Source organism: Eleutherodactylus coqui, chromosome 3 (genome assembly GCF_035609145.1).
Source record: "Eleutherodactylus coqui strain aEleCoq1 chromosome 3, aEleCoq1.hap1, whole genome shotgun sequence".
Classification (NCBI taxonomy): domain Eukaryota; kingdom Metazoa; phylum Chordata; class Amphibia; order Anura; family Eleutherodactylidae; genus Eleutherodactylus; species Eleutherodactylus coqui.
Window position 1 is genome coordinate 312,208,967 of NC_089839.1, and position 72,089 is coordinate 312,281,055.

Consider the following 72,089-nt stretch of genomic DNA (forward strand, 5'->3'; position numbering starts at 1 on the left):
CTTCCTTAGGAGGGTTGTTTGTGGACCTATAGCAGGGGTCGGGATGGACCGGGCGGTGCCGGAAGCTACCCTGAGGGCAGTGGCATACGCCGATGATGTCACGCTCTTCGTATCCTCAAGGGAGGAGGCAGAGTTTGTGGTGTCAATGGTGGATAGCTACTCAGAGGCATCTGGGTCCAGGGTCAACTGGGATAAGTGCGAAAGTCTCTGGTTAGGAAGGGGGGATTCTGTATTTGATCTACCCGACACTCTTCTGGTGCCCCAGACTTCAGCAAAAGTTCTTGGCATCAAATTTGGCCAGGGGGATTACCCCATGCAAAATTGGGTAGACAGGCTGGATGGTGCCACTCACAAGGTTAATCAGTTGAAGGGTTGGTCTTTAACCCTTCGCGAAAGAGTTAGCCTGATCAAAACATACCTGCTCCCTTTATTCATCTACCTGGGCAGCATATGCATTTTGCCAGAGCCTCTCTGGACCCGGGTCTACAACCTGTTCTTCTTAATATTGTGGGGGAATAGGTTGAACCTGATCAGGAGAGATGTTACATACCGCACAAGGAGACTAGGGGGGTTGTCTATGGTCAACCCCGTGGTGTTTCTTCTAGACACCTTTTTTAAGATCAACATAGGTAACCTCTGGCAAGAGAGGGCTCCTCCGTGGGTCTACTCCTGCCGGGGATGGTTTCGGCCCTTCTTCCAGGAATGGGAGACAGGAGGGCGAGTGAAGGACCTTCGCACGCAGCACGGATATCTCCCGGCTTACGCTACCTTGGTTCTGAAGGTGATACGCCGGTGGGGTCTGGGGATGTGGGAGATCAGCACTCTGAGGAGGAGGCTCCTCGACCAAAGAGTCTTGTTGACCCATTTCCAGAAGCCCCTGGCGCTCAAGGACTGCCCAAGTCGGGACCTGGAGGGAGGGTTACGTTTACTGAATTCAACCCGGGACCCCTTGGAAGTTTTGGGACTTGGCTTGGCGCTGCTTTCACAGGAGACTGTATGTAAGGGGTAACTTGAAGAGCAGGCCTCTGATTGACAGGGGTTGCCCCCGTCAGGAGTGCAGCGACGTGCTGGAAAGCATGGAGCATTTCCTGCTTCAGTGCCCCTTTAATACAGAGGTTTACCAACGGGTAGGGGTCTCCATAGGCTGGCGTCAGCTGGCACACCTCTCCTATGCGTAGTGGGCTTATGGAGCCTTCAGAGGTCTCGGTGGCAGGGACCGCTGCACTTTATTTCTAGTTAGCCTAGTGGTCAAGTTCCACATCTGGAATACACAGTGTTTAATCTCGACGGAACTGTAAGTCCTCCCCGTGGATACGGTATGTAGGATAAGTAATGTATGTACACAGTGACTCCACCAGCAGAATAGTGAGCGCAGCTCCAGAGTATCATACAGGATGTAACTCAGGGTCAGTACAGGATTAGTAATGTATGTACACAGTGACTCCACCAGCAGAATAGTGAGTGCAGCTCTGGAGTATAATACAGAATGTAACTCAGGATCAGTACAGTATAAGTAATGTGTGTACCCAGTGACTCCACCAGCAGAATAGTGAGTTCAGCTCTGGAGTATAATACACGATGTAACTCAGGATCAGTACAGGATAAGTAATGTATGTACACAGTGACTCCACCAGCAGAATAGTGAGTGCAGCTGTTACGGTATATTACCCTTGATACGCCAGCGCAGGTGCCCTAGATCTCACCCACAACCCCTGTCCTGCCTACTTGCCTCCACTCCTGGCTAACCCCAGGTGGGCAACTGGGCGGTGATCCCTACTCTCACTATGGACTGAAAAAGGGAGCTGGCGTACCTTGATGCAAAAGGTCGAATACTGATAGAAAAGGCAGATGTAAATAACCAACATGAACAATACTAAGCAGAACTGAGGCAGATGGAAAAAACCTGGTGGATAATAGCAAAGTATAGCAGACAAGATGACAGAAGCAGGAGACCAACAGAGGCAGACTAGCTAGCACACTGAGGGAAACCAATAACTGGCAGTGATTGCAAGTCTCTGCCCTCACCGAAGGGACAAAAGGTTTCAATAAAGACTTATGAAAAACCCTGTGAACCCTCCATGTAGCTGGCAAATAAAGTTCATAAGCAAGCAGGTTTACTACACGCATGATGCCAAAGGGACGCATGTAACGCGGCGACAGGTTCAAAGACAGAACCTTCAATTTGAGATTTCTAGATGACAAATATACCTTCTGTCCCATCCTATAACGTTCAGATACTGACAGACTCTTCCCCCTACACAACTGCATACGAGCCCCCGTTACTTCCAAGTTCTTCTTCCCTGGAATATATGTAATGATGAGGTTAAACCTGGCGAAAAACAACGCCCACCTGGCCTGACGAGCTGTGAGTCTCTTAGCGTTGGCGAGATATACCAAGTTTTTATGATCAGTATACACTGTAATGGGATGCCTTACCCCCTCAAGATGGTGACGCCACTCTTATAGAGACCACTTAATCACCAATATTTCACGATTACCCACATCATAGTTACGTTCCACCGAACTAAACTTCCGCGCGAAGAACGCACATGGACTATACCCAGGTCTCCCGCTGACTTCCTGAAACAATACAGCCCCGCCCCCACCTCAGATGCATCAACCTCAATGAAGAGCGGTCGCCTCGCGTCAGGCTGTACTAGCATCGGGGCAGCAATAAATGTCCTTTTGAGACAACTAAAAGCCTAGGACCTCTGGCGAACATCTTACCAAGTCGGCACCCTTCTTGGCAAGATCAGTCAGGGGTTGAGCAATAACAGAATAATTTTTAATGGATTTACGGTAAAATTTGTTAAACCTAAAAACCGCTGGAGAGCTTTCAGGTTATCTGGTCTGACCCATTGGGAGATGGCTGCTACTTTAGTAGACTCCATTTGAATCTCCGTGGGTGAAATCACATAACCGAGGAAAGACACTTGTTTAGTACCAAAAATGCATTTCTCCAACTTGACAAAAAGTTGGTAATCACGCAAATGAGTCAGAACCAACCTCAGGTGCCGCACATGTGAATCCCAGTCTGGGGAATACACCAGAATGTAATTGAGATATATGACCAAAAATACCCCCAGGAAGTCATGGAAGACCGCGTTCATAAAACCCTGGAACACAGCGGGGGCATTACAAAGTCCAAAGGGCAGGACAAGACATTCAAAATGTCCGAACGAGGTGTTGAACGCAGTCTTCCAGTCCTCTCCCTTTCAGATGTGAATTAAATTGTAAGCCCCCCTTAAGTCCAATTTGGAAAACCAGTGGGCCCCTACCACCTGATTTATTAAGTCCAGAATCAGGGGCAAGGAGCACTGGTTCTTCACTGTAATTTTATTCAGAGCCCGATAATCCACACAAGGCCTCAATGTCCCATCCTTCTTCTCTACAAAGAAGAGACCTGCCCCGGCAGGGGACCTGGATGGCCTGATATGACATTTGGCCAGAGACTCTGAGATGTAGGACTTAAGGGCTTCTTGCTCAGACAAACTGAAAATGACTCCCTTATGGATGGGATTGTTGGGGATCAAATCAATACCACAGTCCCATTCCCTATAGGGAGGCAAAGTCTCAGAGAGTTTCTTGGAAAATACGTCATGAAAATCAGACAAATACTCAGGAATAAGTTTGGTATCTGCTGAACACATGGATATAGTAGCTAAGTGACTATGGCAGGACAACCCCCAATGTGGCAATTCCTGAGTGCACCAATCAATTTGTGGATTGTGCAGTGCCAACCAGGGCATACCAAGCACCACATCAACAGACATCCTTTCCATTACCAAGAATGACAGATTCTCAGAATGGAGAACACCCACAGTGAACTGTAACATGGGAGTCCTCCATTGTACAACCCCTGCAGACAGAGGGGTAGAATCAATACTAGTGAAGCATATTGGAATCTTTAACGCCGAGAATTCAGTCATCAGAGGGCTGACAAAACTTAAACTAATCAAATTGGCGGCAGCACCCGAATCAATAAAAGCTTGACTGGACCGAGTGAAATTCCGGAAGCCAATCTGGCAAGGCACCAACAACTTAAGAAGTACCTGTGATCCTAGGCGACCCTCCCGATAGTTGCCTAGGATATGAGGTTTTCCGCCTGTTCAGACTGATGTTGCAGACACTTCTGAGGACTACATGATGTCCGGCTTTCCCACAATAGAGACCGAGACGATGAATCATCCAGAACCGTCGCCACTCCTCGGGTCTGGTCAACTTCCATAGGCTCGGCACTAGAGGTTGGCATGGGAGAAGTGGGAGCGGGTCTGCTGGATTCCCTAGCCTTACGGGCCTGACGTTCCTCTTTTCTAGATCTCAGCCTCCTGTCAGCTTTAACCGCCAATTCCATCGCATCATTGAGTGTCACGGGAGCGGGATGAGAAATGAGTAGATCCTTGACAGTGTCAAAAAGACCCAACAAGAACACATCTTTAAGGGCACTATCATTCCAAGATGTCTCACCTGCATACAGTCTGAATTTAGAGAAATAGTCCTCTACCCACTGCTGCCCCTGACATAGAGACATGAGATGAGATACCACCAACCCCCGCACAGATCGGCTCATCAAAAATACCTCAGGAAGCAAACACTTGGACTCAAGAATAGAAGGGGCGGTAAAAACCTGCACTAACTCCCGCTGCTCCTGGGCCACCATACGACCGGACAGGTCTTTGTTCATGACCACTAAATCCTGCAACTGACTTGCGAGGATACTCAGTGTCTCCACTGGAGAGCAATTTTTAAGGGCCATTTATTATGTTACTGTATACTACCCATGATACGCCAGCCCGGGTGCCCTAGATCTCACCCACAACCCCTATCCTGCCTACTTGCCTCCACTCCTGGCTAACCCCAGGTGGGCAACTGGGCGGCAGTCCCTACCCTCACTAGGGAACGAAAAGGGACGCTGGCGTACCTGGATGGAAAGGGTAGAATACCAACATATAAGGCAGATGTAAATAACCAACACGGTCAATACTAAGCAGAACTGAGGCAGATGGAAAAACCTGGCAGATAATAGCAGAGTATAGCAGACAAGATGACAGAGGCAGGAGACCAACAGAGGCAGACTAGCTAGCACACTGAGGGCAACCAATAACTGGCAGTGATTGCAAGTCTCTGCCTGACCTTTGAACAAAAGCCTCCGCCCAGGGGTGGAGAAGGGGGGGGGGGGGGGGGGAGACCGCAAACTCCCAACAGAACACAACAAAAGGGAGCTCGTGCACGGCAGCTGCACTCACAGGTGCGCGCACCCACACCGGTCAGGCACCCGTGCCCCCGACATCCGGACAACAAGCTGGAGGGACACGCCCCAACCACAGGATCCCACACACTGCCACCTCGGAGGATCAGCAACTGCCGCATGGTAACAGCAGCTCTGGAGGATAATACAGGATGTAACTCAGGAGCAGTACAGGATAAGTAATGTATGTACACAGTGACTCCACCAGCAGAATAGTGAGTGCAGCTCTGGGGTATAATACAGGATGTAACTCAGGATCAGTACAGGATAAGTAATGTATGTACACAGTGACTCTACCAGCAGAATAGTGAGTGCAGCTCTGGAGTATAATACAGGATGTAACTCAGGGTCAGTACAGGATAAGTAATGTATGTACACAGTGACTCCACCAGCAGAATAGTGAGTGCAGCTCTGGGGTATAATACACGATGTAACTCAGGATCAGGACAGGATAAGTAGTGTATGTACTCGGTGATTCCAGCAGCAGAATAGTGAGTTCAGCTCTGCAGAAGAATACTGGATGTAACTGTCTAATCTGCACAGACACTAAACATTGCATTTCCTATTCTCCTGTGTGAAATATCGTGCATATGAAAAGCCTCTTCGGCTATAATGGGGCCATGACAATTGTGTGTGAGGAGCAGCAGTGATTGCCCTCTGCTTCAGCATTTTCCGTGCAGTCATATTTTGCATGCAGACTGCTGATGACACGACTGTGTGTGATTGAGATGGTGGCTGTGTCTCCGCGTCCTTGGAAATGAGTAATATAAATGGTGCAGCCTGGAGCTCTAACCTTGCGCTGGAGAAAAGGCAAGGATTTAACCAAAGACCTCTACCGAGCAGATATTTATAGAAGTGCGGAGCAGTAATGGGTATAAAGGCAGATCAGCGCCAGGGGGAGGGGGCAGAATAAATAATTACCCCCTCAAACATGATGGATCTCAATTGAATCACCACCATTTGTTCCTAATTAAATTTCTCCTGAGTCCAAACCCCAAACTCCAGAAACTCCATCAGATTCTATTAATAAATGAAATAATAATAATTGTTCCGCAGACAGAATGTAACTGATGTGATAGAGACGGCGGATCCCAGACACTCACCTGAGGGGAAGCAACAACATCCCATCATCTTATATCACACTCAGATTACTCCAGCTTAACCTCTGCAGAGGGGGCAGTATAATAGTAGTTATATTCTTGTACATAGGCGGCAGTATTATAGTAGGTATATTCTTGTACATAGGAGGCAGTATTATAGCAGTTATATTCTTGTACATAGGGGGCAGTATTATAGTAGTTATATTCTTGTACATAGGGGCAGTATTATAGCAGTTATATTCTTGTACATAGGAGGCAGTATTATAGTAGTTATATTCTTGTACATAGGGGGCAGTATAATAGTAGTTATATTCTTGTACATAGGGGGCAGTATTATAGTAGTTATATTCTTGTATATAGGAGGCAGTATTATAGTAGTTATATTCTTGTACATAGGGGGCAGTATTATAGTAGTTATATTCTTGTACATAGGTAGACAGTATTATAGTAGTTATATTCTTGTACATAGGGGGCAGTATAATAGTAGTTATATTCTTGTACATAGGGGGCAGTATAATAGTAGTTATATTCTTGTACATAGGGGGCAGTATTATAGTAGTTATATTCTTGTATATAGGGGGCAGTATTATAGTAGTTATATTCTTGTACATAGGGGGCAGTATTATAGTAGTTATATTCTTGTACATAGGGAGACAGTATTATAGTAGTTATATTCTTGTACATAGGGGGCAGTATAATAGTAGTTATATTCTTGTACATAGGGGGCAGTATAATAGTAGTTATATTCTTGTACATAGGAGCAGTATTATAGTAGTTATATTCTTGTACATAGGGGCAGTATTATAGTAGTTATATTCTTGTACATAGGAGGCAGTATTATAGTAGTTATATTCTTGTACATAGGAGCAGTATTATAGTAGTTATATTCTTGTACATAGGGGGCAGTATTATAGTAGTTATATTCTTGTACATAGGAGCAGTATTATAGTAGTTATATTCTTGTACATAGGGGGCAGTATTATAGTAGTTATATTCTTGTACATAGGGAGCAGTATTATAGTAGTTATATTCTTGTACATAGGAGCAGTATTATAGTAGTTATATTCTTGTACATAGGGGGCAGTATTATAGTAGTTATATTCTTGTACATAGGAGCAGTATTATAGTAGTTATATTCTTGTACATAGGAGGCAGTATTATAGTAGTTATATTCTTGTACATAGGGGGCAGTATTATAGTAGTTATATTCTTGTACATAGGGGGCAGTATTATAGTAGTTATATTCTTGTACATAGGGGGCAGTATTATAGTAGTTATATTCTTGTACATAGGAGCAGTATTATAGTAGTTATATTCTTGTACATAGGGGCAGTATTATAGTAGTTATATTCTTGTACATAGGAGGCAGTATTATAGCAGTTATATTCTTGTACATAGGGAGCAGTATTATAGTAGTTATATTTGTGTACATAAGGTGCAGTATTATAGTAGTTATATTCTTGTACATAGGGGCAGTATTATAGCAGTTATATTCTTGTACATAGGGGGCAGTATTATAGCAGTTATATTCTTGTACATAGGGGGCAGTATTATAGTAGCTATATACTTGTACAAAGGAGGCAGTATTATAGTAGTTATATTCTTATACATAGGGGGCAGTATTATAGTAGTTATACTCCTGTACATAGGGGGCAGTATTATAGTAGTTATATTCCTGTACATAGGGGGCAGTATTATAGTAGTTATATTCTTGTACATAGGGGGCAGTATTATAGTAGTTATATTCTTGTACATAGGGAGCAATATTACAGTAGTTATATTCTTGTACATAGGAGCAGTATTATAGTAGTTATATTCTTGTATATAGCGGGCAGTATTATAGTAGTTATATTCTTGTACATAGGGCAGTATTATAGTAGTTATATTCTTGTACATAGGGGCAGTATTATAGTAGTTATATTCTTGTACATAGGGAGCAGTATTATAGTAGTTATATTCTTTTACATAGGGGGCAGTATTATAGTAGTTATATTCTTGTACATAGGGGCAGTATTATAGCAGTTATATTCTTGTACATAGGGGGCAGTATTATAGTAGTTATATTCTTGTACATAGGTGGCAGTATTATAGTAGTTATATTCTTGTACATAGGGGCAGTATTATAGCAGTTATATTCTTGTACATAGGGGGCAGTATTATAGTAGTTATATTCTTGTACATAGGTGGCAGTATTATAGTAGTTATATTCTTGTACATAGGAGGCAGTATTATAGTAGTTATATTCTTATACATAGGGGGCAGTATTATAGTAGTTATATTCCTGTACATAGGGGGCAGTATTATAGTAGTTATATTCTTGTACATAGGGGCAGTATTATAGTAGTTATATTCTTGTACATAGGGGCAGTATTATAGTAGTTATATTCTTGTACATAGGGGGCAGTATTATAGTAGTTACATTCTTGTACATAGGAGCAGTATTATAGTAGTTATATTCCTGTACATAGGGGGCAGTATTATAGTAGTTATATTCTTGTACATAGGTGGCAGTATTATAGTAGTTATATTCTTGTACATAGGGGGACAGTATTATAGTAGTTATATTCTTGTACATAGGAGGCAGTATTATAGTAGTTATATTCCTGTACATAGGGGGCAGTATTATAGTAGTTATATTCCTGTACATAGGGGGCAGTATTATAGTAGTTATATTCTTGTACATAGGGGGCAGTATTATAGTAGTTATATTCTTGTACATAGGGAGCAGTATTATAGTAGTTATATTCTTGTACATAGGAAGCAATATTACAGTAGTTATATTCTTGTACATAGGAGCAGTATTATAGTAGTCATATTCTTGTACATAGGGAGCAGTATTATAGTAGTTATATTCTTGTACATAGGAGGCAGTATTATAGTAGTTATATTCTTGTACATAGGGGCAGTATTATAGCAGTTATATTCTTGTACATAGGGGGCAGTATTATAGTAGTTATATTCTTGTACATAGGTGGCAGTATTATAGTAGTTATATTCTTGTACATAGGAGGCAGTATTATAGTAGTTATATTCTTATACATAGGGGGCAGTATTATAGTAGTTATATTCCTGTACATAGGGGGCAGTATTATAGTAGTTATATTCCTGTACATAGGGGGCAGTATTATAGTAGTTATATTCTTGTACATAGGGGGCAGTATTATAGTAGTTATATTCTTGTACATAGGGAGCAGTATTATAGTAGTTATATTCTTGTACATAGGGAGCAATATTACAGTAGTTATATTCTTGTACATAGGAGCAGTATTATAGTAGTCATATTCTTGTACATAGGGAGCAGTATTATAGTAGTTATATTCTTGTACATAGGGGGCAGTATTATAGTAGTTATATTCTTGTACATAGGGGGCAGTATTATAGTAGTTATATTCTTGGACATAGGGGGCAGTATTATAGTAGTTATATTCTTGTACATAGGGGGCAGTATTATAGTAGTTATATTCTTGTACATAGGAGCAGTATTATAGTAGTCATATTCTTGTACATAGGGAGCAGTATTATAGTAGTTATATTCTTGTACATAGGGGGCAGTATTATAGTAGTTATATTCTAGTACATAGGGGGCAGTATTATAGTAGTTATATTCTTGTACATAGGGGGCAGTATTATAGTAGTTATATTCTTGTACATAGGGGGCAGTATTATAGTAGTTATATTCTTGTACATAGGGGGCAGTATTATACTAGTTATATTCTTGTACATAGGGGGTAGTATTATAGTAGTTATATTCTTGTACATAGGGGGCAGTATTATAGTAGTTATATTCTTGTACATAGGGAGCAGTATTATAGTAGTTATATTCTTGTACATAGGAGCAGTATTATAGTAGTTATATTCTTGTACATAGGGGGCAGTATTATAGTAGTTATATTCTTGTACATAGGAGCAGTATTATAGTAGTTATATTCTTGTACATAGGAGGCAGTATTATAGTAGTTATATTCTTGTACATAGGGGGCAGTATTATAGTAGTTATATTCTTGTACATAGGGGGCAGTATTATAGTAGTTATATTCTTGTACATAGGGGGCAGTATTATAGTAGTTATATTCTTGTACATAGGGGGCAGTATTATAGTAGTTATATTCTTGTACATAGGAGCAGTATTATAGTAGTTATATTCTTGTACATAGGGGCAGTATTATAGTAGTTATATTCTTGTACATAGGAGGCAGTATTATAGCAGTTATATTCTTGTACATAGGGAGCAGTATTATAGTAGTTATATTTGTGTACATAAGGTGCAGTATTATAGTAGTTATATTCTTGTACATAGGGGCAGTATTATAGCAGTTATATTCTTGTACATAGGGGGCAGTATTATAGCAGTTATATTCTTGTACATAGGGGGCAGTATTATAGTAGCTATATACTTGTACATAGGAGGCAGTATTATAGTAGTTATATTCTTATACATAGGGGGCAGTATTATAGTAGTTATACTCCTGTACATAGGGGGCAGTATTATAGTAGTTATATTCCTGTACATAGGGGGCAGTATTATAGTAGTTATATTCTTGTACATAGGGGGCAGTATTATAGTAGTTATATTCTTGTACATAGGGAGCAATATTACAGTAGTTATATTCTTGTACATAGGAGCAGTATTATAGTAGTTATATTCTTGTATATAGCGGGCAGTATTATAGTAGTTATATTCTTGTACATAGGGCAGTATTATAGTAGTTATATTCTTGTACATAGGGGCAGTATTATAGTAGTTATATTCTTGTACATAGGGAGCAGTATTATAGTAGTTATATTCTTTTACATAGGGGCAGTATTATAGTAGTTATATTCTTGTACATAGGGGCAGTATTATAGCAGTTATATTCTTGTACATAGGGGGCAGTATTATAGTAGTTATATTCTTGTACATAGGTGGCAGTATTATAGTAGTTATATTCTTGTACATAGGAGGCAGTATTATAGTAGTTATATTCTTATACATAGGGGGCAGTATTATAGTAGTTATATTCCTGTACATAGGGGGCAGTATTATAGTAGTTATATTCTTGTACATAGGGGCAGTATTATAGTAGTTATATTCTTGTACATAGGGGCAGTATTATAGTAGTTATATTCTTGTACATAGGGGGCAGTATTATAGTAGTTACATTCTTGTACATAGGAGCAGTATTATAGTAGTTATATTCCTGTACATAGGGGGCAGTATTATAGTAGTTATATTCTTGTACATAGGTGGCAGTATTATAGTAGTTATATTCTTGTACATAGGGGGACAGTATTATAGTAGTTATATTCTTGTACATAGGAGGCAGTATTATAGTAGTTATATTCCTGTACATAGGGGGCAGTATTATAGTAGTTATATTCCTGTACATAGGGGGCAGTATTATAGTAGTTATATTCTTGTACATAGGGGGCAGTATTATAGTAGTTATATTCTTGTACATAGGGAGCAGTATTATAGTAGTTATATTCTTGTACATAGGAAGCAATATTACAGTAGTTATATTCTTGTACATAGGAGCAGTATTATAGTAGTCATATTCTTGTACATAGGGAGCAGTATTATAGTAGTTATATTCTTGTACATAGGAGGCAGTATTATAGTAGTTATATTCTTGTACATAGGGGCAGTATTATAGCAGTTATATTCTTGTACATAGGGGGCAGTATTATAGTAGTTATATTCTTGTACATAGGTGGCAGTATTATAGTAGTTATATTCTTGTACATAGGAGGCAGTATTATAGTAGTTATATTCTTATACATAGGGGGCAGTATTATAGTAGTTATATTCCTGTACATAGGGGGCAGTATTATAGTAGTTATATTCCTGTACATAGGGGGCAGTATTATAGTAGTTATATTCTTGTACATAGGGGGCAGTATTATAGTAGTTATATTCTTGTACATAGGGAGCAGTATTATAGTAGTTATATTCTTGTACATAGGGAGCAATATTACAGTAGTTATATTCTTGTACATAGGAGCAGTATTATAGTAGTCATATTCTTGTACATAGGGAGCAGTATTATAGTAGTTATATTCTTGTACATAGGGGGCAGTATTATAGTAGTTATATTCTTGTACATAGGGGGCAGTATTATAGTAGTTATATTCTTGGACATAGGGGGCAGTATTATAGTAGTTATATTCTTGTACATAGGGGGCAGTATTATAGTAGTTATATTCTTGTACATAGGAGCAGTATTATAGTAGTCATATTCTTGTACATAGGGAGCAGTATTATAGTAGTTATATTCTTGTATATAGGAGGCAGTATTATAGTAGTTATATTCTTGTACATAGGGGACAGTATTATAGTAGTTATATTCTTGTACATAGGGGCAGTATTATAGTAGTTATATACTTGTACATAGGGGCAGTATTATAGTAGTTATATTCTTGTACATAGGGGGCAGTATTATAGTAGTTATATTCTTGTACATAGGGAGCAGTATTATAGTAGTTATATTCTTGTACATAGGAGGCAGTATTATAGTAGTTATATTCTTGTACATAGGGGACAGTATTATAGTAGTTATATTCTTGTACATAGGAGGCAGTATTATAGTAGTTATATTCTTGTACATAGGGGACAGTATTATAGTAGTTATATTCTTGTACATAGGAGGCAGTATTATAGTAGTTATATTCTTGTACATAGGAGGCAGTATTATAGTAGTCATATTCTTGTACATAGGAGCAGTATTATAGTAGTCATATTCTTGTACATAGGGCGCAGTATTATAGTAGTTATATTCTTGTACATAGGGGACAGTATTATATAAGTTATATTCTTGTACATAGGGGCAGTATTATAGTAGTTATATACTTGTACATAGGGGGCAGTATTATAGTAGTTATATTCTTGTACATAGGGAGCAGTATTATAGTAGTTATATTCTTGTACATAGGAGGCAGTATTATAGTAGTTATATTCTTGTACATAGGGGACAGTATTATAGTAGTTATATTCTTGTACATAGGAGGCAGTATTATAGTAGTTATATTCTTGTACATAGGGGACAGTATTATAGTAGTTATATTCTTGTACATAGGAGGCAGTATTATAGTAGTTATATTCTTGTACATAGGAGGCAGTATTATAGTAGTCATATTCTTGTACATAGGGCGCAGTATTATAGTAGTTACATTCTTGTACATAGGGCGCAGTATTATAGTAGTTACATTCTTGTACATAGGGGACAGTATTATAGTAGTTATATTCTTGTACATAGGGGCAGTATTATAGTAGTTATATACTTGTACATAGGGGGCAGTATTATGGTAGTTATATTCTTGTACATAGGGGACAGTATTATAGTAGTTATATTCTTGTACATAGGAGGCAGTATTATAGTAGTTATATTCTTGTACATAGGAGGCAGTATTATAGTAGTTATATTCTTGTAAATAGGGGACAGTATTATTGTAGTTATATTCTTGCACATAGGAGGCAGTATTATAGTAGTTATATTCTTGTACATAGGAGGCAGTATTATAGTACTTATATTCTTGTACATAGGAGGCAGTATTATAGTAGTTATATTCTTGTACATAGGAGGCAGTATTATAGTAGTTATATTCTTGTACATAGGAGGCAGTATTATAGTACTTATATTCTTGTACATAGGAGGCAGTATTATAGTAGTTATATTCTTGTACATAGGAGGCAGTATTATAGTAGTTATATTCTTGTAAATAGGGGACAGTATTATTGTAGTTATATTCTTGCACATAGGAGGCAGTATTATAGTAGTTATATTCTTGTACATAGGAGGCAGTATTATAGTGGTTATATTCTTGTACATAGGAGCCAGTATTATAGTAGTTATATTCTTGTACATAGTGGGCAGTATTATAGTAGTTATATTCTTGTAAATAGGGGACAGTATTATTGTAGTTACATTCTTGCACATAGGAGGCAGTATTATAGTAGTTATATTCTTGTAAATAGGGGACAGTATTATTGTAGTTATATTCTTGCACATAGGAGGCAGTATTATAGTAGTTATATTCTTGTACATAGGGGAGCAGTATTATAGTAGTTATATTCTTGTACATAGGAGGCAGTATTATAGTAGTTATATTCTTGTACATAGGAGGCAGTATTATAGTAGTTATATTCTTGTAAATAGGGGACAGTATTATTGTAGTTATATTCTTGCACATAGGAGGCAGTATTATAGTAGTTATATTCTTGTACATAGGGGGCAGTATTATAGTAGTTATATTCTTGTACATAGGGGGCAGTATTATAGTAGTTATATTCTTGTACATAGGGGGCAGTATTATAGTAGTTATATTCTTGTACATAGGAGCAGTATTATAGTAGTTATATTCTTGTACATAGGGGCAGTATTATAGTAGTTATATTCTTGTACATAGGAGGCAGTATTATAGCAGTTATATTCTTGTACATAGGGAGCAGTATTATAGTAGTTATATTTGTGTACATAAGGTGCAGTATTATAGTAGTTATATTCTTGTACATAGGGGCAGTATTATAGCAGTTATATTCTTGTACATAGGGGGCAGTATTATAGCAGTTATATTCTTGTACATAGGGGGCAGTATTATAGTAGCTATATACTTGTACATAGGAGGCAGTATTATAGTAGTTATATTCTTATACATAGGGGGCAGTATTATAGTAGTTATACTCCTGTACATAGGGGGCAGTATTATAGTAGTTATATTCCTGTACATAGGGGGCAGTATTATAGTAGTTATATTCTTGTACATAGGGGGCAGTATTATAGTAGTTATATTCTTGTACATAGGGAGCAATATTACAGTAGTTATATTCTTGTACATAGGAGCAGTATTATAGTAGTTATATTCTTGTATATAGCGGGCAGTATTATAGTAGTTATATTCTTGTACATAGGGCAGTATTATAGTAGTTATATTCTTGTACATAGGGGCAGTATTATAGTAGTTATATTCTTGTACATAGGGAGCAGTATTATAGTAGTTATATTCTTTTACATAGGGGCAGTATTATAGTAGTTATATTCTTGTACATAGGGGCAGTATTATAGCAGTTATATTCTTGTACATAGGGGGCAGTATTATAGTAGTTATATTCTTGTACATAGGTGGCAGTATTATAGTAGTTATATTCTTGTACATAGGAGGCAGTATTATAGTAGTTATATTCTTATACATAGGGGGCAGTATTATAGTAGTTATATTCCTGTACATAGGGGGCAGTATTATAGTAGTTATATTCTTGTACATAGGGGCAGTATTATAGTAGTTATATTCTTGTACATAGGGGCAGTATTATAGTAGTTATATTCTTGTACATAGGGGGCAGTATTATAGTAGTTACATTCTTGTACATAGGAGCAGTATTATAGTAGTTATATTCCTGTACATAGGGGGCAGTATTATAGTAGTTATATTCTTGTACATAGGTGGCAGTATTATAGTAGTTATATTCTTGTACATAGGGGGACAGTATTATAGTAGTTATATTCTTGTACATAGGAGGCAGTATTATAGTAGTTATATTCCTGTACATAGGGGGCAGTATTATAGTAGTTATATTCCTGTACATAGGGGGCAGTATTATAGTAGTTATATTCTTGTACATAGGGGGCAGTATTATAGTAGTTATATTCTTGTACATAGGGAGCAGTATTATAGTAGTTATATTCTTGTACATAGGAAGCAATATTACAGTAGTTATATTCTTGTACATAGGAGCAGTATTATAGTAGTCATATTCTTGTACATAGGGAGCAGTATTATAGTAGTTATATTCTTGTACATAGGAGGCAGTATTATAGTAGTTATATTCTTGTACATAGGGGCAGTATTATAGCAGTTATATTCTTGTACATAGGGGGCAGTATTATAGTAGTTATATTCTTGTACATAGGTGGCAGTATTATAGTAGTTATATTCTTGTACATAGGAGGCAGTATTATAGTAGTTATATTCTTATACATAGGGGGCAGTATTATAGTAGTTATATTCCTGTACATAGGGGGCAGTATTATAGTAGTTATATTCCTGTACATAGGGGGCAGTATTATAGTAGTTATATTCTTGTACATAGGGGGCAGTATTATAGTAGTTATATTCTTGTACATAGGGAGCAGTATTATAGTAGTTATATTCTTGTACATAGGGAGCAATATTACAGTAGTTATATTCTTGTACATAGGAGCAGTATTATAGTAGTCATATTCTTGTACATAGGGAGCAGTATTATAGTAGTTATATTCTTGTACATAGGGGGCAGTATTATAGTAGTTATATTCTTGTACATAGGGGGCAGTATTATAGTAGTTATATTCTTGGACATAGGGGGCAGTATTATAGTAGTTATATTCTTGTACATAGGGGGCAGTATTATAGTAGTTATATTCTTGTACATAGGAGCAGTATTATAGTAGTCATATTCTTGTACATAGGGAGCAGTATTATAGTAGTTATATTCTTGTACATAGGAGGCAGTATTATAGTAGTTATATTCTTGTACATAGGGGACAGTATTATAGTAGTTATATTCTTGTACATAGGGGCAGTATTATAGTAGTTATATACTTGTACATAGGGGCAGTATTATAGTAGTTATATTCTTGTACATAGGGGGCAGTATTATAGTAGTTATATTCTTGTACATAGGGAGCAGTATTATAGTAGTTATATTCTTGTACATAGGAGGCAGTATTATAGTAGTTATATTCTTGTACATAGGGGACAGTATTATAGTAGTTATATTCTTGTACATAGGAGGCAGTATTATAGTAGTTATATTCTTGTACATAGGGGACAGTATTATAGTAGTTATATTCTTGTACATAGGAGGCAGTATTATAGTAGTTATATTCTTGTACATAGGAGGCAGTATTATAGTAGTCATATTCTTGTACATAGGAGCAGTATTATAGTAGTCATATTCTTGTACATAGGGCGCAGTATTATAGTAGTTATATTCTTGTACATAGGGGACAGTATTATATAAGTTATATTCTTGTACATAGGGGCAGTATTATAGTAGTTATATACTTGTACATAGGGGGCAGTATTATAGTAGTTATATTCTTGTACATAGGGAGCAGTATTATAGTAGTTATATTCTTGTACATAGGAGGCAGTATTATAGTAGTTATATTCTTGTACATAGGGGACAGTATTATAGTAGTTATATTCTTGTACATAGGAGGCAGTATTATAGTAGTTATATTCTTGTACATAGGGGACAGTATTATAGTAGTTATATTCTTGTACATAGGAGGCAGTATTATAGTAGTTATATTCTTGTACATAGGAGGCAGTATTATAGTAGTCATATTCTTGTACATAGGGCGCAGTATTATAGTAGTTACATTCTTGTACATAGGGCGCAGTATTATAGTAGTTACATTCTTGTACATAGGGGACAGTATTATAGTAGTTATATTCTTGTACATAGGGGCAGTATTATAGTAGTTATATACTTGTACATAGGGGGCAGTATTATGGTAGTTATATTCTTGTACATAGGGGACAGTATTATAGTAGTTATATTCTTGTACATAGGAGGCAGTATTATAGTAGTTATATTCTTGTACATAGGAGGCAGTATTATAGTAGTTATATTCTTGTAAATAGGGGACAGTATTATTGTAGTTATATTCTTGCACATAGGAGGCAGTATTATAGTAGTTATATTCTTGTACATAGGAGGCAGTATTATAGTACTTATATTCTTGTACATAGGAGGCAGTATTATAGTAGTTATATTCTTGTACATAGGAGGCAGTATTATAGTAGTTATATTCTTGTACATAGGAGGCAGTATTATAGTACTTATATTCTTGTACATAGGAGGCAGTATTATAGTAGTTATATTCTTGTACATAGGAGGCAGTATTATAGTAGTTATATTCTTGTAAATAGGGGACAGTATTATTGTAGTTATATTCTTGCACATAGGAGGCAGTATTATAGTAGTTATATTCTTGTACATAGGAGGCAGTATTATAGTGGTTATATTCTTGTACATAGGAGCCAGTATTATAGTAGTTATATTCTTGTACATAGTGGGCAGTATTATAGTAGTTATATTCTTGTAAATAGGGGACAGTATTATTGTAGTTACATTCTTGCACATAGGAGGCAGTATTATAGTAGTTATATTCTTGTAAATAGGGGACAGTATTATTGTAGTTATATTCTTGCACATAGGAGGCAGTATTATAGTAGTTATATTCTTGTACATAGGGGAGCAGTATTATAGTAGTTATATTCTTGTACATAGGAGGCAGTATTATAGTAGTTATATTCTTGTACATAGGAGGCAGTATTATAGTAGTTATATTCTTGTAAATAGGGGACAGTATTATTGTAGTTATATTCTTGCACATAGGAGGCAGTATTATAGTAGTTATATTCTTGTACATAGGAGGCCGTATTATAGTACTTATATTCTTGTACAAAGGAGGCAGTATTATAGTAGTTATATTCTTGTAAATAGGGGACAGTATTATTGTAGTTATATTCTTGTAAATAGGGGACAGTATTATTGTAGTTATATTCTTGCACATAGGAGGCAGTATTATAGTAGTTATATTCTTGTACATAGGAGGCAGTATTATAGTGGTTATATTCTTGTACATAGGAGGCAGTATTATAGTAGTTATATTCTTGTACATAGGAGGCAGTGTTATAGTAGTTATATTCTTGTAAATAGGGGACAGTATTATTGTAGTTATATTCTTGCATATAGGAGGCAGTATTATAGTAGTTATATTCTTGTACATAGGAGGCAGTATTATAGTGGTTATATTCTTGTACATAGGAGGCAGTATTATAGTAGTTATATTCTTGTACATAGGAGGCAGTATTATAGTAGTTATATTCTTGTACATAGGGGACAGTATTATAGTAGTTATATTCTTGTAAATAGGGGACAGTATTATTGTAGTTATATTCTTGCACGTAGGAGGCAGTATTATAGTAGTTATATTCTTGTACATAGGAGGCAGTATTATAGTACTTATATTCTTGTACATAGGAGGCAGTATTATAGTAGTTATATTCTTGTACATAGGAGGCAGTATTATAGTACTTATATTCTTGTACATAGGGCGCAGTATTATAGTAGTTATATTCTTGTACATAGGGCGCAGTATTATAGTAGTCATATTCTTGTACATAGGGCGCAGTATTATAGTAGTTACATTCTTGTACATAGGAGGCAGCATTATAGTAGTTATATTCTTATACATAGGGGGCAGTATTATAGTAGTTATATTCTTGTACATAGGAGCAGTATTATAGTAGTTATATTCTTGTACATAGGAGGCAGTATTATAGTAGTTACATTCTTGTACATAGGAGGCAGTATTATAGTAGTTATATTCTTGTACATAGGAGCAGTATTATAGTAGTTATATTCTTGTACATAGGGGGCAGTATTATAGTAGTTATATTCTTGTACATAGGGTACAGTATTATAGTAGTTCTTGTACATAGGGGCAGTATTATAGTAGTTATATTCTTGTACATAGGGGGCAGTATTATAGTAGTTATATTCTTGTACATAGGGGACAGTATTATAGTAGTTATATTCTTCTACATAGGGGGCAGTATTATAGTAGTTATATTCTTGTACATAGGGGACAGTATTATAGTAGTTATATTCTTGTATATAGAGGGCAGTATTATAGTAGTTATATTCTTGTACATAGGAGGCAGTATTATAGTAGTCATATTCTTGTACATAGGGGGCAGTATTATAGTAGTTATATTCTTGTACATAGGGCGCAGTATTATAGTAGTTACATTCTTGTACATAGGAGGCAGCATTATAGTAGTTATATTCTTGTACATAGGAGGCAGTATTATAGTAGTTACATTCTTGTACATAGGGGGCAGTATTATAGTAGTTATATTCTTGTACATAGGAGGCAGTATTATAGTAGTTATATTCTTGTACATAGGGGACAGTATTATAGTAGTTCTTGTACATAGGGGCAGTATTATAGTAGTTATATTCTTGTACATAGGGGGCAGTATTATAGTAGTTATATTCTTGTACATAGGGGCAGTATTATAGTAGTTATATTCTTCTACATAGGGGGCAGTATTATAGTAGTTATATTCTTGTACATAGGAGCAGTATTGTAGTAGTTTTATTCTTGTACATAGGGGGCAGTATTATAGTAGGTATATTCTTGTACATAGGGGGCAGTATTATAGAAGGTATATTCTTGTACATAGGGGGCATTATTATAGTAGTTATATTCTTTTACATAGGGGGCAGTATTATAGTAGTTATATTCTTGTACATAGGGGGCAGTATTATAGTAATTATATTCTTGTACATAGGGGGCAGTATTATAGTAGTTATATTCTTGTACATAGGGGGCAGTATTATAGTAGTTATATTCTTGTACATAGGGGGCAGTATTATAGTAGTTATTTTCTTGTACATAGGGGGCAGTATTATAGTAGTTATATTCTTGTACATAGGGGGCAGTATTATAGTAGTTATATTCTTGTACATAGGGGGCAGTATTATAGTAGTTATATTCTTGTACATAGGAACAGTATTATAGTAGTTATATTCTTGTACAGAGGGGGCAGTATTATAGTAGTTATATTCTTGTACAGAGGGGGCAGTATTATAGTAGTTATATTCTTGTACATAGGGGGCAGTATTATAGTAGTTATATTCTTGTACATAGGAGGCAGTATTATAGTAGTTATATTCTTGTACATAGGGGGCAGTATTATAGTAGTTATCTTCTTGTAAATAGGGGGCAGTATTATAGTAGTTATATTCTTGTACATAGGGGGCAGTATTATAGTAGTTATATTCTTGTACATAGGGGGCAGTATTATAGTAGTTATATTCTTGTTCATAGGGGGCAGTATTATAGTAGTTACGCTTTGCTTTGTTTATAGTGTTTATTTTCTTTTGTAAAAATACAAGGACTTCTTTTGGGTCTGCAGCGTTTTGGCAATATATCAACTGACAGAAACTTGACATTTACTTTTAAATAAACAGTGGTTTACTAATTGGAAATTTTGCATGCAGAACTACATCATTATCTGTCCGCTCTCTGTTCTGTTGCACAACCATGTGGTGCGCAGTGTAGTTTGATGGTAAATGAGATGTCACACAGGTCTGGGCCTGGCCGAGTTTTCATCCGCTTCTAACCAAACAAGGAGAAGACGAGAGAACAGGGACATGCAAGAAAACACAACATGTCACTGATTTATACACAAGCTTTACAGATAAATTCATACCGAAATTAACTAGGAGGAGGAAAAAGAAATAAAACTGCCAAGTAGAAATGCAACGGTGAAGAATGTACCACCGGCATCCAGCAGATGGATGGATTCATTCCTCTACTGTAAAAGCAAGGTGGTTGCTGAGAGCTGCAGGACCTTGTGCCAGAATATAGATAGGAGATAGATAGATAGATAGATAGATAGATAGATAGATAGATATGAGAGAGATAGATAGATATGAGAGAGATAGATATGAGATAGATAGATATGAGATAGATAGAGAGATAGATAGATAGATAGATAGATAGGAGATAGATAGATAGGAGATAGATAGATAGGAGATAGATAGATAGGAGATAGATAGATAGGAGATAGATAGATAGGAGATAGAGAGATAGGAGATAGAGAGATAGGAGATAAAGAGATAGGAGATAGATAGATAGATAGATAGATAGATAGATAGATAGGAGGTAGATAGATAGGAGGTAGATAGATAGGAGGTAGATAGATAGATAGGTAGATAGATAGATAGATAGATAGATAGATGGGTAGATAGATAGATAGATGGGTAGATAGATAGATGGGTAGATAGATAGATAGATAGATGGGTAGATAGATAGATGGGTAGATAGATAGATAGATAGATAGGAGAGAGATAGATGGATAGTTAGGAGAGAGATAGATGGATAGATAGGAGAGAGATAGATGGATAGATAGGAGAGAGATAGATGGATAGGAGAGAGAGATAGATAGATAGATAGATAGATAGATAGATAGATAGATAGATAGATAGATAGATAGATAGATAGGAGAGAGAGAGATAGGAGAGAGAGAGAGAGATAGATAGATAGATAGATAGATAGATAGATAGATAGATAGATAGATAGATAGGAGACAGATAGATAGAAGATAGATAGATAGGAGATAGATAGATAGATAGATAGATAGATAGATAGATAGATAGATAGATAGATAGGAGATAGATAGATAGGAGATAGATAGATAGATAGATAGATAGGAGAGAGATGGATAGATAGGAGAGAGATAGATAGATGGATAGATAGGAGATAGATAGATAGATGGATAGATAGGAGAGAGATAGATAGATAGGAGAGAGATAGATAGATTGATAGATAGATAGATAGATAGATAGATAGATAGATAGATAGGAGAGAGAGATAGATTGATAGATAGATAGATAGATAGATAGGAGAGAGAGAGATAGATAGATAGGAGAGAGAGAGATAGATAGATAGGAGAGAGAGAGAGATAGATAGATAGGAGAGAGAGAGATAGATAGATAGATAGGAGAGAGAGAGAGATAGATAGATAGGAGAGAGAGATAGATAGATAGATAGATAGATAGGAGAGAGAGAGATAGATAGATAGATAGATAGATAGGAGAGAGAGAGATAGATAGATAGATAGATAGATAGATAGATAGATAGATAGATAGGAGAGAGATAGATAGATAGGAGAGAGATAGATGGATAGATAGATAGGAGAGAGATAGATAGATGGATAGATAGGAGAGAGATAGATAGATGGATAGATAGGAGAGAGATAGATAGGTAGGAGATAGATATGAGATAGGTAGGAGATGGATAGATATGAGATAGATAGATAGATAGGTAGGATATAGATATGAGATAGATAGATATGAGAGAGATAGATAGATACATATGAGAGAGATAGATAAGTAGATGGATAGATTAGGAGATAGATAGATATCCGAGAGAGAGATGGATAGATAGATATGACGATAGAAAGATATGAGATAGACATATGATAGAGATAGGTAGATATGATCTGAGATAAATAGATAGATACATAGATATGAGAGTGATATGATATTAGATAGCTATGAAGATAGATAGATAGATAGATAGATAGATAGATAGATAGATAGATAGATAGATAGATAGATAGATAGATAGATATGGGATTGATATTAGAAATAGAGATATGAGAGAGATAGAAGAGAGTTATGTAATTAGATAGATATGATAATAGATGAGAGATAGATATGATATGGGATAGATATTAGATAGATAGATAGATAGATAGATTTGATATTAGATAGATGAGAGATAGATATGTTATAAGATAGATAGATATGAGATAAATGTGAGATAGATAGATATGATATGAGATAGATAGATAAATAGATATGAGGTAGTTAGATATGAAGATATAAGAGAGAGAGATAGATATATATGAGATAGATATGAGAGAGATACGTATAAGATAGATCGATATGGGATAGATATTAGAAATATAGATATAAGATAGTAGATAGATATGTAATTAGATAGATATGATATTAGATAGATGGATAGATGAGATATGATATGGATAGTTAATAGATAGATAGATATGAGATAGATAAATTTAATATTAGATACATAGATAAGTGATAGATATGATATAAAAGATGATATATAAGATAGATAGATATGGGATGAGATATGAGATAGATATATATAAAGCTTGATCGATATGAGATAAATATGAGATGGTTAGATATGAGATAGATAGATAGATAGATATAAGATAGATAGATTGGAGATAGATAGATATGGGATGGATATGAAGATAAATATGAGATATGAAGATAGATATGACATAGATAGATATAGATATATATATGAAGATAGATACAAGATAGATAGATAGATATGAAGATACATATGAGATCGATAGATAGATAGATATAAAGATATATAGATATGAGGTAGATAGATATGAAGATATATGAGAGGGATAGATATGATATTAGATAGATAGGTATAAGATAGATTCATAGATGAGAGATAGATATGATATGAAGATAGATATTAAATAGATAGATAGATATTAGATAGATAGATAGATATGAGATAGATAGATAGATAGAGATAGATATGAGATAGATAGATATGAGATAGATAGATAGATAGATATGAGAGAGATAGATAGATATGAGAGAGATAGAGAGATAGATAGGAGATAGATAGATAGGAGATGGATAGATATGAGATAGATAGATAGGTAGGAGATAGATAGATAGGAGATAGATAGGAGAGAGATAGATAGAGAGATAGATAGATATGTAGGAGATAGATAGATAGATAGATAGATATGAGATAGATAGGAGATAGATAGATAGATAGATAGGTAGGAGATAGATAGGAGATAGATAGATAGATAGGAGATAGATAGATAGATAGGTAGGATATAGATATGAAATAGATAGATATGAGAGAGAGATAGATAGATAGATATGAGAGAGATAGATAGATAGATAATGAGAGAGATAGATAGATAGATATGAGAGAGATAGATAGATATCCGAGAGAGATGGATAGATAGATATGACGATAGAAAGATATGAGATAGACATATGAGAGAGATAGGTAGATATGATCTGAGAGAGATAGATAGATACATAGATATGAGATTGATATGATATTAGATAGCTATGAAGATAGATAGATAGGAGATAGATAGATATGGGATTGATATTAGAAATATAGATAGATATGAGAGAGATAGAAGAGAGTTATGTAATTAGATAGATATGATAATAGATGAGAGATAGCTATGATATGGGATAGATATTAGATAGATAGAGAGATAGATAGATAGATAGATAGAAGATAGATTTGATATTAGATAGATGAGAGATAGATATGTTATAAGATAGATAGATATGAGATAAATGTGAGATAGATAGATATGATATGAGATAGATAGATAAATAGATATGAGGTAGTTAGATATGAAGATATAAGAGAGAGAGATAGATATATATGAGATAGATATGAGAGAGATACGTATAAGATAGATCGATATGGGATAGATATTAGAAATATAGATATAAGATAGTAGATAGATATGTAATTAGATAGATATGATATTAGATAGATGGATAGATGAGATATGATATGGATAGTTAATAGATAGATAGATATGAGATAGATAAATTTAATATTAGATACATAGATAAGTGATAGATATGATATAAAAGATGATATATAAGATAGATAGATATGGGATGAGATATGAGATAGATATATATAAAGCTTGATCGATATGAGATAAATATGAGATGGTTAGATATGAGATAGATAGATAGATAGATATAAGATAGATAGATTGGAGATAGATAGATATGGGATGGATATGAAGATAAATATGAGATATGAAGATAGATATGACATAGATAGATATAGATATATATATGAAGATAGATACAAGATAGATAGATAGATATGAAGATACATATGAGATCGATAGATAGATAGATATAAAGATATATAGATATGAGGTAGATAGATATGAAGATATATGAGAGGGATAGATATGATATTAGATAGATAGGTATAAGATAGATTCATAGATGAGAGATAGATATGATATGAAGATAGATATTAAATAGATAGATAGATATTAGATAGATAGATAGATAAGAGATAGATAGATAGATAGAGATAGATATGAGATAGATAGATATGAGATAGATAGATAGATAGATATGAGAGAGATAGATAGATATGAGAGAGATAGAGAGATAGATAGGAGATAGATAGATAGGAGATGGATAGATATGAGATAGATAGATAGGTAGGAGATAGATAGATAGGAGATAGATAGGAGAGAGATAGATAGAGAGATAGATAGATATGTAGGAGATAGATAGATAGATAGATAGATAGATAGATAGATATGAGATAGATAGGAGATAGATAGATAGATAGATAGGTAGGAGATAGATAGGAGATAGATAGATAGATAGGAGATAGATAGATAGATAGGTAGGATATAGATATGAAATAGATAGATATGAGAGAGATAGATAGATAGATATGAGAGAGATAGATAGATAGATAATGAGAGAGATAGATAGATAGATATGAGAGAGATAGATAGATATCCGAGAGAGATGGATAGATAGATATGACGATAGAAAGATATGAGATAGACATATGAGAGAGATAGGTAGATATGATCTGAGAGAGATAGATAGATACATAGATATGAGATTGATATGATATTAGATAGCTATGAAGATAGATAGATAGGAGATAGATAGATATGGGATTGATATTAGAAATATAGATAGATATGAGAGAGATAGAAGAGAGTTATGTAATTAGATAGATATGATAATAGATGAGAGATAGCTATGATATGGGATAGATATTAGATAGATAGAGAGATAGATAGATAGAAGATAGATTTGATATTAGATAGATGAGAGATAGATATGTTATAAGATAGATAGATATGAGATAAATGTGAGATAGATAGATATGATATGAGATAGATAGATAAATAGATATGAGGTAGTTAGATATGAAGATATAAGAGAGAGAGATAGATATATATGAGATAGATATGAGAGAGATACGTATAAGATAGATCGATATGGGATAGATATTAGAAATATAGATATAAGATGATAGATATGTAAATAGATAGATATGATATTAGATAGATGGATAGATGAGATATGATATGGATAGTTAATAGATAGATAGATATGAGATAGATAAATTTAATATTAGATACATAGATAAGCGATAGATATGATATAAAAGATGATATATAAGGTAGATAGATATGGGATGAGATATGAGATAGATATATATAAAGCTTGATCGATATGAGATAAATATGAGATGGTTAGATATGAGATAGATATAAGATAGATAGATTGGAGATAGATATGGGATGGATATGAAGATAAATATGAGATATGAAGATAGATATGACATAGATAAATATAGATATATATGAAGATAGATACAAGATAGATAGATAGATAGATATGAAGATACATATGAGATCGATAGATAGATATGAAGATATATAGATATGAGGTAGATAGATATGAAGATATATGAGAGAGATAGATATGATATTAGATAGATAGGTATGAGATAGATTCATAGATGAGAGATAGATATGATATGAAGATATTAGATAGATAGATATTAAATAGATAGGTAGATAGATATGAGATAGATAGATAGATAGATAGATAGATAGATAGATAGATATGAGATAGATAGATAGATATGAGATAGATAGATAAGATATGGGATAGATAGCTGAGCTGAGAGATAGATTTGATATGAGATAGATAGATATGAGATAGATAGATAGATAGGAGATAGATAGATAGGAAATAGATAGATAGATAGGAGATACATAGATAGATAGATAGTTAGGAGATAGATAGATAGATAGGAGATAGATATGATATGAAGATAGATATTAAATAGATAGATAGATATGAGATAGATAGATAGATAGATATGATATGGGATAGATAGCTGAGCTGAGAGATAGATAGATATGAGATAGATTTGATATGAGATAGGTAGATAAAAATGTGTTTTTAACATTAGAAAGTCCCATTGACATCCGCGTTAAAAAAACGCAAGTGTGTGGGAGCCCTGAGGAATGATGAGGAAAGTGGGAAATTTATGTTTTGATATGGTTGAGTCCTGATCTTAGCCCCATAGAGATACTGTAGCATAACCTGAAGAGGCCTGTGCATACAGGGCATCCCAGAGATACTGATAAACGGAAACACACTTTCAAGCAAATTCCTTTTCAGCTTTATGCTATTTTTTTGCAGCTACAGGAATCATTGTATGGAGGATATTACATTTTGGGTTCACTTATTTTTTCTCCCTGCACTGTGGATGTTACTCATTGAGCTTAATAAACAAATAGCACAACTGTCTGTGCATTACTAGCTACCATATATTTGTCTATCGTTGTGACTTAGATACAATCAGGTCATATTTTATTAGTAAGCAATACAGGAATCCAGAGGCATTCCAAAGAGTTCACTTACTTTTTCTTGCATGAGACAAAGCACTAGATCTACATGTACATGAAGGTAGCACCTGCCGCATAGTGTTGTAAAATCAGGATTTCCATTCGTAGTAATGACTTGCACCCCGCGTTGCACATGAAAAGCGGACTCTGCGGGAGGCGGCCTCCTGGTTCCGGCCTTGGAAGGCATTTTCTACATAATGCGACTTTCACAAGGTCATTTGTAGCTTTCAGGCCTCAGACATTAAGGTGAGTTGTATGAGGTCTATGGAAGGTTCTGTAGTGAGATCAGTGCAGGGATCATTATTGTTATTGTGCTTTATGGCAGAAGTAATGATTTATCCGCCGCTCCTGATCGCCCCGTCTAATGCCGGAGATTTTCCTTCCATCCATAATGACTGGAGAGGGCAGGCTCTCAATAGGAAGAAACGTCAATAAACATTGGAACTTGACAAATCCAGCTGGGTAGACACAGGATATAAAACTGCTAATGTAGCCAGTGATTTAATGAAAGATCGTTAAGGCTGTGGGTTTATGAGCGCTCTGACCTATCACATAATACCGTGCCGTCAGTGGTCAGGGCTGAGAGCGCCGGGCGCGTTCTTCTCTCTCGCCTTTTCCTTTGCTTTTTGTAGTTCAAGCAACACATTACAAAGTAAAGGCTCACTGGATACAAAGTAACTAGTCTGGTATATAGCCATCATGTACCCATACTGCGCCTCGGACAACCTCAGGTATAATACGGCACTCATGGAAGTCAATGGGGCTCTACGTCACCATAGTCATCAAAAATGGCCTCTAAGAGGTGAGGCGTCTGAATATTTAAGCGAAAAGTCTGTGGACATTCCTGGGGGATTCAGGGGAGTCTCTGTGGAAGAGCTAAATGGATATTCCCATCCAAGGTCAACTCCAGCTTCATGCGGGCTGTTGGACGACAGTGGGCCCCTTTGCAGTGTGTCACGACACCTGTGGCAATAATTCTGCATACAGTGACCACATAATAGTATATACCAGCTCAACATAGATGTTGTGCAGATCATATAAGTAAATTACACTACTGTTATATCCAGTGATCACAGGTGACGTCCTCTCTGACTAGAGTCATTCAGTTTTCCCTTTTCTTCTGTATCTGGCCCAGACCACAATGACAAGTTCTCTAGGCCACAATTTGGCTCTGTGGCATCTGGCACACAAGCACCTTTGACTACTTGTTTTTCCAACACCCTTCCTGCATTATCTACACTTGTACACAGTCCCCCCTCCAATAGTATCCAAGATGGTAATAATGCCACCTGTGGTGCCCCACACAATAGTACTGTATCACTTTCATGCCCCACACACATAGGGCTCCCACACACTTAGGGCTTCCACACACATAGGGCTCCCACACACATAGGGCTTCCACACACTTAGGGCTCCCACACACATAGGGCTTCCACACACTTAGGGCTTCCACACACCTAGGGCTCCCACACACCTAGGGCTCCCACACACCTAGGGCTCCCACACACCTAGGGCTTCCACACACATAGGGCTCCCACACACATAGGGCTCCCACACACATAGGGCTTCCACACACCTAGGGCTCCCACACACCTAGGGCTCCCACACACCTAGGGCTCCCACACACATAGGGCTCCCACACACATAGGGCTTCCACACACATAGGGCTTCCACACACCTAGGGCTCCCACACACATAGGGCTCCCACACACATAGGGCTCCCACACACATAGGGCTCCCACACACATAGGGCTCCCACACACATAGGGCTCCCACACACATAGGGCTCCCACACACATAGGGCTCCCACACACTTAGGGCTCCCACACACTTGCGTTTTTGTTAATGCTGTGTTTTTTGTTAATGCGATTGTCAATGGGACTTTCTAATGTTAAAAACGCAATGCACCAAAAACGCAAGTGTGTGGGAGCCCTTAGGGCTGCCTATACTGTCCCTCACACAGTAAAAGTGCCCCCACTTAGCAATAATGTCTCCCTTTTGCCTCCACTCAGTAATCGGCGCTTTTTTCCCATTCAGTTTTGATGCCCCTTTTAGAAATAATGCCCTCTTTTTTCGTCTGAAAAATAATGCCCCGGTTGGCTTCATTCAGAAACATCCTGTCCCCAACATCCCCTTTAAGGTAATAAAATAAAAATACAGGCCATACTCGCCTCCCCAGCCGATGTGGTCCGTGCCATTATTCCCCGCTGACCTCTACATTATGCAATCATGTGACAAACGCGATCACTGCGCATATTCCCCAACGTCAGTAATACTGAGGCCAGGGATTGACTACTACTATAAAATCAGGGGGGCCTGACTGCCATGTCTGACCTAGGACCCCCTGTGACCAATCTCAGGTCAGCAAGTCAAGAGGGCTCCTCCTGGTCCCTCATCTCACCCATCATGGCTGAGATAACAATATCCGTTTGAGGACAGCTCATCAATATATCAGTCCTAATAGCCCCGTTGGGGTATGTTCACATATAGCGGAGTTGGTGCCGATTTGGATGCAGGTCTGCAGTAATTGTGAATTTTTATGCAGTTTTGGTGTGGATCTGCATCAACATCCGCTACATGTGAACGTACCTTTCAGCAGTGACTTGTGTCCGCTCGTCTTTCCCTGATCTCTCTCCTTGCAGTACGTTTGGCTCATCACAGAGCTGATCCTCTCTTCTCCGGCCTATAGAGGGGATTCTCTATCAGGATCCCCCCTTCTCTCTATGATGTCCAAATGCTCGGATGGGAGAACCCCTGTATACCCATTCCTTAGTGGTCACCTGTCTGTCCGCGATCAGTTGCCGCAGCCCCGTGTTCCTGCGTCCCTCCATCCTCCACTCGTTATTTAGGCTGTGAACGTCCTCTCGCTGATTACGCCGAGCCCGGAGCTCCTCCATTTCTCTTCCTCCATGGGACAGCGAGGGACGATTTCACTTTCCACCCTGTAAATTACGCCGGCGCTCTTCCATGAGACGCCGTACTGATGAAGCCGGCTGTCTGTCTGCACATCCAAATGAATCAACTATTAATGTTATAACGGATTGCCTAATGGCGGGCTGCGCTGCAAGGCCGACTGCGAATGGGAATACATCACCAGGAATGAAGTCTCCTTATTTTAGGGGAGTGAACGCTGATCTGCCAGCGGTGGAAGGAATCGATCCAGGTATCTGCTGCTATTCTTCACACACTGAACTGTCCCACCGGCTCGCATCTTATTCTGCTTTTGGCCAACTGCAGCCTTCGTCTCCAACCTGCGGTGTTTTAGCTGTTCCAAAGTCACAACCCCCAGCAGGACCGTTCTGCCTTTGCTTGCTAGGCCATGCTGGGAGTTGTAGTTTTACAATAGTAATGGAAGCGGACGGTCACAGATCAATGACCTGCAGTCTGGACTTAGACCAAACTCTTCAGCTAGAGCCAGGCTAACCGAAGTTCCCAACAAGTTATTGACCAAAAGCCTAAAGAATCATCACGTTGTAATGAGCGTCAATCAACCAAGCGTGTCAATCGGCGCTCATTTACTTCCATTCCCAGTAAGGCAGATGATCGGTGGTATGGGAACAATGTTAATACAGTCATCTAGCAACCGGCTGTTATGTTCATGTGGGCAAATAAGCAGCAGGCCCACACGGACGTGACCCGAAGACACGGGTTAGGTGAAACTGACCCTGTGCTCCCGAGAAGATGCCTTGGCCCTACCTACAAGCAGAGCGATCGCCTCAATAAAGGCGGCCCCACGCTGGAACCTCGGCCCCTCTTCTCCCTGAAAGGCTGATACTCGCAACCAGGCGAAACTAACACAATAAATGCACAAACTCACTTACCGCTCAACCTGATGGTAAAGCTGAATATAAAAGCGCTGGATTAGTTCTTACATTGACCAATGAACTTAAACTGCAATGTGCCGACAAGGCTCCTCGTGTCTTGCAGTCCCTACTCTAGAAAGACACTAAACAGGCAGTACAGGACACTACACACACAGCATGCTGCAAGCTGACCAAACCCTACTTACACACAGACAAGACTGAATAAATACAGCTTCCTCATTGCAGAGGGGCTGGGGTATATATCTATACCCAGACCCAGGCGATTGGCTGACCTGAACAACCACACCCAGCCAGCTCAATTAACCCTCACCTGTGCAGGTGTGCTCCTGGAACCTTGTAGAACAACAAACTCTAGCAGCTCAACCTAACACCGGCGGTCCATTGTAGATTTTCCCGTTTGCACAGGGAGATGTACCGTCAACCTCACATAAAATATGATAAGCAGATTCGTCGATCGCCAGCTGATCCTGGATGTACTTAAATGGTCCAATGACCGGGCAGGTAAACGTTTGGGCGAATGTTCTTGGGCAATCTTGGGGCCATGCAAGAGAGCCTTTAAGGCATGTGTCAAGCTCAAGGCCTGTGGACCGAATCTGGCCCTTCATGTCATTTATGTGGCCCATGACAAGGTCTGGATGCTGAAGGACCAGCTCTCCACTTTCCTTAGAGGATGCAGCCAGAGGGGCAGCATCAGCACAGCGAGCGGCTGCCATCTTGGATTGTGAGCTCTGGCGCACACCTAAACATTGCTCTGTGCAGCAGCTTCCAGGTGGTGGCCCTGCTCTGACAGCCCTACTGGGCACACTAGCCACCCGCCAAGGTGGGTAGCTCGGAGCTAAAGAGGTGGAAGGGGAGAAGCTCATCATAGAGTCCACAGCCGTGGTAAGGAGTAGTTACATTTAGGGCTCATTCACACCAGCGGATGCAGTTTGGTTTGTGAAATATGCAGAATTTTTACAGATCCCAACTGGGCGCATTCGCTGCGGATTTGGACCTTCTTGCGTTTTGCATTCACTGCATTTTTCATATTAGCAAAAAAAGAAAGATCCCGAGATTTCCCTGGTAATCATATATGTAGAGATGAGCGAGCACCAAAATGCTCGGGTGCTCGTTACTCGAGTCGAACTTTCAGTGATGCTCAAGAGTTCGTTTCAAGTAATGAACCCCATTGAAGTTAATGGGCGACTCGAGCATTTTTGTATATGACTGGTGCTCCGCTAAGGTTTTCATTTGTGAAAATCTTAGCAAATCACCAAAGTCATGTAAAAAACACAGAAATGGATAGGGCAGGCGAGGAGCAACATGCAGGGCTGCATTTCGGGCTCCGAGGTCTCACTATTAAGCCACAATAGCGGCGAGAGTGAGATCGCCCCCGCCCCCCAGCACTGTTAGCATAAAGATCGTTCTCCTCTGCCACAGCTGTTACAGCTGTGGCAGAGAAGAACGATGTTAGCCCATTGAATTCAATGGAGCTGGCAATACAGCCGGCTCCATTGAAAGAAATGGGCTGCCGGCGAGCGCGGGATGAATTTTCGAGAAGGGCTTAAAAATATAAGCCCTTCTCTGAAAATCATCCAAAACTGTGTAAAAATTTTAAAAAAATATATACTCACCTTGTCCCGGCAGACGGACTTCAGCCGCGGCCGGCCGGCAGTTCTCCTGAACTGCTGTGAGTAGTATTCAGCAGCCGGGGATTTAAAATCCCCGCCTGCTGAATGAGCTGCCTCTGATTGGTCACAGCCTCACCAATCAGAGGCAGCTCTTACTCAACCATTCATGAATTCATGAATGGGTGAGTGAGTGCTGCCTCTGATTGGCTCAGCGCAGGGACCAATCAGGGGCAGCTCTCAGCTGTCATTCTCATGCAGTGGCCGGTGCTTGTAACTGCAGGCATGGCTCTCAACTAGCCTGACATATGTACACAAGATAGAACAGGTCATCAGTCATCCTTCACTAGAAGAGGATCGGCCATGAGTCCTAGAGGGGGCCTACTTGGAGTAAGTTCACTTTTAGTGAACCCAGAGGGGTCTTTACTCTGGAAGCCACTCTAATAATGATTTGCATCTCCGTGTTCTCCCTGATATTAGAGCAGGAGGCTGATCTGTACTTGTTCTCGCTTTAACTAATTATTCAGATGAAGGCAGCCGCCATAACTCACCGCTCGGCGCCGCAATCTCCGGAAGAGACAATAATTGGTAGTTTGTAAGATTTAAAAGCCACATCGAGTTTCCTGAACACTCGGGATCCTGTTTACGCTGTCCATGGTGGATATGTGCCAGGGAGGCAGCCGGAGATATATTGGACATAGTAAAAAATTATTAGCGCCGCTAAAGCACCCCCTTAAGTTTCAGCTTGCTCACATTTACAGTTTCCTCCACTGCTTGGGAATCCCGGTAAGAACTGATTAGGCGCAGCTCCTGGGAACTGTCTTTCAGGATGAGACTTCTTAAATCCTTTCACATTGTGTGACTTTAAAACTGATTTACTGCAAACCTGCCACACTGCACATAACGGAGCGGTGCGGGCCAGCTGGGGACATTTATTAAGGCCACTGGAAGACTTTGGTCGGCACGTCATAAAGCCCAGCGCTACCTTAAAGACTCAGCAAATTTATAACAGGGCTGAGACCCCAACGCCATGTACCAAAGCTGCTGGGCCCAATTTCTACATAACAACCAGTGAAGCATTGTCTCTGTGCCTTGTATACATCACTTGTCTCGCGCCCGTCCTGCTCCTGTCTGCCTCTCCGCTGGTGCTCTGAATGCAGTACATAGCTACAATGGACCAGCGATGAGTTCAGAGGCCTCTGACGCCCAAGGAGCTAGCAGACTCCTCCAACCACCTTATAAGAAAGCAGCTTTACTTCAGACGGTGCTGAGAACTGAAGATACAGACGTAGCAGTCCAGATGTAGCAGAGCTGACTGCACACCAGTGATCACATAAGTCACAGGGACACCGGACTCTTTCTGCCTCTGCAATAAAGTACAAAGTTGATTACAGAAGTCGCACGAACCAACATTAAGACATCTGTTAGTTATTACAATACATGGCTGCTTACCTCCCAGCTTTCAAAGAACCAAATCACTGCGCATGTGGCAGTTCTTTAAAGTTAAAGGAGATGTCCCGAGGCAGCAAGTGGGGTTATACACTTCTGTATGGCCATAATAATGCACTTTGTAATATACATTGTGCATTAATTATGAGCCATACAGAAGTTATAAAAAGTTTTTTACTTACCTGCTCCGTTGCTAGCGTCCTCGTTCCCATGGAGCCGACTAATTTTTGGCCTCCGATGGCCAAATTAGCCGCGCTTGCGCAGTCCGGGTCTTCTGCTGTTCTCTATGGGGCTCCGTGTAGCTCCGTGTAGCTCCGCCCCGTCACGTGCCGATTCCAGCCAATCAGGAGGCTGGAATCGGCAGTGGACCGCACAGAAGAGCTGCGGTCCACGAAGATAGAGGATCCCGGCGGCCATCTTCAGCGGTAAGTATTGAAGTCACCGGACCGCCGGGATTCAGGTAAGCGCTGTGCGGGTGGTTTTTTTAACCCCTGCATCGGGGTTGTCTCGCGCCGAACGGGGGGGGGGTTTAAAAAAAAAAAAACCCGTTTCGGCGCGGGACATCTCCTTTAAGTTACACCTCTAAGTTACACCCCGTCCCCCTTCAATCCAATAATGCCATTCTGAGCCCTTCTACTTTATAATGCCACTCTGTGTTCACGCAAAGTAACACAGTATGTAAGGCTGAAAAAAGACCTGTTTCCATCCAGTGCAGCCTATTAACCCCCAAGTGTTGATCCAGAGGAAGGAAAAAACCCCAATGAGGTAGAAGTCAATTTTCCTAATTTAAAGGAAAAAAATGCCTCCCCGACTCTAATCTGGCAATAATGATAATCCTGGAATCACCGACCCTTCACAAGTAATTACTGATTATAACAAGTAATCGCGTATTGCTCAAGAAAGGCGCCCAGGCCCTCATAAACTCTTTTATTGAATTCGCCATCACCTTGTCCTCAGGAGAGAGTTCCATAGTATCACTGCTGTTACAGTAAAGAACCCCCTTCTATGTTAGTGTAGAAACTTTATTTCCTTTTAGTAATAGTGCCTCTCTGTTCCCCCTCAAAGTAATAGTGCTACCAAGTGTCCCTCAAAGTTATAGTGCCAGACGGTACCCCTCAGTATAATAGTGCCATTGTGTGTCCTCTCGAAGTAATAATGCCCTTCTAAGTAGTAAAGTTCATGTGTTCCCCCTCATATCAATAGTGTCACTAGGCGCCCTCTCACTATAATAGTACCACTCTGTATTCACCACTATATACCTCCTCGAAGTAATAGTGCCAACCTGTGCCCTCTCAAAGGCACAATGCTTCACTGAATCCTCTCAAAGTAATAGTGCCACTCTTTGCCCCCTCAAAATAATAATGTTCCTCTGTATTCCCTGCAGTCTACAGCTTTCCCTGTCCCCCAAAACTCTAGCAAGCAGAGGACAATCTTTCTTATGCTGCTGCAGAACATATCATGGCTCCTCGCGGAGCACATCCTGACTCCGCCCCATTGGTTTGTCTTCCGCCCCTGAGTCTATTCTTTATTGGTGTCCTCGGGGTGCAGATAAAGCTGAAATAGGCCATTCTGCAAGCCTCCTGGGATGACAGGACGGCGCCTGAAAATCAGGACCTGTTGGGGTTCTGATGCTTCTGCGACCACTTCCTCAGCATCCCCGGATGATGCACCCATCATTGCCAGAAGTGTTGTGTGCAAAAAGGTTCAATCGCCACTGGGCCCCTAATGTTTGTGAAGGGGGGGACCCTTAGACAACACAATGACTGCAGCCAGGCCGTGATGTGTGATGCTCATTGTATAAGGATGTATCGATTTCCTTTAGTTGTCTCATTCTACAAGAGGAAACTTCATTTTTGATACATATGATGACATTTTTGACAAATGGGATGTTCTGTAGGCGGCAGTCATATCACCAGCACTTAATCCCTCCTGATTGCTGCAAATCTAGACAAGTTCAATCCTCTGGATGCAGAGGCGCCCCTACCACGAGGCGACCTGAGACTGCTGCCTCAGCCGACACTCTGCAGGACCTCAGAAGAGCGGCGGGTTGGGGCCCAGCTGGTTGGTGCCCGTCTGGTTGGAGCCCAGCTGGTTGGTGCCCGTCTGGTTGGGGCCCAGCTGGTTGGTGCCCGTCTGGTTGGTGCCCAGCTGGTATTTCTTTTTTTACCTGCAATATTGTGCAAGAGTAATAAATGATTGACACCTGTAAGCCCGCAACCACACAGGCATTTAACTCCCTTGCTTTGTAGTCCTGTGTGCAGTAGCCGGGGGACAGGTCAGGGGTCACATTTTGCCCACATCAGCAGCTGCCGCTTCCACCGTGGGGCCCGTACTGCAGACCAAGTGAGTTAAATGTTTGTAGAGTCGCTGCCCATCTGTGGGTCACTATTACTACTGGGGCTACTAACAGGAGATATTATTATTACTGAGGCCACTATGGGGGGACACTATTACTACTGGGACCACTATGGCGGTCATTATAAACGTTGGGTCCCTAAAGAGGGTCACTATTATTACTGGGGCCCCGAATGGGGTGACTATTAAAACTGGGGCTGCTAACGGGGACACTATTACTACAAAGCCTATTTATATATACAAATATAGAGGTCACTACCGGTATTACTACTTCCACCACAATGGCGGAGACTATTACTACTGCACCTACTATGTCACTAACAAGGACAATTGCAACTGGGGCCATTTTAGGTGTTGCTATTACTATTGAAGCCACTGTAGGAACACTATTACTATAAGCGCCACTACGGGGACTAGTATTACTATTAGGGCCCCTGTGGGGGATACTATCACTACTGGGGATACTAACAGGGATTATTATTACTAGTTGGGTCATTATGGAGATAGTATTACTACTTTGGGCCACTTTGAGGGGCACTTTTAGGACTGGGGCCACTAACAGGGGTCAGTATTACTACAGGGCCACTAACAGGCATCACTTTTACTACTGGGCTACTATGAGAACACTAGTACTATTGGAGCCACTAACAAGGATTACTATAACTACTGAAGCCACTATGGGGGTCGCTATTACTATTGTGGCCACTATAGGGACACTAGTACTACTAGGGGCACTAATGGGGGTCTTTATTACTACTGGAGACACATTATTACTACTGGGGACACTATTGTGGGACACTATTACTATTGGGGCTACTAACAGGGGTCAGTATTGCTACTAGAGCCACTATGGGAACACTAGTACTATTGGGGATATTGTTACTACTGGGGCCACTATGGTAACACTAATACTATTTGGGCCACTATGGTAACACTAATACTATTTGGGCCACTATGGTGGATGATGTTACTACTGGTGCTACTAAAGGGTGAGGTCACTATTACTACTGGGGGCCACTAAGGACACACTATTACTATTGCGACCACTCAGGGGGACACTATTACTACTGAGACACTGTGGAGGCCATTATTACTCGTGGGGCCACTATGGTAACACTAGTACTATTTGGGCCACTATGGTGGATGATGTTACTACTGGTGCTACTAAGGGGTGAGGTCACTATTACTACTGGGGGCCACTAAGGACACAATATTACTATTGGGACCACTCATGGGGCCACTATTACTACTGAGACACTATGGAGGCCATTATTACTAGTGGGGCCACTATGGGTGTTTCTATTACTGCTGGGGCCATTGGGATGTCACTATTACTATTGAGGCCACTAATGGGGGCACTATTATTTACTTCAGACAAGCCTCAATAGTTCTAATATGTGTTGAGCATCTTGTCTTTTGTGGGGGGGGGGGGGGGGCATTTCACCCTCCACCTCAGGCAGTAGAAAGCCCTGGGGCGCCCCCGCTGCTGAGCTGTTCTGGACTGGACGTCAGAAAGCATCTGACTATTTCCCGTCTCGGACTTTCACCTCTCTTGCATCTCCTTCTCTTGGATGAAGAGGAAATTATGAATGAAATCAATCAGGGACCCGGTCCATGTGGTCAATCTTCGTCAACGAGCGAGCAGACATCCCTAGCCTGGTCCGCTCTCCGTACATTTAGCCGACTCCGATCCTAACAGTAGCTGACACTTAAATCAATTGTCTGACATTATAGAACTGCTTGTGATCCGTCAAGAAATTCAGGCGTCCCAACTGAGCAGCAGCCGACATGTAATCTGGATACGAGTACAGAAGTTGGGCGGGCGGGAATGATAAGTGGAACTCGTCTGGGTCTAAAAGACACAACTGATATACATAATGCATTAGCTCATAAGTCACATGCATCACAAAATACCCAGGCCAAGTAGGCTGAGACTTCCAGTCCTTCCACATGGATCTGACACTAGAGGAATAATCATGGACTACAGATGCAAGGCATTGTGATATGTACAACGAGTTACTCCTTTATTACAGCCCCTTCCCCACCCGTCTAGTAGCATTGGACTCCTTTGGCCTTCAGATCTGCAGCGATTCCACTCAGTGATGAAACGGTTCTGCAGGAATACCGGCCCCTGCGGACAGGAAGCTTTTTGTAGTTGCTGCAGATTAAATGGCGGTACTGACATGTTCTGACCGGCTGACAGGAAGGGGTCAGCGATTCATGCTGCTTGCACCAAATTCTGACCTCCCATCAGCAACAGAAATCTGGCTCCATCTGACCAGGAGATGTTTTTCCGCTGCTCAGTGATACAAGTTTTGGGCTCTTTCGCCCGCTGGAGTCTTTCTGTTTCTCTTAGACACAATGGCGCTGGAAATGGTCGTCTGCCGTTATAGCCCATCCGTGTGGAGGAACGGCGAGTTGTGCGTTCGGACACGTTAGTTGGAGCCCCAGTGTTGTAATCAGCTGACTGTGCAGCCTGTTGGTCAGAGCGATTCCTGACATCCTCCTCCGACCCCTTTCACTGATGAGTTGTTTCCGTCCACAGGATCCCCTTTCACTGGATGTTTTTCTCAAACACGCTGTTCTCTATATACCCTCCACTCCGTTACAAATGTGGCTACAGGATGTCCAGAACATATCGCTGAGCTGTCATTGTCCCTCGTACCACTACTAGGGGCGACCGACTGTCCTATGCCATGACCCCCCAGACCATCCCACCAGCAGTGGGGGAAGGATTGAGGCCCAAACTAAGCCAGAATTCGTTGCTACAGACAACCACTCTATAGCAGGCCAGTTTAGTCATTCACGTTCCACTACAGACAGAATCGATGGTGGGTGTTAAAGGCAGAACACAATGGGTGCCATGAGACTGAATGTCCTTCAGTGAAGTGCCTGGAAATGGTTCAAACAGTCACCGGTGTCTGTAAAAATGGTGTCACCTGTTTTTGGATGGCGGATAATGAAACAGTTGGATCTGCTGATGTTTGACGATCAAATGCTCTTCCCTGCTGGTGGCCTGTAGGGGGTTCTGAGCTCGGTCACCTTGTGTGCCCCATCCACTGGTCCCAACACCTCCTAACAGTCTGGTCAGGCACTCCTCTCTACTGGTGGTCTGTCAGGAGGTCCTGAGCCCGGTCACCTTGTGTGCCCCATCCACTGGTCCCAACACCTCCTAACAGTCTGGTCAGGCACTCCTCTCTACTGGTGGTCTGTTGGGGGTCCTGAGCCCAGTCACCTTGTGTACCCCATCCACTGGTCCCAACACCTCCTAACAGTCTGGTCAGGCACTCCTCTCTACTGGTGGTCTGTTGGGGGTCCTGAGCCCGGTCACCTTGTGTTCACAACAGTCTGGTCAGAACAGCCTGGTGGGGGACAATTCATTGATACGACCATCCAGCTTCTCTCATCCCAATAATGCGCCCCTCCAGACTCTGGTAACGGGGTGAAATCTCTTCTCTGCATCGTAGAGACGTCTAGTGGTCAACAAGCTCTACAAGCGGAAGAAGAGGCCACTACACACAAGGAGCCTCCGAGAGCCTCTTATAGGCCAAGGGGGGAAACACTTTTAGGACCTCCGGTGACAAGACCGTTCATCTAATCACCACAACTCTCATCATTTACAGATCTGCCTGAGATGGAGCCGCATGCCGGGTTTTATAGCAAAATGACAACTTCTTCAAAAAATGGGATTGCTTTGACAATGAGTGCACATAGTTCATCCAGTTGCTATACAGCAGTCGCCATACGACAGTCATATTCAGTTGTGGCTCGCTTGATATGGGTAGGGTGATTTAACGGTATTACACATCCAATATACATCTCATCCTGTAAAGTCCCCCCAGCCCATACAGATAATGGCGGACTGCAGCTGACGGTTTTCTTCCTCCCGCTAATGATAGGCATTTTTCATCCAGGACTCAGGAAGGAGACGACGTCCACCTCCACATCGCGGTCGCAGTGAGAAGAATTCCTCTGCCGTAACTCCTCTGTGTTTTCTTCTTCTCGGCTTCCAGACAATTTGCTTTGTTAATCCAGTAGAGGAGTGGAATGCTGGCACCTGCGAGCCATAAATCATGCACAATAAGAATGCGAGTAACTTCATTACTTCGTGTTTGATAATGCTAATGCCAACTTCATGTTTGTTAGCTTTGAGAGATACAATGACGGCCACTTAGCGGGAAGGGATTTCATTCTATCACAACCGCTTCTCTACTTAAAGGAAAACTTCGACTACAGAGAAATAGTATTGAGACCAATGCGGGTCCTTCTCACGGTCCCCCTGCTCATATCACCGAGGACGGAATTACTGGAACTCAGACGAGCAATGATGATCGGATGATCGGGTCTTGTAAAACACATTGCGCTGGATGCTTCCATTTTTCAACGGCACGGCTGACGTCTCTGCGTTGCAGTGCATTCTGGGATTCCTGTGCATTGTACGCTGCGAACGTTGACATGTCCAGAACTGGCGGAGTGAGTTGTATGCAGACACTGAGCCAGCAGGGAGTGACCAAATATATCAGCTCAGAAGTCTGTAGAGCACTAAAGGGGCTGGGAAAAAAGGTGCAACGTGGAATCAGTCCAAGATAAGGAAAAGGAAAATGGTGATTAAAGGTGAACATAAGATACGTTCCAAAATACAAGGTTTCTTCCAGCACTCATATATAGTAAAGCGATGACGTCTTGCTGTTCGGGGTCCGTCTGCCGGACAGAACTTCGTCTCCCACCTGGACAGTAATGATATGATTCTTCACTTTGCTTGTGTCTAAGCGAATAGCTCTTTTCTTTACTTGTTGCTTACGAGCCACAAACAATTGGGAAACATTTCCATCAAACCATATAAGAAACCCACCAGTGGTGACTCTACGGGGAGAAGGCATCCGGCTCGTGTCGTGGGTGAATGTATGAGGGCCGGCGATTATCTAGCGAGGACAATGACTGCATGCAGGAATGTCAGGTCTGGGCGTTTGCAGAATGGAGGATTCTCCGACACGTTGATCCAATGAGGACAGCAATAGCGATGAATACATATAAAGAGAGTCAGATATCCACTGCAGGAAGAAAGAAATCACTGAAACGGAGCATTCCGACCTTCACAACACAACAGTCCAGGGAGCAGAATAAAACCATTGCTGTAGTGGAAGGTATTTACCGAGTTACACACAGATGATAAGTTTTTCAGCAGAGTTCTGTCCCTTCATGGGTAGAAAAGGAGTCCAATCTTACCGCTTGGGTGACTCCTGAGGTTCATACAGAAGCGGTATGTGCGCTTGTGGTTGTGGCACCTGTGAGGGGGACCATAGTGTTTGGACCCCAGCATCCTCCACTTTCTGTAACTTACTTGTTATACTGTTTAGATACTTTTGCTCAGAAGATTACAAGACCTGAAGAAGAAGTCACCGACCTCCGCACACAGATGTGCAGCCCGACAGCCGATGAAATATGGACTTAGTCTTAGAAATGTGTTAGTAAATGGAACTTTTTATTACCTGTTTGACGTTATTTCATCCTCTATACATACATTTAACTATGTAAATCTGACTAATCTTAGGAGTGCTTATAGATTACCAATAGAGATGAGCGAGCGTACTCACTAAGGCAAACTACTCGATCGAGTAGTGCCTTATGCGAGTACCTGCCCCCTCGCCTCCAAAGATTCAGGTGCCGGCGGGGGGCGGGTAGCGGCGGGGAAGAGCGGGGAGGAACAGGGGGGGGGGGGAGATCTTTCTCTCACTCTCCCCCCCCCCCCCCCCCCCCCCCGCTCACTCCCGCAACTCACCGCTCTCCCCCGCCGGCACCCGAATCTTTAGAGACGAGCGGGCAGGTACTCGAATAAGGCACTACTCGCTCGAGTAGTTTGCCTTGATGAGTATGCTTGCTCAGCTCTAATTACCAATTAGTGATCTCAGCCTGTGACCAAAAGACCGACCTCACTGGATGAGCTGAAAGGCGTAACAAGTTTATACTTTAATCGGCTTTTGGTCGTCTGACTTCAATGTATTTGTCTTAAAGGATAAGATATTCTCTGGCTGTTTGACAAATAAATAGAATCCTTTGTGATTTACACAAGGTCTGCGTGGCGTGACAACGATTCTCCGAGCTGCTCGTATTAATCCTGACTACAGAACAGCAAGAATATGCATATAGCGCTAGATTGCGCTAACACACATATATGTCGACTAGCAAATCCTTATGAAAACTAAGAAAAAGGGGTTTTTTAATCACTGTAAAAAATAAAAAATACTAAATGTCCAATGTGGTAAAATATCATTTTTTTTTAATTTTTTTATTTTTTTATTTTTTAATCCTGCACGATAAACACAGTCAGAGAAAAATCGCCCGCAATGCCAAAATTGCGCTTTTTTGGTCACTCCAACTTTAGGAAAAAAATTGAACAGAGAGCAATCAAAAAGTTGTATGTTCCCCAAAATAGTATTAATAAAAACTGCGGTCGCCTTCCAAAAATCAACCCATCAGACAGCGCCATGAAGTAAAAAAATTATGGCAGCCAAAAGATGGTGGCAGAAAGTTTTTTTTTTGTTTTTTTTTTTTAAATAAAGGTATTTTATTTTTTTTAAGTCGTACTACATTAAAAAACTATATAACTCTGGAATCGGCGCTACTGCTCTGACCCACAGAATAAAGATAAGATGTCATGTTTATTGCACCATGAATGTTGTAAAAGCTGAACCCAAAAATGGCGCAATTGCATTTTTTTTCCCCATTTCTCCCCACTTAGGAATTAGAAGAGCCCAGTGTGGTCCATGGCACACGGCTGGTGCGGCCCGGCCACCGGTATGTTATTTGGTACCCTGAAAGCCGTTGCTTACAAGCGGCTCACTGAGGAGGAAGAATGCTTTCCTCCAAGAAGGCTTTTCTTCTTCTCCTCTGATGGGACCCATCGCCGCCCTTGGCAGGATACATAAGGAGCCGGCGGCGCACAAAGCAAACACCGCCTGCCTGATAGGAAGATACGGCGAGGGACTGCCAATTACTGGAGACAGACGGCATCCCGAGGAGCAAAACTGTGATAGAAGCGTCAGAAGAAGCGATTGTTGCTTCGCGCCTCCATCCGGCTCGCAGGGATACAACCGCGTCTGTCTCCATTCTGCACCTCCATTGTTAATTGACAACACCCAAGTCAATTGTACATTAACCGCAATCACTTGCCGGAGCCGGAGAGTCATCTGTCTGGGGCAGTAAATTAGCAGAGCCCCCTCGGATCGCCCGCGCCCGATCAATTCTAAACAAAATTCAAAAGACGGAAAGAAGCTTTGGGAGGCCTCTATAAAGGGAGCGCGGGAGGTCCCGCGGCATCTGCCCCGTAATAACAATCTTGGGAAACTAGCGCTATTCTCAATGACGGGCGCCCGAGCGTTTTGTCATTTAGCTGCCAGGAAGAAAGGAGACAAATCAATAAAGCCATAGAGCTGCGAAACAGCGAGACGAACGGCGGACAGAGGAGTATTAGCAGAGATATAGGGAGCTAATATTACCTTGTCAGGAGCGTTCTGCCCGCGGCTGCGGTCACCTGCACTGCCGCAAAAGATGGAAAACCCTCATGTTTACAAGAATTGGTCATTTCTACAAGCTGTAAAACAAAGAGAAGCGACATTCACGTGTCATCCATGTTTGTATAGAAGTGCGCCAAACTGCAGATGCACTGAATGGCCCCTTTATTAGAGCCCCCGATTCGCTCACAATTGACGCTTTCCTGTATGGAAATTACCACCGTGACCTTCCCGCCCGTGCGAAGGGTCTCTAAAGCAACTGAAAGGCAAACAAACTGCAGCGCAGAAAGTTGTCCTAACACGCTAAAGGTCAAGTTAAGCATCGCTACATCCGTGCCGCAGGTCCCCGCTCGCTATTACAGGGGTTTCCTGGAACATAAGAGAGAAGTTTAAAAGGCGTAAAATAAAGAAAATTGAACACTCACCTATCCTGGCGGCTCCCCGAGCCGAGCGCTGCTGCCCCGGCGCCTGGCGCACAGAACCTGGAAGATGCGGCAGGCGGTCGTGTCCTGATCATTGTGCATGTGACCGCTCAGCAGCTCACAGGCTTCAGCAATGATCCTTCTATGACCACCGAAGCCTGTGAGCGGCTGAGCGATCACATGCACAATGTGCGGCTTGTGACTGCCTGCCACGTCTTCCGGTTCCAAGCCCCGGGGCAGCAGCGCTGGGCGGGGAGCCACCAGGAAAGGGGAGTATTCCATTTTTCTTCATTTTAGGCCCTTCCAACTTTTTTATGCCCTGGAAAACCCCTTTCCGGTGGTCAGAAACTTCCGATAAAAGTCACCCAACTGTCCAACGTCGGGCAACTAGCAGACGCAAAATTAACGGAAATGACTGTTCATGATGGCCGATGGAGGGATTCTGTCTGCAAGAAATCTGATCCGCCATGTTGGAAAATTTCCAACCGAAATGGTTGAAACTGCAACTGCTTGGCCTGATCTGTGAAATCCTGTCCGCTACGCCATTTTTTGCAAGCCGTTAAACTAAATAAAGAAATAAGTGTACATTAACCCCCTTTAAGTGTCCGCATCCAGCGCAGGGGCCCCGCGCGGAACCTGGACAATAGTGGCGGACAGTATGTGCCATTCATTGTGCACCTCACTGCTCAGCCACTCACAGGCTTCAGCGGCCATAGAAGAATCAGGTGCACAATGTATGGCATGCGATCATCCGCCACTGTTTCCAGGTTCCATGCGGTGGGCAACAGGAACGGCAGCGCTGAGCCGCCAGGATGGGTGAGTTTTCAGTTTTAGTTCATTTTAAGCCCTTTTAGATGTCCTGGAAAACTCCTTTAACACTTTGCAGTAAACTCCATAGTGCTTTGACTTTCTGGCGCCCCCCACAGGCCTTCCTGCTGCGCAGACTGTACTCCCTCATTCTGGTTAGCACAAGCCGGGCACCCACAGAGCTTGGCACAGGCTGGTGAGGACAGCAATAAACTTTGTGAGCTGTGAACTTCATCCCACACATATGCTGACTGGCTCCCTGCAGCCGAACCCCCCAGTGCGCCGTACGTCAGCCGCAGCCGCTGCAAGACTTGTGGGAGCAGCCTGCGGTTTATTGATACTCAGCGATTCTCCGCTCACACAGGAGAAAGTGTCAGATTAATGTTGTTATGCAAATGTGACATATTAGATTAATCTGCGGTGACCTTTCCTTCCAGGATGGAGCTGGATAAATAAAGTCGCTGCAGCTGATATATTTAGGATGTTACACCGGCTTTTATATCCCTTTTTACATCCTCTATGATCACACTATGATGATGCCGTTCTGGACGCATCCTCCCGCCTGCACTCCCTGCGCCTCCCTGCATCCCCAGTCATTAGTGGATTAGTCACATGATGCAGCGTCAGAAGTAATGTATGTACACCATGACACCAGAAGCAGAATAGTGAGTGCAGCTCTGGAGTACAATAGAGGGTGTAACTCAGGAGCAGTACAGGATAAGTAATGTATGTACAAAGTGACCCCACCAGCCGAATAGTGAGTGCAGCTCTGGAGTATAATACAGGATGTAACTCAGGGTCAGTGCAGGATAAGTAATGTATGTACACGGTGACTCCACCAGCCGAATAGTGAGTGCAGCTCTGGAGTATAATACAGGATGTAACTCAGGGTCAGTGCAGGATAAGTAATGTATGTACACGGTGACTCCACCAGCCGAATAGTGAGTGCAGCTCTGGAGTATAATACAGGATGTAACTCAGGATCAGTATAGGATAAGTAATGTATGTACATAGTGACTCCACCAGCAGAATAGTGAGCGCAGCTCTGCAGTATAATACTGGATGTAACTCAGGATCAGTACACGATAAGTAATGTATGTACACAGTGACTCCACCAGCAGAATAGTGAGTGCAGCTCTGGGATATAATACAGGATGTAACTCAGGATCAGTACACGATAAGTAATGTATGTACGCAGTGATTCCACCAGTAGAATAGTGAGTGCAGCTTTGGGGTATAATTCAGGATGTAACTCAGGATCAGTACAGGATAAGTAATGTATGTACACAGGGACTCCACCAGCAGAATAGTGAGTGCAGCTCCGCAGTATAATACAGGATGTAACTCAGGGTCAGTACAGAATAAGTAATGTATGTACACAGGGACTCCACCAGCAGAATAGTGAGTGCAGCTCTGGAGTATAATGCAGGATGGAACTCAGGAGCAGTACAGGATAAGTAATGTATGTATACAGTGACTCCAGCAGCAGAATAGTGAGTGCAGCTCTGCAGTATAATACAGGATGTAACTCAGGGTCAGTACAGGATAAGTAATGTATGTACACAGTGACTACACCAGCAGAATAGTGAGTGCAGCTCTGGGGTATAATACAGGATGTAACTCAGGAGCAGTACAGGATAAGTAATGTATGTACACAGTGACTCCACCAGCAGAATAGTGAGTGCAGCTCTGGAGTATAATACAGGACGTAACTCAGGATCAGTACAGGATAAGTAATGTATGTACACAGTGACTCCACCAGCAGAATAGTGAGTGCTGCTCTGGAGTATAATACAGGATGTAACTCAGGATCAGTACAGGATAAGTAATGTATGTACACAGTGACTCCACCAGCAGAATAGTGAGTGCTGCTTTGGAGTATAATACAGGACGTAACTCAGGATCAGTACAGGATAAGTAATGTATGTACACAGTGACTCCACCAGCAGAATAGTGAGTGCAGCTTCTGGAGTTGGGTGTGTGCTGGTTAAGCTCTGCAACTTCCAGGGTGTGGTCAGAGAAGGAGGTTTTGCTGAGTTTGGATCCCAGAGAAGGTGCACTTTTCTGGGCTTTGTTGGACATGGAGTACCGCACCTCCTCCCCCCGGGGCCACTTGGGGGGAGGGAGGGAAGTGATGGCAATGGCGGCATCAGAGTCTTCCGAAAAAACTTTGCCACGGGTGCCAGAAAAGCCAGCAGTCCGCAAGAAGACAGGAGCTGCTGGAGGTAAGAAGAGACTGGGTCCGGGCCGTGGCTGCAGCAGCGTGGCTCCGTTTGTCAGCACGGCAGCTTCTGACAGCACCGGGAGTGAGATGGTTACGCGCAGCCAGACCCGCAGGAGAGCAGGTGAGCCGCAGATACCGGTAAGCACGGGAATGTGGAGTGACAAAAAGAAGGAGGAATCCGTGATTGAGCTGGCCTCCCGGCTGGCTAAAAACATCACTGACTACAACTTTGCAGGGAAAATGTTGGTGGTACAAAAAGGGAAGCTCCGTGACGCCAAAATGTTACTGGAGCAAAAAGCTTCTAAAGACAAACAGGCAGAAGCCAGGTCAGCGATAAAAAAGTGCAAAGACTGCATAAAGATGTGGGAAGCGGTGAGGGCAAAGATCCTGGAGGAGAGCGGGCCCTTTAAAGAAAAAATTCTGAACGACGACCGGTTTGCTAAGATGGCGGCAAGGTGCAGTGACCATGAGTCAAGTGATGGTGAAGCCTCAGATGAAGAGTTTGAGGATGTGCAGGAGACCCTGGAGCAGCCTGTGTGCTCTCAAGACTTGGCACCAACGCCCAGAGGCACTACAAGTCCCAGAGGCAAGCTACCTGAAGAGATTGCGCTGCCTTCCACCTCAGGGGAATCTGAGGTGGAGGAAAGAACAGGGAGATTGCAGCTACAGAAGACCCCGCAGCCGGAAGCCTCTGTACATATGGAGGGCTTCATGTTTGGCGACGAGTTGCCAGAGCAGGACACAAAGATAAAGAGAAAGAAAAAGAAACCGGAGAAGCTGCAGGAAAAGCTTGTGTTCGTTCCTGGGAGCTCTGGTCTGGCTGCAAAGTCGGATCAGAGTTCTGACCCCAAAAACCCCCCTGGCTCGGGCTCTGTGGTGGGCCTGGAGCGGGAAGTTGGGGAGAAAAGGGCCCAGCTGGTCAGACCCCCTGTCCCTGTGCTAGTTGGTAACAAGGGCAAGGAGATCAGTAAGAAAGGTGCAGCAAAGGCCAGTACAGATGCAGGTTGCGGTACCGGCAAGGAGGGTGGCAGCGGTGCCACTAATGCAGCAAGTGCTGCCTGTGATGCGGAGGGGGCTGCGGACCTAAAATCTGGGGTCTCCCATAATTTGGGAGCAAGTCAGGCCGGATCCTGCGCCTCCAGTGATGCGGAGGCAAAAAAGAAAAAAAGAAAAAGTAAAAACACAAGCAAAAATCCGGAGGTTTTACCATCTACCTCTGGAGAGGCCAGGACCCATGGACCACATGATCCAAGGAAAAAAGTGGTAGATCCGGGGATGAATGTGCGAGAGCGTGTGGCAGATGTAAGGGACAAGGCCGAGGGTACACGTTCCTCTGCAGTTGCTGGGCCTCCGGGCACCTCGGGTACCCCTGGCGGCCAGGAATCTGGAAGCCCAGGGGATAAGGTAGTTAGGCCAGAGGGGTCATGGGGTTCAGTCGCCCCTCCGGCGGCGACAACACCTGGTAGGAGTTATGCCAGTGTCGCCGCTGGAGGGGAGGGGTCCTCCTTGTCTCCAGGCTCTAGGGAGGGCGTTTTGCAACAGCGTCTCCTGGAGGCTTTACGGAAGGGGGAGAGTACAATCACAGTTGGAGGAAGAGAGGTGGATCTATCTCTCTGGAAAGAGAGACATGGCTTGGGTGCCTTCCGAGAGCAAAGGGGGGAGACCGTATGGTCCCTACTGACACCCGGGCAGGACGCAGGTCGTAGGAATGTGGTCCGTCTTCGTTGGAGAGGCAATGATGCATGCCCCCCGAGGGCAAGGGTAGTGGAGCTTCTGCTGAAGATGGGCTTCAGGGCGGTTGACATCTTTGCCCTGATCCATCCCTACGGCACGTCTGAGTTTGACATCAGTTTCGTTCGCCCAGAGGGCCTAGAAATCTTCTGGGGGAATTACGAGCTGGTGAAAAACGAGCCCGGCTGGCGAGACTTTGCCATCCAGGTGGTGTCTCGCCAGAACGGTATCAAGAAGGTGACCGTTTTGACTCGTAATGAGTCACTTTCTTGCTTTGACATCATGACGTGGCTCAGTAGGTACGGAGAGGTGACGGAGATGCCCCAAAAGAACAGGGATGAGCACGGCATATGGTCTGGGGCCTGGACGTTCATGGTCAAGCTGAAGCGTTCAGGTAACTCAGTGGCACACATACCATCTGCAGCCTTCCTCGGCAGGGATCGTATCTTGGCCTTTTACCAGGGGCAGCCGAAGCTCTGCCACAGGTGCGGCGACCCCTCACACTTGAGCGCCGCTTGTAAGACCTTGAAGTGCGCTCTGTGTGGGGGTCTTGGTCATCTAGCCGCCTCCTGTGCAGAGATTAGGTGTAACCTGTGTGGTGACCTCGGTCACCCATTTAGTCGCTGTCCGCGCTCCTTTGCCAATGCGGTCTCAGCACCTACGGATGGGGGTCATGATGTGGCCTCCGGGGGTGAGGAGACCAGCAGAGGTGGAGGAGCTCAGGAGCCAGGGAAGAACTGGCAAAAGACGCCTGCAGAGCAGAGGCGTCAGGAGAAACGCAGACGGAGCAGGGAGCTGACAGGAGCACCCACAGCAGGTGGGTCGATGGTGGCCCCTGTTCCAGAAGCAAATCTCGCGGCTGAGGCTTTGAGGGACAGCGATTTAGATGAGGAGGACAGGAGGATCCAGAGGGAGGAGACCAACTCTGCAGATTCCTCCCACTGTGAAAGTGTGGATGGGGAAGGCAAGAGATGGCTAGAGAAACGGCGTAAGCTAGGTGCCACGAGGAGGAAACGAAGGGGGGATTCAAGATCTTCTCCCACCCCGGGCCAAGTACTGGAAGGAAAAGCCTGCTCACCTCCAGTTGGACTCTCCAATAGGTTCCGAGCCCTCCGAGACATCTCTTCCTCCTCTTCTGAGGGGGAGGCAGAGGGCAAGGTTCCTAGGGCAAAGAAAGGGTCAACAGGGGGCGCTGAGTCTCCACCTCGTGAAGGCATAGTTCCTTCCGGGGTGGAGGCTACTCTGGAGCCTGGAAACAAGGACGACGGGGTCGGGGGATCCCTTGCTATGGACACATCTGTGTCCAAAAAAAGAGGCAAGGGGATTTCCTCTGACCCCGAGGAAGCGGGTGTGAGGAAGAAAGCCGTCTAATTTAATCACTCATGATGGCGGCACCCACTCCGCTGACTCTGGCATCAATTAACGTTGCCAGCATTAAGTCTGATACGGCTAGATTTGCGGCCTTTGATTTTCTCGGCCGCGTTGAAGCCGACATTTTATTTTTGCAGGAGACCAGGCTGTCCGATTTGGCAGCCATACATAAGGCAAAAAGGGAGTGGAGGTCAGGCCCTTCCTACTGGTCTCTTGCGGCCGAGCCGTATAGTGGAGTGGCGGTACTTTTTACCGCAGCGGTTGAATGCCGACGAGTAATTGAATTAGAAATGGGAAGGTGCCTGATCTTAAATGTCCTCATGAAGGGACAAGAATTAAGACTTGTCAACATCTACGGTCCCCAGTCAAAAAAGGACAAGAAGAGTCTCTTTATGAGGATCAAGCCCTACCTTTTTACCAGCCGCCAAGTTGTCTTTGGAGGTGACTTTAATGCAGTCACAAGAGCCCGCGATAGGGGAGGCTCTGGAGACAGGCGGTTGACTTTTGACAGCGTCGCACTTAATAGCATAGCTAGCGAAGCTCGCCTGGTGGATGTCCACATCCGGCACACCCCAGGCCACGAGGGGTTCACCTTTTATAGGGGTCAGAGCAGGTCTAGAATAGACAGGTTTTATTTGAAGGAGGAAGCCATCTCTTCACCAGTGTCCGTTGTTGAGGTGGAATTCTCCGACCACTGTCTAATTTTGTTTTCTCTGAATGTTGCAGAGACCTCCCGGATGGGCAGAGGTTTTTGGAGACTGAATTCATCACTCCTGGAGGAAGCGGAGATAAGACAGTCCTTTGAGGATTTTCTGCAGAGCCAGGTACCATTACTGGATCTTTGTAGCAGTAAGTCAGAGTGGTGGGAGATGTTCAAGAGGAGGGCGGTGAGGTTCTTCCGAGAGCTCTCCAACCTCAGATGCCTGGACAGGTACCACCTGTACAACGGCCTGAGGAGGAAACTCGAACATCTCGTTTCGACTGGAGGTAGCCGCGAGGAGATCTCCAGAGTGAAATCTTTGCTCAAGAAGTGCCAGTATGACAGACACGCATCCTTGGTTTTTGAGAGGGATTTCGGGAAGTACCGCTCGCCCGACCCTTACAGAAACTGTAGGATGTCAGTGAATAGTAAAGTGGTCACTGGACTGATCGATAGTACAGGATCCCTGAATCGATCTAGATCAGGGATTCTGGAGGTCGTCAGATCCTACTACTCGCAACTCTTGGGAAAGAGGGATCTAGATTCGGAAGTGATGTCGGCTTTCCTGGCTGAAACTGTCCCTGAGCCGGGGGTAGACACCTCTCTTGATGTTTTGACAAAAGAGATCAAAATAGAGGAAGTTAAACTGGCGATTGATGGGCTCCGGCTCAAAAAGTCGCCAGGACCGGATGGACTAACATCCGAGTATTATAAGACCTTCAAGGACCTCTTGAGTCCCCTCTTGACGGAGGTATTAAATGAGTGTCTTTCCTCGGGCACTCTGCCAAAGTCAATGAGGAGGTCAGCTTTGATCCTTCTGTCAAAGGGTAAAGACTCGAGCCGTATTGAGAACTGGCGTCCCATAGCGCTTCTCAATACGGACAGGAAGGTTCTGGCAAAAGTGCTGTTTAATCGGTTGGTCAAGTTTGCACCCCGGCTCCTCTCGGGGGCCCAGCATTGCTCTGTTCCAGGCCGTAGCATCTTTAGTGCTGTTCTCGGTGTCCGGGAGGCAGTGGAGCAGGGTAGAGCTGGTCACTGGGAGGGATACTTGCTGTCCTTGGATCAGGCCAAAGCGTTTGATCGGGTTAATCATGAGTACCTCTGGTCGGTCCTTCTGAGATACGGCCTGCCAGTGGGGTTTGTTGATTGGCTGCGAACATTGTATGCAGGGGCTGAGACTTTCCCGCTGGTGAACGGCTGGCTTGGCCGCCCTTTTGAGGTGGGGTCTGGCGTCCGTCAGGGCTGTCCTCTAAGTCCCCTGTTGTATGTGTTTGCGATAGATCCCTTCCTTAGGAGGGTTGATCGTGGACCTATAGCAGGGGTCGGGATGGACCGGGCGGTGCCGGAGGCTACCCTGAGGGCAGTGGCATACGCTGATGATGTCACGCTCTTCGTATCCTCAAGGGAGGAGGCAGAGTTTGTGGTATCAGAGGTGGATGGCTACTCGGAGGCATCCGGGTCCAGAGTCAACTGGGATAAGTGCGAAAGTCTCTGGTTAGGAAGGGGGGATCCTGTGTTTGATCTCCCGGACACTCTTCCAGTGCCCCAGACTTCAGCAAAAGTTCTTGGCATCAAATTTGGCCAGGGGGATTACCCCATGCAAAATTGGGTAGACAGGCTGGATGGTGCCACTCAGAAGGTAAATCAGTGGAAGGGTTGGTCTTTGACCCTTCGGGAAAGAGTTAACCTGATCAAAACATACCTGCTCCCGTTATTCATCTACCTGGGCAGCGTATGCATTTTGCCAGAGCCTCTCTGGACCCGGGTCTACAACCTGTTCTTCCTAATGTTGTGGGGGAATAGGTTGAACCTGATCAGGAGAGATGTTACATACCGCACGAGGAGACTAGGGGGGTTGTCTATGGTCAACCCTGTGGTGTTTCTTGTAGACACCTTTTTTAAGATCAACATAGGCAACCTCTGGCAGGAGAGGGCTCCTCCGTGGGTCTACTCCTGCAGGGGATGGTTTCGGCCCTTCTTCCAGGAATGGGAGACAGGAGGGCGAGTGAAGGACCTTCGCACGCAGCACGGACATCTCCCGGCTTATGCTACCTTGGTTCTGAAGGTGATACGCCGGTGGGGTCTGGGGATGTGGGAGATCAGGACTCTGACGAGGAGGCTGCTCGACGAAAGAGTCCTGTTGACGCATTTCCAGAAGCCCCTGGCGCTCAAGGACTGCCCAAGTCGGGACCTGGAGGGAGGGTTACGTTTACTGAATTCAACCCGGGTCCCCTTGAAGTTTTGGGACTTGGCTTGGCGCTGCTTTCACGGGAGACTGTATGTAAGGGGTAACTTGAAGAGCAGGCCTCTGATTGACAGGGGTTGCCCCCGTCAGGAGTGCAGCGACGTGCTGGAAAGCATGGAGCATTTCCTGCTTCAGTGCCCCTTTAATACAGAGGTATACCAACGGGTAGGGGTCTCCATAGGCTGGCCTCAGCTGGCACACCTCTCCTATGCGGAGTGGGCTTATGGAGCGTTCAGAGGCCTTGGTGGCAGGGACCGCTGCACTTTATTTCTAGTTAGCCTAGTGGTCAGGTTCCACATCTGGAGTGCACGGTGTTTAATCTCGACGGAGCTGAAAGTCCTCCCCGTGGATACGGTATGTAGGAACATCCTGGGTGACCTGGTGAAGGTGCGTTCTTTGGAGTATGAGAGGCTGGGCACATCTAAGGCTTCTCTCCTATGGAGAGGGCTTGTATTTCGTTAGGGACAGTCTTTTCTTAATCTTCTAGGGGCAGAGTAGGGAGAGAGGAGGGACAGGATAGGGAGAGAGGAGGGATAGGGCAGGGACAGTTTTCCATGAAGGGTCAGACTGAGGGGCAGACTAAGGACAATCTAGGGCAAATTAGGGAGAGAATAGGGAAACCTTTTTAAATTCAAGGGATAGAACATTGTGATGTCTGTGCCCGGCTTATCACCTCCAATCCTGGTGGGGGGCTGTGAGTGCACCATGAAGCTTTTTGTTTTGATTTGGGCAAAATGGAATGAAGTAGGGCTGCAGGAGAGCCGACCTTAGGCTTTCGGGTTATGTATATAGTATATATTATGTATGTTGGTTGGAGTGTACTATGGTTTGTATATTGTATATATTCACATTTTGGGTGGTAGGTAGGTTGGGTGGGGAGTTGGGGGGAGAGGGATTCACGCCTTCAGCCGTAGCCTGGCACGTCCCGAACATTGAACTCTGGGCACGGACTGGTGGAGCGGGCATGGCCCCCAGGCTGCGGCGGGCACAGTGTGGTACTATTTATTTAAAAAAAAAAAAAAAAAAAAAACCCCTGGTGTGGCTGGGCACGTCCTGAACTAAGAACTCTGGGCACGGACTGATGGAGCAGGCTTGGCCCCCAAGCTGCACTGGGGACCCAAAAAAAAAAAAATTACATATATTTGTAGTTAGTTCTTTTATGCCAGTTTGGCCCGGTCTTTCTGTTTATATTTGGTTATTTATCTTGCTATTTATGTTGTTGCTTACATTTGTGTTGTGTGGGTGCAGTGCGGTACGGCTGGACCTGGAATTATAGTTTCCTTAGTTTTATATTTTAGGTATATACCTGTATATTGTGTTATATGTAGAGTGTGTATGTGTGTGGGTGTGTACGGCGGGGGGAAGCCCGGATATGGACATTTACTTTGTTTATGGATCACGGACTGTGGGGGAAGGGCCTTATATTGCTTTATATGGTTATTCTTATTGTTACAGTTTGTCTTTGTTGTGTTTTTTACTTTTATAATAAAAGATCTACAGGATGAGTAATGTATGTACACAGTGACTCCACCAGCAGAATAGTGAGTGCAGCTTCTGGAGTATAATACAGGATGTAACTCAGGATCAGTACAGGATAAGTAATGTATGTACACAGTGACTCCACCAGCAGAATAGTGAGTGCAGCTCTGGAGTATAATACTGGATGTAACTCAGGATCAGTACAGGATAAGTAATGTATGTACACAGTGACTCCACCAGCAGAATAGTGAGTGCAGCTCTGGAGTATAATACAGGACGTAACTCAGGGTCAGTACAGGATAAGTAATGTATGTACACAGTGACTCCACCAGCAGAATAGTGAGTGCAGCTCTGCAGTATAATACAGGATGTAACTCAGGATCAGTACATGATAAGTACTGTATGTATACAGTGACTCCACCAGCAGAATAGTGAGTGCAGCTCTGGGGTATAATACAGGGTGTAACTCAGGAGCAGTACAGGATAAGTAATGTATGTACACAGTGACTCCACCAGCAGAATAGTGAGTGCAGCTCTGGGGTATAATACAGGGTGTAACTCAGGAGCAGTACAGGATAAGTAATGTATGTACACAGTGACTCCACCAGCAGAATAGTGAGTGCAGCTCTGGGGTATAATACAGGATGTAACTCAGGATCAGTACAGGATAAGTAATGTATGTACACAGTGACTCCACCAGCAGAATAGTGAGTGCAGCTCTGCAGTATAATACAGGATGTAACTCAGGATCAGTACATGATAAGTACTGTATGTATACAGTGACTCCACCAGCAGAATAGTGAGTGCAGCTCTGGGGTATAATACAGGGTGTAACTCAGGAGCAGTACAGGATAAGTAATGTATGTACACAGTGACTCCACCAGCAGAATAGTGAGTGCAGCTCTGCAGTATAATACAGGATGTAACTCAGGATCAGTACATGATAAGTACTGTATGTATACAGTGACTCCACCAGCAGAATAGTGAGTGCAGCTCTGGGGTATAATACAGGGTGTAACTCAGGAGCAGTACAGGATAAGTAATGTATGTACACAGTGACTCCACCAGCAGAATAGTGAGTGCAGCTCTGGGGTATAATACAGGGTGTAACTCAGGAGCAGTACAGGATAAGTAATGTATGTACACAGTGACTCCACCAGCAGAATAGTGAGTGCAGCTCTGGGGTATAATACAGGGTGTAACTCAGGAGCAGTACAGGATAAGTAATGTATGTACACAGTGACTCCCCCAGCAGAATAGTGAGAGCAGCTCTGCAGTATAATGATGTACATTATCAGTATGTGTTATCTAAGTGATCCCAGTTTTTTTTCTGTACGAGATAGACATGCTATTAGAAATAGTAATTAGTGACATATTAGTGTCTCTCCTGCCCGCTGTACGCTCCGTCTCATATGTAGATATGACATGCAGTAACAGTATTAACCTCAGTAAACAGTTTGAGGATAATGAGACTTATCTGAAGTCATTTACTATGGGAGCTGAACAAACAGATCAATGTAGAGGGAAAACACGGATCTTATTACTGCGGATGGAGGGCTGTCAGGGGGTTCGCGCTACACGTGTCACAACTCATCAGCATCACAGCATTATTCCACGCTCTGACACGCTGTCATCTGATTGTAAGCGGCCCGAGTGAAGTCGTTCCCAAAGCCTCTAATGATACTGAAGTCCCTTTAACCCTCTGATGCACGACTTCACGGCTCTGTTACAGCTCGGTCCTGAAGACCAGAACCAAACCGCCTTGTGGACGCGCCACTTTATGGGCTCATCTTCAGCTGCTCGCCCTCGGGGATTAAAGGAATTGTCCAGAAGGGATTTTATCTGCGTCCCAGAGAGCTCTGCAGCATTTTCATATACTCAATTCCCAGAATTGTCAAGATTTCTGCTTGTTGTCAGTGAATAGCAACATTGTTTACCTTCAATGGCTGACTGCACACAGCTGAGGGTTTGTCACAGTGTCAGAGCACAGAGATACCATCATCATGGAGATAAGGACAGGAAAAGGTTTTTTAGAAGCAGATTGTAAATAAGACCCCAATTCCATGTGCTGATTTGGAGATCTCCTCTCACCCCGTTGTATCCACAAAGAACAAAATCAGAAGCTCAGAGGAAACATTGTTGCATTTCATGAAAATATGACCTCTTTTAGTTTCCGTCGTTTGGTTTTCTGTTTGTACAAAATGAACGACGAACTAGAAGAGAACAAATTCTCGTTTGTCGTTCAGTCGGGGCGCGTTTACTGAGCGATGGTAAGAGGGCGCTTATTGAACTGATCCGCGGATTCAGACGAGCGCATCCCCCCCCCCCCCGTTTTGCGCCCGTGATAATCAGTGGTTTTGTTTTCACCATTTGATTCTCGCCCGCTAATTGTACGGCTGAGAAAAGATAGGCCCCGCCCAGTCGTGATACGGCGTGTCAGGAGGATCAGGCGGCATCTGTCCTCCGGCGGTTATTTTCAAACTCCTGCTTTCTGGCGCAGAATTTTAAAAGACAGCAAACAGGAAGATCTGCCCCTCGTTTAGGTGCAGTTATGACTCGTGCCGGCGAGCGTACGTGCGCCAACGGTCCTCTAAGCCCTAAGGCAGGCGAGTATATTAGAGACGCATTAACGTATCCGTAATATGAATGAGGGCTTATTCAGATGAGCGTGGGCGCCAGTACGCTCGCCAGCACTAAGCGCAGCTACGCCTGAACAAGGGGAATCCCTTCTCCTTTGCGCCAGAGAACAGGAGATTGAAATTATCTGCAGGAAGACAGACGCCGCCCGATCCTGCCCGCACGCTGTGTCCACGACAGGGCGGGGCCTAACTTTTCTCGGCCGTACATGCTGAGAAGTTCCGATAGTGAAAATGAAACCAGTGAAATCCATTGATATCAGTAGTTTTATGTTTTCCCATTATGCGGCGGTGATCAGCAACTCCGGGATGTGTGCTACTCTCAATATGTTCATGGCTACGTGGCCAGCAGATTGTAGCCTGCGGCATCATGGGAGTTGTAGTCTCCTTAGAGCTGCGGAGCCGCCGGTCGGAAACCACGGAAATATTCTTACACAGTGGAGCCGCCATTTAATGTAAAGGACGTTGTGGTTAGTAGTTGGCGGTAGAAGCCTCCGTTTCCGCATCCTCCGTATATGAACTGATAGTCCCGTCCTTTTCTGTGCTATGCAGTATACGAAGCGAATGCGCCGCCGCTGTAGACGCTTCGTTATCTGGGATCCTTCCTTCTCGGTAACCACAAAGCACATGTTGTATTTTTGCTCGCGATCATAATTACCACTAATTGTTTGAACTCCGTCTCCCTGGAGCACAGCGATTACCTACATTCAAATGAGAGCCGAGCTGTAAGACAGCGATGCCAGACGGCCGTGTTACTATACATGGGCTGCAAGGTGCCCCAAACCAATCAGTGGGCGCCGGGCAGGTAGATGGCATTATTATCCTACCGCTCATTATACCCCCATCATGGATGAGTATTTTGGTAATATTGTTTTTACTCTTCACTGATTAAGAATAAGATACAACTGATACACATCTACAGGGCTGAGAGGCAGAGCTCACCGGAGATACATCCACTGTCAGCCACATCCCCATCCTAGAAGGAGTGTGAATATGTATGCGTGTGTATATGTGTGTGTATATATATATATATATATATATATATATATATATATATATATATATATATATATATATATATACACACACTCAGTGTCAGTAACATCCATCCCCTAAAAGGAGTGTGTGTACATATACATATATATATAAAGGGGCGTACCTAAAGGCTAAGGAGCCCCAGGTGCAAAAGTTTAGCTCAGGCCCCACCCCACTGCAACGCACAGGGCAGAGGCGTCCGAGTAGTGGCTGGACAGGAAGATGAGCCTGGCTGCCGCATTCAGGATGGATTGGAGGGGGTAGAGTCTGGAGCGGGGGGGCGATCAGTAGCGATTAGTTCCCCACGTGAGTTTTCACACGGTCAGATCGCGGCTGTCTGCATAAGATTGCATTATCTAATGAAATTCTATGGCAGCGGGCACGGGTGGAAATTCTGCAGGAAATCCCGCCGTGGAATTTCCGCCAGTGTGCAGGGGCCTTAGGCTGGGTTCATGTTTTTGCTGTACTTTTGAACGACAAATTAGAAAAACACATTTAAGAAAAACTTCATGCGGTATTCGAAGACCACATACGTTTTTAAGAAACTGAATACACTGTTAAAAACTACATGATTTTTTGATGCGTTTTTTAATTGTGTGTTAAGTGTGCAATTATATAGAGTATATACAGGGAGATGTATAACTTATACCACCTGTAGATAGATAGATAGATAGATAGATAGATAGATATGAAATAGATAGATAGACTAGCTGATATACCCGGCCTTGCTTGAGTTAATTTGATGTGTTTGACAGGTGTTTACGTGTTTGCACGGAAAATTTTATGAAATCAAGGTTACTTTAGAGGAACCGAGGAATAAAATATATATACACAATGAGGAGCGTTAGCTTCTCTTCAGGCTGCATGTACCGATGTTCCTCTGCAGAATGTGCCACCCCTCCCACTCTCATTTAGGATCTAAAGAATGCTCCTGCCAAATTTCATGTTTGTACGACATCAGGAAGTTAGAGAATTAGTGGCAAGTCAGTCAGTCAGTCAGTCAGTCAGTCAGTCAGTGAGGGCTTTTACTTTTATATACATAGACTAGTAATTATTAGGAAATAATATTTACAGTGTTTCTGGTGGCATATCACACTCACAGCAGCCTGATTACCACAAAAGACAAACACAGCTTGGCTCCTCCCACAGCAGTGACATCACCACAGGTCCTTCAGGTCACTGGATCTCTGTGGTGGTGGTAGGTCAATGTGTTCTGCCAGGACTGCTGAGTTGTGTAGGAAATTATAGTACCAGTGTTTCTGGTGGCACAATGCACACACACAGCTCTACTACACCATGCACACAGCTTGGCTCCATCCACAGCAGTGACATCACCACAGTTTTTTTAGTCTACTGGATCTCTGTGGTGGTGGTAGGTTGTTTTCTGAGATAATCATGGCTTGGTTGTATTCTCAGTGTGTTATTTCTGTCCTCCCCTTCCAAGAGCCCTAACTGTGTTCTTCTTCTGTCGGTCAGACTCTGTGCTTTCTATATGTTGTAGGATCTTTGATGACGTTACCAGGGGCGGAGCATGAGAAGCATTCATATACATACATACAGACAGACAAGTGGTCGTTAGTAGTTTGATAGGAGATAGATAGATAGATAGATAGAAGATTGCTTTATGGATGAGGGTGGTGAGTGTGAATTGAATTCTGTATTTGACGGGCAGCCAGTGCAGTGACCGGCACAGGGCAGAGGCGTCTGAGTAGCGGCTGGACAGGAAGATGAGCCTGGCTGCCGCATTCAGGATGGATTGGAGAGGGTAGAGTCTGGTGCGGGGGAGGCCGATCAGCAACGAGTTGTAATAATCGAGCCGGGAGTGGACGAGGGCAACAGTGAGCGTTTTTAGCGAGTCCACAGTGAGAAAAGAGCGGATTCTTGCGATGTTCTTGAGGTGCAGCTGACATGTTCGGGCGAGAGATTGGATGTAGGGGGTAAAAGAGATCAGAGTAGAATATAACCCCAAGGCAGCGGGCGTGTTGTCTGGGAGTTATGGTGCCACACACTGAGATGGAGATGTCAGGAGGAGGTCGGTTAGTGGAGGGAGGAAACACCAGCAGGTCAGTTTTTGAGAGGTTCAGTTTTAGGTAGAGAGAGGACATGGTGTTAGAGACAGCGGACAGACAGTCGGGAAGAGGTGTATAACTGGGTGTCGTCAGCATAGAGATGGTACTGAAAACCAAATCTCCTGATGGTTTGTCCAATGGGGGCTGTATGGATGGTGAAGAGTAGGGGGCCAAGGACTGAGCCCTGGGAGACCCCAAAGCAAGGGAAAGAGGAGAGGAGGGGGCTGAGGACCGAACCCTGGGGGACCCTGACAACAAAGGAAAGAGGAGGGGAGGTAGAGCCTACAAAGGACACTCTGGTCAGAGAGGTAGGAGTAGAACCAGCAGAGAGCAGTGTTGTTTAAGCCGATAGAGCGAAGCATACTGAGGAGGAGTTTGTGGTCAACAGTGTCAAAGGCTGCAGAGAGATCGAGGAAGAAGAGTAAGGAGTAATCGCCCCTCGATTTGGCTGTCAGGAGTCCTTTGACACCTTTTGTAAGGGCAGTTTCTGTTGAGTGTAGGGGGCGGAAGCCGGACTGCTAGGGATTGAGAAGAGAGTTTTCTGAGAGATAGCTGATAAGGCGAGAGTAAACCAGGTGATCTAATAGTTTAAAGATGAAGGGAGGTTGGAGATGGGTCGGTAGTTGGCAGCATTGGACGAGCAAAGAGTCAGTTTCTTTAGCAGAGGGATATGATGGATTGTTGGAGGGGAAGATGCCAGAGGTCAGAGAGAGGTTAAATATAGTGGTGAGATGGGAGATTACCACCGGAAAAAGGGACCAGAGGAGGTGTGAATAGAGAGGGACTGGAGGAGGTGTGAGGGAGCGGAGGAGGTGTGAAGGGAGTGGGATCGGTGAAGGGGTGAGGGGAGAGGGACCTGTGGAGGTGTGAGGGGAGAGGGACTGGAGGAGGTGTGAATAGAGAGGGACTGGAGGAGGTGTGAGGGATCGGAGAAGGTGTGAAGGGAGAGGGACCCGAGGAGGTGTGAGGGATCTGAGAAGGTGTGAAGGGAGAGGGACCAGAGGAGGTGTGAGGGGAGAGGGACCAGAGGAGGTGAAGAAAGTCCGTGGACATTTGTGACTTTCTCCAGGGGTACCAGTAATAGTACAATGATACTCCTATATAAGTTGACATATATGGCCCAAGGCTGCCCCGCCAAGTTTGCTAAGGTATGGACCGGTGGGTTGACTGCCCTGATACTGAATCAGGTGTATTTGATGAGCTTCTTGGCCAGGAGGAAACATGGAGGTTTTTTCTTTTCCTACTCCTCACTATGTGCAGGGATACTGACTGCTTGCTGTGATGACGGTCGTGTCGGGAAGGGGGGGAACCTTGTTTTATGTTTTATTTACTATTTTCCAGGTTGTGAATCTTGGGTTCTGTTTTTGGGGGGAAACAAATAAAAGGGTATATGTAATTACAAGGAGGAGTACAAGAGCTCTAATGATTACACTTATAAACCCTGCCCATATCTCTTCCTCTGCAGGTCTGTATTATATTGTATGAGAAGGCCCAATAAACATTTCTTTAAAAAAAAAATAAGTCCAATGATCCTCACATCCTTAAGCAAAGCTGAACATTATTATGCCTATACTGGTAGACAACGTTTCTATTTACTTCAACGGTTGTGAGAGAAGGGAGAATGCCGGCCACCAAAGGTAGCCGAGATCATGGAGATTTCACAGAGGCGCGGTGAGCGGTTCCTGGTCACGTGATCACCGTTATCCAATGGATAATGGCGATCACATAAATGTAAAAAAAAAAGTTGAAGTTTCATCTCGCACCAATGCGATCGGCTCACTCACTCCCATGCGCTTCACATACAGTCCGGCGGTCCCTCCTTCTCCTCCATCTTCAGCTGCACAAGGACTGATGGTGCCCTCATGCACCTCTGTGGTAGCAAACCCTCAGATGGTAGATGGACGCTCCTCAGCAGCCTGAAGACAGACTCTACTCCGAACTTCCCTCTGGAACCCAATCACTCATACTTCGGCCTAATTCCCACAGGAGGATTTCCACCGCGTATTACGCGGCGGAAATCTGCGGCGTTTCCCCGCAGCTGTTAGGTTCTATTGAGCCTAATAGCGCAATGCTCACGGTGCGGAATTCCACCATGGAATCCTGCCCCGTGAAATCACCCGTAATCACCGGGCGTACATGCAAATGGCTTCCATTGCAGTCAATGGAAGCCGTCCATCACGCTATCTTCCGCTGTAGCACAGCAGTAGATAGCGTGAAAATGGTTCCCCGCCCACCGACGCCCGCGTCATGTAACGCTGTGGGCGTGTCATATGACACTGCTGGCGCATCATGCACTGTACTACGCATGCTCGCCTGCACAGGATGCGGGACATCGGGCAGCGGATCCGGAGGTGAGTATGGGGTCTCTGGGGGGCGCCGTGACGGACTCTGCTGCCTTATAAACTCATCCCCACCCCGTCACATGACACTGTAAGATAGATTCAGCAGAGCTCACAGGCAAGGATCTTAATGTAGTTAACCCTTCAGACGCTGCAGCTGTGCAACACACATACAAAAAAATGGACATGACAGCTTTGCACAGCGCATCCACATAAGACAATACATTTATGACAATTATGGAGGGGTCTAGAATGTTGTTCTGGGACACTACAGCATGACCGCCTGTGTGAGTGGGCAGTTATGCGCAGTACATGTAGCGGCCGTACATAGGGTCACAGCTGGAATCCGCTGCAGGCCTCTACAAGCGGATTCCACATCCGGCCATGTGAGGCCGGCGTTATTCAGACCGCGACCTGTGATACGTAATTTACAAGAAGCCCCGGGAACGCTCGCCTTCCTGCAGTTCCAGGAGCAGCTTGTTGAGCGCCTTCTGTGTGAGACCACCGCACCGCAGCAAGATTACGAAGCCTCACAGAGCGCCACTTATTACACCCCATCCCCGCCGCTGAGGTCACGAAATACCCCCCAAAAAGGATGAGAGGAGGGGGGATACCTGTTTTTTTTTTGCCCTATGTTCCCATTCAAACCAGCCTCCGTAATTACCCCTGTCTTCAGACATACCACACAGTTCACATTATTACTTTTATATAAGATTTGGGGAACGCTGAAAAGGGCGCGGAGGGGGGGGTATTTTTAAGGAGGCAATTTTTTTTCCGCAAAAGTAGGCAATGGGGCCGGGGATTTATTCAGTTGTGCCCTGCAATCCAACGGGTGTTCCCTGCATTAAAGGCCGGTCATGTGTCCTATAATTAGATTAGGGCCACAATGGGTATGTTTCAGAACACAGGACACACAGGGGGATCCATTTTGGGGTGAACGTCTTCATTCACATGTGTGCTGTACAAAAAAACTGTTTTTAAAATGACAGAATTGCCAAAAAAATGAAAATTGTAATTATTTCCTTCTGCTTTACTTAAATTCCTTCAAATACTGTGGGGTCAAAATACACAGTACACCCCTAGAGGAATTCGTTAAGGGGTCTAGTTTTCAAAATGGGGTCATTTGTGGGGGGGATCTATCATTCTGACACCCAGGAGCCTTTGCAATCTTGGCTTGGTGTAGAAAAACAAAATGTTGATATCAATGTTAAAATTGTACATCTCCTAAATGGTTAAAAAAATGAAAGTTTTTCAAATGTGCTTCCAGAATAAAATAAACAGATGTAAATATATATCTCATCAAAAATTGGTGCAGTGTGTTTGCACATATTTAAGATACTGCGGTTGAAAATGTGAAAAAATGTCAATTTTTTCAAATTTTTCCCAATTTTAGCGCTTCTAATAAATAAACACATTCTATCGGTCTGTTTTCACCACCTAAATGAAGTACAACATGCGACAAAAAAACAATGTCAGAATCACTTGGATATGCAGAGCCTTTAGGGAGTTATTCTATGTTAAAGTAACACACCTCAGATTTTCAAAATGTGGCTGGGTCATTAAGGCGCAAACAGGCTTGGTCACTAAGGGGTTAAAGAGAGCACCTAGGAGGTGTGTGAGGAGAAATGCAAGCTCCTCTGGGAAATTAATGCAAATAAGGAAGATGCTGCAATATCTCTGTAGCGCCACCTATTGGATGGCAGCATTTCTGCAAATTAATGTCTGACCCTTCATGACCAAAAGCCAGAATACCATACATAGACAGCTGTTTTGGGGTTTTTTCCCTTCACCAGAGTACGGTAGGTTTCTTGATTGGCTAGTGAGAGGCCTGTGAAGGGTCGGGAGGGGTAACATCACTCCTTAAGGAGACAGCTGGAAGCTGAGTGAGGAGGGTATTAGTGTACCTTGACACCACCAGAAAGCTAGGGGTTTGACAAGAGAAACGCCCCTGTCACACACCTAGCTCCCTATTGGGTGACTTATTCAAGGTCCTATCAGCATGCTGTGTCTTCATTGTTGGCTGCTGTGGACTATTAGGCTTACGGATGTTTCACCAGTTTACCGTACAATGTGAGTTACACATGGAAGCATTAACAGTTTGCAATGTAAGGGAAACCGGTAAACCACCCGTAAGCCTAATAGTCCACGGCAGCCAACAGTGAAGACACACTAAGCTGCAAGACATTAAGCTGCCTCGTGCATCTGCAGCCGCTGGCCACTTCACATGGGACAGTGTCTCCGGGGATGAGCCTCCGCAGCGGCAAGTGGCGACCGCCTAGAGCAGCCGGGACGGCAGTTGAAAACTTGCCACGCAGAGAAGATGAGGAGCTTCAGCGGCAAACATTAGGTGAGTAGTCTCCAGGAGCCGGGAGCTGTGCGCCGGGGACAAAGGAGCAGGAGCGGGGAGCAGTGGGCCGATGAGGATTACAGCGCCGCTAAATATCCTACTACAGATGCTTGTGAAGAGGGGCGGCAGCGGGAATCACAGCCCTGGGGACAAGACTGCTGGTGCCACTACCGCTGTGCCGCTCTTAAAGCTCGAACACATGGGAGAAGAGCAACGGGGACGAAGGAACACCGCGGCGGGTAACCAAGTACTGTAACTCACAGAAGAGATCCTGGGAGAATATTTAAGGTCCAGGGAGCCGGCATGTAACAGTTATACACGGCAGCCAGGACCTGCAGCCACCATCAGGGGGCGTCACCCTCCTGTCACTCTTATCTCCACCAGGACTTCCTGGTGGCGTCAAGAAACACTAATACCAGTGAGGAGACAGAGGCCTTTTATGCACCATCAGATTCAGCACCCGTGGAGGTCTAAGAAAGCGTCTAGCGGTGAACGTGTCTGTATACAGACTGTAAGACCGGCACTCCTCCTGCTGGATACCTTACTCCCTCTAATATGTACCTCCTAGGGCTCCTTCACACGGATGGAGTTTTTGTCTGTGTTACATCCGTATTCCTTTACACCAGCGTACATCACGATTGTGTCGATTGTTGCATTCTGACCTGCGTTTATTATGCGAGTATTTTACTTGTGTGAATAAAATCGCAGAATGTCCTATTTTGGACCACATCAAGGACCACATCAAGGACCACATCAAGGACCACCGATCCTGCACTGTCAACCACTGCCACTCCATTCATATCAATGACAGTGCTGGAAACTGCTACGAGCATGGGAAATCTCCAGCGCGCTCATTGACATGAATGTAGCAGCCGTGCACATGCGCAACATCCTCTCCAATCATACAGGGACCTTAAGGACCCCATTCTCAGGATCAGTGGTGGTCCCAGCGGTCAGACCCCCACAGATCGTAAAGTTATGCCATATACTGTGGATATCCTGTGAATAGGGGATAACTTTATAATTTGCCAAAACCCCTTTAGTGTCTCTTTACACGACCCAATTATCAGCCAAGGACGCTTGTTTGTCGGGTTGTGTAGAAGGACAAACGCTGATTTGCTGGCTAATCATATCTTTTATGGAACAGTATGCTGGCTGGTCGGATGTCCATCTGCGGGTGTGAACAGGGGGGTGTACAGCTGACCAATAACAACTCTATTGGGACGACCGGTTGTATGAGCTTATGATTGGTGCTCATTGATGAAAGAGAATCATAGAGTGTAAAAAGACCCAAAGGGCCAATTTATGTGGTCCAAAAAAAACCAGTAAGAGGAGAAGAGAGAAGGAGATGCACAGATACTGTCTGCAAGCTAATGCTAGTGACTGTCTGTGTTTGAGCTACAGAAATCACATCTCCACTGCTCAGTCTTAAGGATTATTCACACAGATGTGTTTGTGCGCACGTAATCTGCACACTCAGTGCGCAGCTATAGAGCCCATTGTTTTCAATGGGTTCCTTCTCACTGTTCTTTTTTGCGTGCCCATTTCGCTCACACGGAAAAAAATGCGATATGTTTTATTTTTTTATGCATTTGCGCACCAAAGGTCCACATATGTACACGTGGGTATGCGCAAAACATGGCACATACCTGCAAACATCAGCACCTAAATTGACCTAATAGCCATTTAAATGAGGGCAGGGGTAATTCCCCCGCCAATTCCAACGAACAGGGCCTGCTCAAATGCGCACAGTATTTACGCAGACACATATGCAAAGAAGACCACTTCCCTGCGCCAATCCGTTGCTCATGTGCGAGCTTCTTTGTGCCTACGTTCATGTGAAGGAGCCCTTACTGTACCCACTACATGATGTGATCTCTGGCGCCGGATCAGGAGTTCTCACTGTATGGTGCTCGTTCATCGCTGTTCACACATAACACATGATTGGCTGGCTCCTTCATCAGCTGATCTTTTACACATTTACATGGACAGATTATATTGGGGAAACGAACATTGGCGCGAATGTTCAATCCCAAAAAGTGGTCCACATAAATACACCTTTAGTCTTTGACCTCCCACAATATCAGCACAGCCCACTGCTGAAATGCTCCATGCTACTGCGGAGCCTTCCGGTCGGTGACTACTTTGCCCCCCATGCTACTGCGGAGCCTTCCAGTCAGTGACTACTTTTCCTCCCATGCTACTGCGGAGCCTTCCGGTCGGTGACTACTTTGCCTTCCATGCTACTGCGGAGCCTTTCAGTTGGTGACTACTTTTCCTCCCATGCTACTGCGGAGCCTTCCGGTCGGTGACTACTTTGCCTCTCATGCTACTGCGGAGCCTTCCAGTCGGTGACTACTTTTCCTCCCATGCTACTGCGGAGCCTTCCAGTCGGTGACTACTTTTCCTCCCATGCTACTGCGGAGCCTTCCAGTCGGTGACTACTTTTCCTCCCATGCTACTGCGGAGCCTTCCAGTCAGTGACTACTTTGCCTTCCATGCTACTGCGGAGCCTTTCAGTTGGTGACTACTTTTCCTCCCATGCTACTGCGGAGCCTTCCAGTCGGTGACTACTTTTCCTCCCATGCTACTGCGGAGCCTTCCAGTCGGTGACTACTTTTCCTCCCATGCTACTGCGGAGCCTTCCGGTCGGTGACTACTTTGCCTCCCATGCTACTGCAGAGCCTTTAAGTCGTTGACTACTTTTCCTCCCATGCTACTGCGGAGCCTTCCGGTCGGTGACTACTTTGCCTCCCATGCTACTGCGGAGCCTTTCAGTCGTTGACTACTTTTCCTCCCATGCTACTGCGGAGCCTTCCAGTCAGTGACTACTTTGCCTTCCATGCTACTACGGAGCCTTCCAGTCGGTGACTACTTTTCCTCCCATGCTCCTGCGGAGCCTTCCAGTCGGTGACTACTTTTCCTCCCATGCTACTGCGGAGCCTTCCAGTCGGTGACTACTTTTCCTCCCATGCTACTGCGGAACCTTCCAGTCGCTGACTACTTTTCCTCCCATGCTACTGCGGAGCCTTCCAGTCGGTGACTACTTTTCCTCCCATGCTACTGCGGAGCCTTCCAGTCGGTGACTACTTTTCCTCCCATGCTACTGCGGAGCCTTCCAGTCGGTGACTACTTTGCCTCCCCTCCTCCTGTCCTCGATGACATCATCACATGAGTTGACAGGTGCCCATGATATGTCTTCTCTTCCAAGGCTTTACATTGTTCCCTTAGGTGATGATATCTTCCCACAGTGTAGGATATGATGTGCCGGGCGTCGCGCGTTCTGACAGCCCATTACCCAGCACAGCACATCATCACTTCATTTTGCTGATACAATGACATTCGAGGCTCGCAGTATCATTAATTACTCATTTCAAGCGTTCAGCTCGAGCTCGGCTATAAAATATGGCGCTCATATGATAGAGTCTATGATGAAGCCATAATGTGTATCTGCAGATAATAACACATCCTCCGAAAATCAATAACCTAATCCCGGATATTATTATCATCATAGAGTGGGAAGAAGGAGAGCGGACTGTTACAGCAAAACGCCAAAGAAGACGAATAGCAACATTTGGATCTAAAAATACAGAGAAGAGACAATGGCGCGAGATGAGTGTTCGGGGATCTTACCGGCATGGAATACACGATGTATCCAGGGAATGTTAAGTGCACAATAGCGGTTGTTACATGAAAATTCATTCCCTGCTCCGAAATAACAGACGCAAAGTGCCAGAAAAATACTAATACAAGTGCTCAGCGCCATGGATGGATCTCCACTGCACTTTACATTACAAGCCCCATCAGGGCGACTCTCGGGATAGAGCTAGATGCGTGCGGTATGAGGCGGAGGCGGATTTAATACAAAATGCACCGAGTAGCACGATGTCTAAGAGTAAATATATCTACAGCACAACAGCCACGAGCAAATAACTGCAACTGTGCAACATCTAAACAGCAGAACCCATGAAAGCAGGCTTAGCTATCGCTCCAGGCACCGTTTTATAAAGGGGGCTCCAGGCACATGTAGGTTAGAGTGACTGCCCCCCTTAGGTCTGCCTGGCCAGATTGGCAGCATCTTGTGAAGCTACAAGAATCCTCCTGGCTCTATCTCCTCCCCTCTGCTGTTCCGATGAGCTACTATCAGCGCCCCCGCAACATGATCGTTTAATTCTGCTACTGTATTTATATTATGAGGTTGGTTCTGGGGATATACATATGTGCTGAGCTTAGTTCTGCTACTGTATTAATGTTATGAGCTTGTTTCTGGTGCTGTATATATGTACTATGTTTTGTTCTGGTACTGTATTTTATGTTATGAGCTTGGTTCTGGTGCTGTATATATGTACTATGTTTTGTTCTAGTACTCCATTAATGTTATGAGCTTGGTTCTGGTATTATATATCTGTAATGAGGTTGGTTTGTGCTGTATCTGCAACGGGCAACAAGCAGGAAGAGGCCTGCACTCTCTGAGCGGTTTGTAAGATGTGGCTGAGGACCCGTGTCACAGGGGCAATGAGTGCAGCACACTCTTTGTAATCTTGTGCACCATTGAAGGTATAAAACAGGATCTGGACGACTAATGGAATTACGTGATCATCAAGCCAGTGCCTGGATTAAGAGCGCTTGGTAGCAAAATAAGACTAACACACGTATGTAGGTAAATGACAGGCACACCATTTACTTTCAGGCTCATGGTTGTCTGCATTATTCTTGGGCACCAGAAATTGCATATACACTGTTTAACACTTTATACACGGATAAACAAACTTTGAGGGGGGCAGCTTCTACGCTAAGGAAGAGCTAGAAGAAAGAACTGACAAGAAAATACCCTTTATAAACCCCACTAACAGTTTTGCCATTCCTGAGACACTGTGCTCAAGTGTTCTTTAGTATGTTCTTTAGTACTCACAAACTTCTATGAAGATTCTTTACTTGCCGGAAGATTTGCGGCTGCATTGCTGTCCAGTAGAAAGCAGGGCTGGCTTGAATGGACATCAGGTTTGGGCAAACAGACAGTTTCTCGGCGTCTGTCGGGTGATTTATGGGCTGCTGCACACAGGATTGTTTTAAAGTTTACATGATGAGTCTCTAATTACAGCAGAACAGAGGAGGAGAGGAAACTGAGTCTTTACATGGTTGTTAATTTCCTCTGGTTCCATCTTGGGTTCTCTCTCGCCCCTCCAAGTGACTTCTTCACTGTCTCACTGCATACTTCCACCATAGCTCTTCACTTTCGTCTTATAACACTGTTATCAATTTCTAATTGCACAACACAAAATGAACAGGAAGAAGCCCCCTCCTTTTTTTCCTCACTCAGAGAGCCTGTCACTAACTGATTTACGGTGGTGCCTAAAAACTTAACTCTTTAGTTTCCTGACTCCCTCATCTTATTAAATGAATTCCCGCCTAAATGAACTGGTAGTTAGAAGAGTTGCTCTTGACTTGCAGGAAAAGTACTTTTATCCTGTAGTGCCAGTCCATGTCACTGCAGATTAATGTACTGAGCTTGATTGTGATGC